Source organism: Pleurodeles waltl, chromosome 2_1 (assembly GCF_031143425.1).
Source record: "Pleurodeles waltl isolate 20211129_DDA chromosome 2_1, aPleWal1.hap1.20221129, whole genome shotgun sequence".
In the NCBI taxonomy this organism is placed as follows: domain Eukaryota; kingdom Metazoa; phylum Chordata; class Amphibia; order Caudata; family Salamandridae; genus Pleurodeles; species Pleurodeles waltl.
The window spans coordinates 451,183,230-451,255,318 of record NC_090438.1 but is presented as its reverse complement, the minus strand read 5'-3'; the positions used below and the strand labels follow the sequence as shown (position 1 = coordinate 451,255,318).

The 72,089-nt window shown below is 45.5% G+C and overlaps 1 long non-coding RNA gene across 1 annotated transcript; it reads right to left on the bottom strand.

Annotated features, from left to right (window-relative positions):
* Window positions 1–24,390: 24,390 nt before the first annotated feature.
* On the bottom strand, window positions 24,391–59,835 carry LOC138265449 (uncharacterized). The gene is made up of 3 exons (XR_011199366.1): window positions 59,735–59,835; window positions 28,733–28,902; window positions 24,391–27,514 (listed from the first exon to the last, which is right to left on the bottom strand). It is a non-coding gene; the product is annotated as an uncharacterized lncRNA (long non-coding RNA).
* Window positions 59,836–72,089: the final 12,254 nt, after the last annotated feature.

Here is a 72,089-nt window from a genome sequence, read left to right as displayed (position 1 = left end):
TAACTTTTTGAAGACATTCTGCAAGTCAGGACTACCTTCAATAAGGACAACAGGCAACACAGCAGTGCAAACTTCAGTGTAGGAAATCCACTGTGCCTCTTAACGTCTTTGTCTTATTATATAGTAAGGACTTGCAGGAGTCTGTCCTTGGCAATTCTAATAGTACCACTTTACCATAAACTTTTTATTCAGAGGACTGGCTCTGGGGATGGTTGGCAGACCCAGGGTACAGTCAGGGTCAGTTACCACCAGTATCATTCATATAAATTCGGGTGAATATGTAAAAGGTTGACTTTCTCACAATGTGACTGGGCAGAAAGTCAGCCTACACACTGACTGTGCTTATATGTGTTGTCATACATAGGTAAAAGTATTCATTTTGTCATAATTTTGTGACATTGTGAATGTTAGAAATGGGGCATTTGGTTGGCAGTTGGGTTACCCCCTGTCCAAGCAAGGACCCTCACTCTAGTAAGGGTAAAGGAGAATCACCCTCAGTTAACTCCCGCTCACCCTCTTGGTAGCTTGGCACAAGCAGGCAGGCTGAACTTCAGAGTCTAGGTGTAAAGTATTTGTACTAACACACACAGTAACTCAGTGAAAACACTGCAAAATGACACAGCACAGGTTTAGAAAAATAGTTAATATTTATCGAAACAAAACAAGACCAGAATGACAAAAATCCAACATACACAAGTCAAGTTAGGAATTAAAAAGCAAAAAGAGTCTTAAATCCTTTATTAAACTTTAAAAAACACTATTAGCGTTGAAAAGTACCTGGGTAGTGTCAAAATAACACGCATGGGTGGGTGTGCATTGAAAAAGGTTAGCAATGCGTCGATTTATTACCCGCAAGCAAAATCGTGCAGCTTTTCTCTTTCTCCAGTCGGGTCGGCATGAGTCATTTTTCCTCTCTGCAGAAGAGCTATGCGTTGATCCGGGCAAGCACTTGAGTCCAGGCATGCGTTGAGTCATTTTTCCGCACCCAGCAAGGTTTGTGTCGAAAATCCAGCCACACGGTATTAGCAAACCCGCGCTATGTGGGTTGGGACGTTATCAGCCTCCATCAGCGGGTATTGGGCGTCATTTCTCCAGCTGCGTGCATCAATCTTCCAGCCACGATGCCGGTGAAGTGTCAATTTGTGCTGCGCAGCCGGCAGCGCGTCATTTTTCAACCACGTCTCAGAAGATATATCGATATTTTCCCCGCATGGTGGTCTGTGCGTGGATTTTCAGTCTTGGTCTGAAAGCTGCACCTTCCAAGGCCCCAGGAGCTGGATAGGGCACCACTTTGCAGGGCAGGAGTCTCAGCAGAGAGTCCAGGAGCTGGCAGAGAGAAGTCTTTGATGTCCCTGAGACTTCAACTACAGGAGGCAAGCTATAAATCAAGCCCTTGGAGATTTCTTCACAAGCAGGAATGCACAACAAAGTCCAGTCTTTGTCCCCTTGCACAAGCAGAAGCAACAACTGCAGGATAGCTCCACAAAGAACAGTCACAGGCAGGGCAACACTTCTCCTCAGCTCTTCAGCTCTTCTACAGGCAGAGGTTCCTCTTGATATTCAGAAGTGATCTAATTTTCAGGGGCTTGGGTGCCCTTCTTATACCCAGTTCTGCCTTTGAAGTAGGCATACTTCAAAAGAAAGTCTCTCTTGTTTGTGAAATCCTGCCTTGCCCAGGTCAGGCCCCAGACACACACCAGGGGGTTGGAGACTGCATTGTGTGAGGGCAGGCACATCCCTTTCAGGTGTAAGTGATCACTCCTCCCCTCCCTCCTAGCACAGATGGCTCATCAGGATATGCACGCTAAACCCCAGGACCCTTTGTGTCACTGTCTAGAGAGAGGTGCAAACAGCCCAACTGTCTAACTGACCCAGGCAGGGAATCCACAAACAGGCAGAACCACAGAATGGTTTAAGCAAGAAAATGCCCACTTTCTAAAAGTGGCATTTTCCATCACACAATCTCAAAACCAACTTTACTAAAAGATGTATTTTTAAATTGTGAGTTCAGAGATCACAAACTCTACATGTCTATCTGCTCCCAAAGGGAATCTACACTTTAATCATATTTAAAGGCAGCCCCCAGGGTAACCTATGAGAGAGATAGGCCTTGCAACAGTGAAAACCGAATTTGACAGTATTTCACTGTCAGGACATATGTTATGTTATGTTATGTTATGTTAATTGACTTCTATAGCGCCATCTACCCAAAAGGCTTCACAGCGCTTAAAGGACAACAACATAAGCCGAGGGCAGGGAGAGTAATGCCTAAAAGAGCCCGATTTTAATGGCCTTTTGAAAGCCAAGTTCATGGCTAAGTAGCTGAATGCTAAGAGGTAGAAAATTCAACAGTTTTGCCCCTAAATATCCCATTGTGGTGATGCCCCATCTAGCTTTTTTGATTTTAGGCAGAGTGGCCAAGGCTAATGTGGCAGATCTAAGGACTCTGTTGGGCTTATAGAAGGTGTCAAGACTTTTTAATAGGTGAGATCCCCTGTTGTGAAGTGATCTATGGATGAAGCACAAGGTTTTAAATTTTATACGTTGCTCCACAGGGAGCTAATGGAGGGAGGCCAAGGCCGGTTTAACTGAGGTTTGCCTTGGAATGTCTAATAAGAGACGTGCTGTGGCATTCTGGACTACCTGTAATTTCTTAACCACAAATTTGGGGGAACCAAGGAACAAACTATTGCCATAGTCAAGTTTAGACATAATAATTGCTTGAACAATAAGCCTTTTTGCGAGAGGAAGTATTCCAAAAACCTTTCTTAGAAGTCTTAGTGATCCAAAGCAAGCACCAGAAATTTTCTTGGCATGATGTTCTAGAGTGAAAAGGGAATCTAACCAGATTCCCAGACTTTTAAGGTACTTCTTGGGAGGAGGCAAGTCCTCTAGAAGGGAAGGAAGTAGAGGAATGTCGACTGGATCAGAGTAGTGGAGCAAAATCATTATTTCTGTTTTGTTCCCATTCAGTTGGAGCATACTGTTTGTCATCCAACCTGCAACTGCAGGTAGACATGGAGACAGGGGCAATCCTACTGCCCCTCCATCAGTGGAGAAAAAAACCCACTAACTGGGTGTCATCTGCATAGGAAACCAATGAGAGACCAAAGGATTCCACCAGCTCCGCCAAGGGGGCCAAGTAAATATTAAATAGCGTAGGGCTAAAAGAAGATCCCTGTGACACCCCACAGCTCCAGTTGAACCTATCGGACAAATATGATCGATCCAGCACCCGAAAGGACCTATCCTCAAGGAATGAGGTAAGCCAGCTGAGAGCTAAACCATTAATTCCAACATCCCTCATCCTATGGGCTAGGGTGAGGTGGTCCACTGTGTCAAACACCACACTCAAGTGCAGGAGAATCACGGCTGTCATCTGGCCCTGATCCATCCGCATCTTTGCATCTATCATAACGGCTATCTGAGCTGACTCGGTACTGTGAAGCGGCCTGAAACCCATCTAAGTAGGGTGAAGGATATTGTTACGTTACAAAAACATGGATAATGAGGAGTTGATTTACTTATCCTATAATTTGGCTATCATAGGAAGTAGTGATATGGGCCTATAGTTGTTAAGATCAATGGCGTCCAGGTTGGATTTCTTCAACAAAGGCTTCACTAGCGTGTTTCCACTATTCAGGGACAATACCCTTGACAAGTGAGGAGTTCAGTAATTCCGTTAGAACCGGAACAATGGCCGGAGCCCCGAGAGATAGTACGAAAGGGGGAGCAGGATCAAGGGGACATCCTGACTTCAGTGCCGCCAGGAGAGAGACAGTCTGGTCTTGAGAAAGAGGGGGGAAATGTGATATTGTAACTTTACTATTCAAGAGTTGTTTTCCTGTACCACATTCTTATCCTTCTCCTTTTCGCGAATTGAGTGAATGGTACTAGTTTTTTGTTGAAAGAACCTAGCTGAGTTGTTGCAGTGTTCTTCTGAGGCTTCAACTAGATTACCCTCTGAAGGGGGATGAGGAATTTCTTTAAACACCTAGAAAACGTCTTTAGGGGCACCGGAGGCCTATATAATTCTACTACAATAGTAGGCCCCTTGTGCGGATCTTATTTCTGCATGATAAAGTCTGATTTATTTCATATATTCCTCCCTGGTCATTGGGTCTGGAAGTTTCCTCCACTTTCTTTCTAGAGCCCTGCACTTTCTTTTAAGTGATAGCAGATCAGGGGTAAACCACTGACCGCCAGTTTTCCGACGGCGCCGGTAGTTGTCCTATATGGGAGAAGGGTATCTAGACAGTCGGTAATCCAATCATTAAAAGGATTGGTGTTATTCTAATTTTCCTTAAAAAAACAGGCCTTGCGGCTGTCCAGAAGCGTAATCCATTCCTCTGGATTGAGGTTATGCCAAGGCCTGCAGGACCGAACTGTGGGTTGGGGGAGGATTCTTGTGGCAGAAATGGCTAATTTTAGTGGAATTAAGTAATGGTCAGACCATGCCAGAGGGAGGGAAGGGCTAGAGGAAAGAACAGCTAAATTACTAAAAACAAGGTCTATGGTATGCCCCTTTTCATGTGTCGGGCCTTTGATCAACTGTCTTAAACCCAGAGCTTCCATATCTGCCAGAAGAGGTCTGGCCGGAATCTGATCAACATTGTGTGCCTGAATATAAAAATTGCCTAGGATGGTCAAATTTGGTCTATTACATATTAAATCGGTAAGTTGGTCAGGAAGAGAATTTAGGAAGTTATCTGGGGATCCAGGAGGCCTGTAAAGCAATACTCCTGTGAAAGTAAAGTGAGGATTAACGGTCACCGAAAAGACATACTTTCATAATCCGTTAGCTGAATTGGGTGAAAAGTAAGCTTAAGGTATAAAACACGTTCTACCTTAACCGCTCGGGTGCCCGGGATGAGGTGGTTAGGTCTGCTGCCGTGGTGCTCAGGCGCCAGGGATGTGACCACCTCGTCCTGTTATGGGTCCTAGGGGGGCCTGGCACCCACCTCCTTTGGGCAGGATGGAAGGGAAACACTTCCCCTTCCATCCCCTCAAGCCCCCGTGACATCTGATGGCGTCAAAGCGCGATCGCCACTGACCTCATCAGAGGCCTGCCCTCCGCGCTGGAAGCTCAGCTTCCAGCGCTGATCGGAGGAGAAATGCTTTTGCATTTCTCCTCCAATCAGTGGGACGGGCAAGAAAGGCATCAAAGGAAAGTGAAGGCCTTCCCTTTCCTTTGATGTCTTTCTCAGCAGCAATGCGATCGGGCAGCAGAAATGGCCACTAGACACCAGGGATATATTTTTTTTTTTTTAGGTAAGGGACATGAGTGGAGCAGCCCCTTGGGGGCAGAAACTGCTAGACACCAAGGATATATTTTTTTGGGGGGGGTTATATGTGGGGAGCGACCCATTAAGCAAGGGTTGCTCCCCGAGGGGTAAAATTATTCTTAGGCCTTTTCTGCCCCTGATGGGGGCAGAGCGGCCAATTTTTATGAGGCCAATGTGCCTCTAAGGGGTGCAGAATCCACTAGACACCAGGAATTTTTTATTATATATATTATTGACAGAGGGGAGCGGACCCTTGGGCAAGGGCCGCTCCCCAGGGGGGCAACATATTTTTAGGTCTTTTCTGCCTCCACAGGGGGCAGATTGGCCTAATATAATTATGCCAATCTGTCCCCAGGGGAGGCAGAAACCCCTAGACGCCAGGGATCTTTTTCTTAGTTTTTTTTATATATGGGGAGTGACCCCATAGGCAAGGGTCGCTCCCCTGGGGCAAATTGTCTTTAGGCCATAAACCGCCAGACACCAGGGATATATATATATTTTTTTTATATGTGGGGATCGACCCCTTAGGCAAGGGTCGCTCCCGTGGGGGGCAATTTGTCTTTAGGCCATTTCTGCCACCATGGGGGGGCAGCAGAAACCACTAGACACCAGGGATACTTTTTTTGTTTATTTATTATTTTTTATATATGTGGGGAGCTGCCCCTTAGGCAAGGGTCGCTCCCCAGGGGGAAAATTAGTGTTGGGCCATTTGGCAGATCGGACAATTTTTACTAGGCCAATCTGTCCCCAAGGGGGCAGAAACCACTAGACACCAGGGATTTTTTTTTTATATATTATTCGTTGAGGGGAGAGGCCCCTTGGGCAAAGGCCGCTCCCAAGGGGGTCCAAATATTTGTAAGCCTTAGGCCGATCTGCCCCCCCGAGGGGGCAGAAACCCCTAGACACCAGGGATCTTTTTTTTTCTATTTATTAAATTTTGATATGTATGGGGAGCGACCCGTTAGGCAAGGGTCGCTCCCCTGGGGAGCAAATTGTCTTTAGGCCATTTTGGCCTATTTTTATTAGGGCAGAAACCACGAGACACCAGGGATTTTTATTTATTTGCGTCAATTTCACACAAGGGGAGCGACCCCTTAGGCAAGGGTCGTTCCCTGGGGGCAAATTTATTTTCGGCCATTTCTGCCATCCTTGGGGGCAGATCGGCCTATTTCTATTAGGCCAATCTGATTCTGTGGGGGCAGACACCACCTAGGCACCAGGGGTTGGTGTGTGTGTATGTGTGTGTTTTGTTTGGGGGGCAGCCCCTTGGGAAAGGGTCACTCCCCATGGGAGCACATTACTGTTGGCCATATATCGACCTATTTTTGGAAGGCCCATCTGCCCCCTAGAGACCTGGGAAGATTTTGTTTTTCAAAATAAGAGGTTGGGGGTATGGCCATACCCCCACCCCAAATAAATGGGGCCAAAGTTGTTCTGCCCACCAGTGGGCAGATGGGGCAATTACCCCCAATCCACACCCCAGGGGCAGAAAGCCTATTAGATATCAGGGAATTTGAAAAAATAAAAAAAATAGTGGGGTGGGGGTTACCAACCAGTAATGGCCTGGTTATGCCCCCACCCCAACTGAAGGGGGTAACAGTCTTTCAGCTCTCCCCTGTACACTAAAACATCTTATCCCATGAGAGCTTAGCTAACTCTCAAAATCGTCCCACTTGGAATGGTGAGTATTGCACTTTTTGGGCTTTGGGACGCTGCCATGTAGAAAAATCCACAAAACCTAGACACATCTGAAAATTAAACATCTGGGTGAGTCCAGGGTGGTGTCTTCACATGCACCCCGCACCATTTTCTTACTCAAATTGCCCTGCAATCCTCCAACGTTGCTGGAAATCACACATTTTTTCCACATTTTTGTGATGGAGCTTTACGGAATCTGCAGGAATCCATAAAATTTCTAACACCCAGCATTGTCTCATCTATACCAATAAAAATTCTGCTGAACTTGTCAGCCTAAAGATGTTTTTTATCAAACTGCCTTTTTGGACCTGCTTTGTTTACCCCTAAATTTCAACATGTTTTTGTCCTTTAAAAAATCTGACATCACAAGAAAAAGTTACAGAGTCAAACGTGGAGAAAAGTTGCTGTTTTTTTACCTCGATTTCAATACTTTTTTTAAATTTCAGTTGTGATTTTATGTAAGAAAACCCCTTAGGATCTACACAAATGACCCCTTGCTGTATTCAGAATGTTGTCTACTTTTCAGAAGTGTTTTGCTGTCCGGGATCCAGCATTGGTTTCACACCCATTTCTGCCACTAACTGGAAGGAGTCTAAAAGCACAAAAAATTGTAAAAATGGGGTATGTCCCAGTAAATTGCAAAATTGTGTTGACAAATGTGGTTTTCTGATTCAAGTCTGCCTGTTCCGGAAAGCTGGGAAGCCGGTGATTGTAGCACTGCAAACCTTTTGTTGATTCCATTTTCAGGGAAAAAATCACAAGTCTTTTTCTGCAGGCCTTTTTTCCCATTTGTTTTTTAAAAACAACGTTTTTGTTGTATTTTGGCTAATTTCTTGGTCTCCTTCAAGGAAACCCACAAAATCTGGGTACCTCTAGAATCCCTAGGATGTTGGAAAAAAGGATGCAAATTTGGCATGGTGAAGTGACAAGCCATACGACGGTGAACGAGTTGAGTGAGTCTTTAATGGTTTATAGCACAGAATATAAGTATACAGGATAAAAGGGCACAGAGGAAAATCAGACGTGTGCCTCAGTCCGTTAGTGTCATGTGGAATGCCAAGACATCAGCAAGTTCCGTCATGGGCATTCCACATGACACACAGGCATTCCAAGCCACATCACAACATCTCCCCCTTTTCTTAAATTAAACATTAACATTTTCCAATAAATAAATACAATTGAACACACATACAAACCTAAATGAGAAATATATTTCTAGGACCAAAATGAATAAAACTAAAAAACATGCACAATATACCATGCACATTCTAAGCACATAAACAAACAACTAACTTAATGAGTGATCAACATATTAACAACTGACCTAATGAGTGATCAATATATATATATATTGTTTTCACGACAAAACATAATCACAAAACTTAGCAGGTCTGCGGCATTCCCGCTTACATCTTTGCCCAACAGTTCTATCCTTCCTTACACATTCAGAATTACGAGCTTCAACTTCATTTCCATTGGTTTGATTGAACATACGAGCTTCAACTTCATTTCCATTGGTTTGATTGAACAACTTGTAACTATCACTGCACTCACTATTCGTTTCAACACTAGGATCTAATGCTAAGCGTGTAATACCCCACCAACTCCCATCAGTCAACCTAGCAGCATTTCTACGTACTTCTCTAATTTGTTGGGATTCTTTAAACTTTGACAAGCCTTTTCTGACTAACAAAGGTTCTTTAACTCGCACCCAATCACCAACCTGAAGAACATTTTTTTTTCCCGGTATCACCTTCAACCTTTTTCTTCCCATAACATCGGAACTGTCCTTCGCTATCTGCCAAGCCTCCTTAAGATCACACCCTTCATGAAATAATTCAATCATCCAAAAAGGACACAATTCTGTCGTCGCAACCCTCCCTCTCATTAATTCAAAAGGGGTTTTGCCAGTGGCTACATGAGGTGTAGTGCGATAAGACCAAATTAGCTCTTTAATAGCTTGTCTCACAGACAAGTTGCTCTTAAGAGCTGCTTGGATACACTCAACAAGCACGCGATTGAAACGTTCTACTACACCATTACTCTGGGGATGATAAAGGGGGGTTCTTATATGTTTAATACCACACCTATGCAGGAATTGACACATTTCTGTGGATACAAATTGTACCCCATTGTCAGTCATTATTTGCTCAGGCAGACCTTCCCGGCTAAAAACATCTTTCAAACACTTGATAACACTTTGTGTGGTGGGAAGTCTTATGGGTAAGACCTCAACCCATCTGGAGAGATGATCCACCATCACAATGAAATATCTCATGTCTGGTGACAACACATGATAAGGACCAAGAAAATCCAGACTAATTTTCTGCCACGCTCTGGCTGGTGATGGAACAAAAGAATCACTGACTCCCTGAATAACAAGGACCTTGTCACTTATGCAACACCTGGGACAATTCCTCACTAATTCTTCAATTTCCTTATCCATCCTAGGCCACCAGAAGTTTGACCTAAGCTTCCTTTTGGTAATAGTAGAACCAAGATGTCCAATGTGTGCTTTAAGTATCAAATCCCTTCTGAGACATTCCGGAGGAACAAGTTTGTCACATCTAATGAGCTTGTCACCTTCAACAGATAATTCCTCCGATACTTTCCAAAAAGGTTGTAGTTCGGGCGAAAGAGTTTTCTCTCCCGGCCACCCCGTCTTAACATAATATATTACATCACACAACAACCTGTCATTTTGCAAAGACTCAATCCAAACATTCTCATCCAAGGTTTCAGCGATACATGCGATAAGACACTCTTCTATCTCTGTTTCCCATTCTAGTAGTTCTTCCTCATCTGAGATAGGAAGACGGGATAAACAATCCGCTCTACTGTTCTTACCCCCCGGAATATACTCAACCGAAAAGTTGAATTCTAATAATTTGGCAGATAACCGAGCTATACGAGCAGTAGAGCGCTTAATTTTTTTCCCTGATAAAATATCCACCAAAGGACGATGATCAGTTTTTAAAACAAAATGTCTACCCCAGAGATATTGTTTGAATTTTTCTGCACTCCATACACAAGCTAGAAGTTCTTTTTCAATTACAGAGTACTTCCACTCAACCTCTCGCAAAGTCCTTGAGGCAAACCCAACGGTGATTTCTTTGCCTTCATCAGAAATCTGTGTCAATACTGCACCCAATCCATATTCGCATGCATCCACAGTTACTATAGTTTTTTTACTATCGGAAAAAGGTTGTAACGCAGGAGGATTGATAATGTGTTGTTTTATCTGCTCAAAAGCCTCATTGCACTCTTTAGACCAAATAAAAGTATGTTTCTTTTTAAGGATTACCCTAAGACACTCAGTAGTCTTAGCAAAGTCCTTTATGAACTTCGCATAAAATTCACATAATCCCAAGAAAGAAAGTAACTGCTCTTTTGTTTTGGGTGCAGGAGCTTCAAGGATGCTTTTCACTAACTTAGGTCTAGGTTTGACACCCTGCTCGGATAAAACATGCCCCAAGTACTCAATCTCCCGAGTCTTAAAGAGACATTTGTCCTTTCTCAGAGTGACCCCTCTTTCATCTAAAGTTTCCAAGACCTTCTCCAAAACTCTGTTGTGTGCCGTTTCTGTGTTAGCAAAAATCAGGATATCATCCTGAAATATGACTACATTGGAATTGTTAGGAAACATGTCAGTCATTAACCTTTGAAAAACAGCAGCAGCTGACGCCAAACCAAAAGGTAACCTACAAAATTGGAAAGTCCCATCAGGTGTCACAAATGCTGTAAGATAACGAGAGTCAACATCTAGTTCTACCTGATGGTATGCTGATCTAAGATCTAACTTCGTAAACCAACTAGCAGAACCCACTTTTGCAATAAGATCATCTATCCTGGGCAACGGAAAACTATCGACCCAAATTGCCTCATTCAAGCTTCTTAAATCCACACACATCCTCAGATCTCCAGAGCTTTTCTTCGCTAAAACAATAGGAGATAACCACAGGGTAGCTTCCACCTTCTCTATTATGCCCTGTTCACACATGTCCCTCAATAAATTGGACAACTCTGCCCTCACACTAAAAGGGACATTTCTCAGTTTATGTTTAACAGGAACTACTCCTTGTTTCAACTTGATGGTGTGCGTGAAGTTTGTTATTTTTCCCAACTTGTCCTGAAACAACCCTTTAAATTTCTGTTGCCAAGGACCTGTCATATCAGATAACGTTTTGATAGAATTGGTGTTGTCCCTGTCAATAGACACTGGTTTATCTCTTCCTGGCTTAATAATTAATTTAAAATCGGCTTGATGAATTAAGCCTAAAACATTAATCCCTTTTCTTGCCACATACACTTTGCCACGGAGGGTCTCACCAAAGATGGACAATGAAGTCCAAAAATACCCAACCAAATCAATTTTGCTCCCCTCAAAAGCTAATGTGGTAACATCAGGAGGTAAAAGAGTTTTTTCACTCCAAAATTCATTGAACTTTTCTAATGAAACAATAGTAATCCTAGCACCAGTATCCACTAATAATTTGACAGCAACACCACCCACCAACACCTCTATGTCAGGATCAATTACCATTTTGCTACCAGAGGACATATTGTCCTTGACAACTAACACCAACTCATTATCATCCTGTTGTACACTTTCCTTGTCTCCATCAAGAACACAACGGACACTACTTCTTTTCCCTCCTCTACATACACGTGAAAAATGACCTAATTTATTACAGTTCCTGCACTGTTGATTAAGCGCAGGACAATTTCTGAAAGATGAAACGTGGTTCAAAGAACCACACCTGTAACACATAGTCTTTTGGTTGATCTTGGAAGACAAAGTAATCCTTGAAGTTGGAGTGTAGTCCTGTTTTCTCTCAGCACGAATCTGTTTCTTGTAATCATTGTTCTGTGTATTCATCACTGCACCTGAAATAGAAATATTAGACAGAGACACCTCCAGCTGTTTGGCATCCTCCAACGAACACTCAATGCTATTTGCTATGTCTATAGCTTTGTCTAAAGACGGATCCTTACACGTTAACAACTTTTTTTGGATTCTTTTAGAGTAGCATCTCGCTACAAGTTGATCTCGTATAAGTTGCGAAGTAAAGTTTTCAAATTCACACTTGGCAGCTAACACTTTTAATGCTGTGATGAATGAATTCACACTTTCATTAGGATTTTGCGCCCTAGTAAAAAATTTGTACCTATGTACAACAACATTCTTAGTCTTCGTGAAATGATTGTCCAGCTGCCCAACAGCCATTTCGAACTCATCTAACTCCTCTTCCTCACGTAATTCGTAAATTGGTAGGTGGTCAAAAATATTCTGTCCTTCAACCCCCAGATAATAGTACATTAGACTTTTCTTTCTTTCCGGCTTAAATTTATGACCGTCTATGGCTCCCAAATAAGCCTTGAATGAACGTAGCCATAATCTCCATTCCAAAGGAGGATCACCTGGATCTTGTAAAAAAGGTGAAGGTGGTAACACATTCTGCATTTTCACAGTTTAATTTCCTCAAAAATAAATAAATGAAATATATGTATATAAATATATATATTTGTGTAGGTCCAAAGAAAGATGGCCAACTAGAAACCCATTTTCTATGTTGAAGACAAGTGATCTCTTTGCCAGAAGTCCGTCATCTAAGTTGATGACAAGGAAATCGAATTAAGTGTCTTTCTTCTATTTCATTTCTGATTCCCCTTTTTTTTTTTACTTGTAACAGGAAGAAACTGGAGATCGACAGCCACGAACACGTGTTGAGGGCAAGCGTTGTTGAATAATAGATGCGTTTGTGCAGACGAGCGCACACGAGCTGGCACTCTTCAGAAGAGCACGAGCTACGACAATGGTTCCTCGCGCCGTGTATGAAGAAATACACGCGCGCGATAAACCTCTCGCGCTGAACACACCGTTGAGCCTAACGGTGTGTTCCTCAGACACTCTGTGCCCCAAATACCTGTCGTATATAATTGAAGACACGGCTGCCGATGATGTCGAAATGAAAATAAAAATCAGTTGCTGCACGGCCAAAGCATGAAAAACAGGAAAACAAGGCTGGAACCAGCAACGACGTCCCACGAAGCTTCACCCTCGTCGCCAAACTTGAAGTGACAAGCCATACGACGGTGAACGAGTTGAGTGAGTCTTTAATGGTTTATAGCACAGAATATAAGTATACAGGATAAAAGGGCACAGAGGAAAATCAGACGTGTGCCTCAGTCCGTTAGTGTCATGTGGAATGCCAAGACATCAGCAAGTTCCGTCATGGGCATTCCACATGACACACAGGCATTCCAAGCCACATCACAACACATGGGTAGCTTATGTGGACACAAAGTTATGAGGGCCTAAGCACAAACTGCTCCAAATAGCCAAAAAAAGGTCTGGCACCTGAGGGGAAAAAGGCCTGGCAGCAAAGGGATTAAACATACACTGCACCCTACCCATGGGGCTACTAAGGGCATACCTTAGGGGTGTCTTACATGTAAGAAAATTGAAGGTTTAGGCCTGGCAAGTGGGTATACTTGCCAAGTCGTATTAGCAGTTTAAAACTACAGGCACTGCAGTGGCAGGTCTGAGACATGATTACAGAGCTACTAATCTGGGTGGCACAACCAGTGCTGCAGGTCCATTAGTAGCATTTGATTTACAGGCACTGGGCACCTCTAGTGCACTGTACTAGGGACTTACCAGAAAATCAAATATGCCAATCATGGAAAGCCAATCAACAATACCATTTATACAGAGAGCATATGCACGTTAGCACTGATTAGCAGTGGTAAAGTGCTCAGAGTTCTAAAGCCAACAAAAACAGGTCAGAAAAAAAGGAGGCAGGAGGCAAAAAGATTGGGGATGACCCTGCATAAGGAAAAAAGTCCAACAGTTAAAGTCATTCATGCATGTGCCACACAGACTTTCTAGCACATGGTACATCAGCCATGTTGCTGGTACTGATGGCACATTTTGACCTTGTTCCTCATCTTCCTCATTCTCATTGTCTAGTTCGTCATGCTTCTCCTTGTCATCGTACCATGGGATATTTGGTCATTCACATATATTCGGCAAAATGCAACACAATAATATTAGTTTAGTAACCATCGGTGGGGAGTTGAGTAATCGACCTCCACACATAAGGACTTATATCATCTGGAGGTCCCCACCACAATGTTCCTGTCCTGTTTCGGGCATGAATGTGGCTCTGATGGCCTTCTGTATGGGTGTGATTGTGAGGAGTACTCCCCACAGCTGCAGACTAAAGCCTTTGTCAGATGCACAGTGAGTAAGGGTGGATTGGGTAAATAGTCATGACAGCTGATGGTCCCATATCCACATACTAATTGTTCTGTGTCCTGATTGACTCATACAGTTTGCCAACAGTATGAGACATGCTATGACATTGTTTGGCATACATGCAAGATGATTACTGATTTGACTGACACTAGGCTACACATACAGGTGTACTGTTCTCTGCGATACAAATACTATTTGTAATATATGCAAGGGAATATGGCGTTGATGTGGTGAGTTGTAACAAGTGAAATTAGTAATTTGGCCACTGAGTTGTCACACATCTATCTCTAATCTATTGTTGTAGGTTATGACTACTATTTTAATACATAAATATCATGTTTGGGCCTAATGTATCATGAAGAGTGTAGATATGTCTGTTTTTCTTTTTTCTCAACATTACAAACCAAAATGTCCAGAGATCAGTACATTGTGTTTGGTACTTTGTGGCTGATGACAGTGATCATACTTGATTGATCACTGTTGTGGCCTCCTTATAGTTTCCTGTATGTGGGTGAGTTGTTTTTTAATTGGTCTGTGACAAAAACTCTAAGACTTATGTTACATATAATCATTTGTTTACATGTTGAAGCACTATCATATATTCACTGATGTGAAGAACTTCTGCACAATGTGTGTGTGGCTACATACACCTGCAGCCGTGTTTTTGATTTCTCCATCATGTACTGCCTCCTACTCCTTGGGTCCTCCAGTTGTTCATCCCAAGAGATATTTGTGCGCACCAATATGTTGTGCAGTATGGCACAAACCAAAAATAATAATTTTGCAGACCTGAGGGGAGATAAAACATTTAAGCCCTCAGAAACATCCATGCAGCGAAACCGGGCCGTGAGGAGACCAAATGTTCGCTCAACAACATTACGTGTGTGAATGTGGTGCCAGTTGTAGGCCTTCTTCGGCTCTGTCTGTGGGTAGGCATATGGGCTCATCACCCACTGATGGATCCCATATCCTTGGTCATCTGAAATGGAAAAAAAGCAACAGTGTCAATGTTTTGCATAAATATATTTGCGAAAGTCCTGCCCATTTGTGTTCTGTTTAGTAGTATTGTCATGCACTTATCCCAGTCCTCTATGTGAAACATTTTCTACCCTGTAAATTTAAAAGCAGAGATACACAACAACCCACCCAACGTAAACACAAATAACTTTAAACACAAATATTGCAAAGAATACACATAATCAACATTCGCTACACATTGCACTTGTAATATGTTGTAAAATAGAAGCCAATATGAACATTCTCAAAATCATAGAAATCTAGTAAACAAACGAAGAAAATGAACCAATACTTAATAAACATAGCACAATAACCTATAGCATAGCAGCACATTTAGTGCATTAGAGTTTAGATGTAACTCAACCATAATGTTGCGCTAAACTGACAACTACATTCTACACAATACATAAAATAATGTTATCTACATTAAAAACACAACTAACTACATTAGAGGGAGTACAAGCACAAATATGCTCTCACATTTTTTTGCCGTTTATCATTTTGTTTGATTGTTGATGAAGGACTAAAGTTTGAAGTGAATTAAGTGCTAAGCATGTAAGGAGCTATGAAATATTTCTGGGATGGTAGACACCTGAGGTGTTATATTTTATCTCTTTATCCTTTTGTTTTTTGGGATTTTGTCCAGATTTGTCAATATGCTATTGTGTTTTACTGTTTGGGGCCTAGTGTGCTGTAGGACATTAGTGTGATTTTGTAATGTGTTTTCACTTTCTCATTACTGATAGTCTAGAGAATGTTTAATTATTTATGGGCTTATAAATGGCCTTGAATTAATGCCAAATTAAAGTTATGATTAGTTGGTGGGTGGGATGAGGATGGCTCAAGGAATCCAAGCCTATGTTACCTGACATGCTTCTTTCTTAACATCCACCTTCCTGCCCATGTACTTGCCCACCATTAAGAGTATGAGCTTGTGTATTTGTGAGATGGTTGATTAGTGTGCTTTTATGCACCTTTTAGGAGTATTTGACTGGGACAATTGTTACCTAGAGCTGTTTGCTTTTGGTGCATTTTTAATGAATATTGTACGTTCTTATCAGTTTCTATTTTGCAGTGCTGTTATTATATGTTATTTTTTTATTTATAGTTGCTGCTTCACTGGTGATGTGCATAGGCCTAGGATGAACTGAAAGACATTTTATGAATAGATAGTTATGAAAGGTTGCTCTTTTCAATTAATTTAATCAATGTTTGCCAGCCTTCCCATGACTCCAATTAGGGTTCCATGGGACCTGTAGGGAAACCAGGAAGGTATTAATGTAATTACTTTTTCCAGCCTGTCCCTGGCTCCCATAAGTGTTCTCATGGTTCCTGAAGGAACACCAGGCATTTCTTATTATTTTCACATTCTTACTACATGTTCTGATACATGATTTAGGCTCTCGGCATTATGTTTATTAATCGTCTTATTACTTTCATACATTTTTGCCAGATGCCCTTTGACTCCCATGAAGGTCACTATGGCTCTGGGACATCACCAGGTACCATTATGCAGCTTTTTCTGAATATGTAGTGCCCTCTCTGAGAAAACAGTTAATGAACATGTGGTTACCTTATTGTTATGATGCAGACGATGATTATCATGGTTGACGATGTTTACTGCATTGAATAATATGGCCAAATCCAACAGTCTTTCTTCTTCTTTTTTGTTTTTTTGGATGCAGGTGGATGCGACTGAAACTCGGAAAAAGAGAAGTCTGATAGTTAACTGATAATAGACATCCCTACTTAATAATGGTGCTTGTGCTGCTGGGCAACAAGACGTAAAGATGGCACCTTAGAAAGAGACTCTGTCCAAGAAAGCATTCAGTGAAAAGAAAAAGTTATTGACCTGACAAACATGAATCCTTCATCTTTTTTCCACCAAGCTGCACAAGGCCGTGCACCTGTTTCATCCACTTCTGGGCTGGAAGATGTTGGGAGGATGATCAGACCTGATCAACCAAAACAAGGCAGATGTTTCGCAACGATGCAGTGACTACAGTCATGGCTGAGACCAGTGAGTCCAAAATGGGATTCTCACAGCAAACTGAATCCTCCGAAAAAAATTAACATTCAGAAGATTTTGCTACTCCAGATCTTCCAGAGACAGGAGCAGAACAGGGAGATGAGTTTGTTACACATCAGGATGTTGTCACTGCTGTTTTGTGGTTAATATCCTCTTCCTCACCTCATTCTTTCTAATGACCTAGTTGAATTAGCTATCTTAGCAATGTTCTGTTGTACGTCTGTGATGGGAATTATTCTCTAACACAGGAAAATAATTTGTAAATAAAAAAGGGAGGGGTATGGACACTTCAAATAGGACTGTCTAATACAGATTTAATTTGTAGCTTAAATGACATTAATGGCGACCAGCAACAAAGTGTGTTAAGTTATAGATCTGCATAATTCAATATTTCTTCTTATTCTCTCCAAGATGACAATTATATAAAGCAAAAACAAATATAGCAGATTATATAAGTTATGTCCTACACAGTCACTTCTAGTCATGAGAGGTGTAAGATCTTCTTTTATGGCCCTCCATTAAAAATAAAATTAGGCGGATTGTGGCTCGGATGAAGGTAACATGAAGTGTACACCTGAGTACCACAATGGGAGACAAGGGAAAATCAAGGTTCCAAAAATCCTTGTTGGTGAAGCAATGAAGGAGAGCACTATTCAGTCCATCAATCTTACAACAGACATAGGGTGAATTGTGAAGCCACAGACTACATGTGCTTTATGTTCCGTCTCGTTCAAATAGCTTAACCAAAGGCAAGCCACTTATGTCAACATTGTGATGCTTCTCACAGCATTTATTAGAATGCAACAGTTTCAATGTTTTCTATGAGGGAAGCATATACAGCAGCCAATGTGCATGATGAAATCAATATGGAAATCTATGAATGGCTTCAACCCAGAGGTCTAAGTACTGGAATCATTGCCACATATAATAGTAGTAATATTGCGAAGGTCACACCTGATGGAGGATGTTGCAGAATGCTATGTTTAGTTCATTGCATTTATCTAATTGTGCAGGACTTCCTCAAAAAGCAGTTAACATCATACTACTTACCTGTTTTACACTAATTTCAGCCATTCTATTGAAGCCCAGAATCATATGAGGATTATTCAGCATACTTTTAGAGTCCTTATACAGGAGATCACTACCAATGGAACTGCATCTTCTACAGCTGCACTGCCTCTCTCATTAGTAAAGGGCTATAAACATATTATATGCCACAGAAATAGGGGATGCAACTGTCAAAGCCATCACAATGAAGATAGAAAACTGAGGGCTAAAGGGATGCCTGATCCAAATGTTTTTGCTTTATGAGACTTTGACACAGGAACTCGGCAAGAAAGACTGTACCATGAGCTAAGCTGGACGATTCTAGCAGATGCTGTGGGACCGTTTATATAAGTTGCAAGAATCAAGTCATTATAAATGAACAAGCAGCTGCTTTGATCAACAGCTTAATCCTACATGTGAATACAAATCACAGATGGCAAAAATAGATTTATGCTCTGATTTAAGAAAAATGGTGCTGCAACCAGTGCAGCACCACTTTCTTTGCGCTTCTTACTGCCCCCCTTAATACCACCATTTGTTCACCTCATCTAAGATCCAGAGCTCCATGGCGGTAGTTAGGGGAACTAGCATTAACATTTTTGATGCTAGTTCGGTGCTTTGCAGGATTAGTGCCAACAATTTTGACCCTAATCCTGCAAAGCCCATTGGGGCCTATTATGAATAATGGTGTGCCTCTTTTTAACGCCTGGTCTTAAAAGCAGCGAAATAAATAATGCAAAGAAATCTTTTAGATTCTTTGCACCATTTCTCAGCCTACCTAATGGGAGGACGCCCCCTTTGCATACATTATGCCTGGTGCAGGCATAATCTATCGCAAAGGGTTACAAAGTGGTGCAATGCATGCCTCATTGGGCCACATTAGCGTAAACAAATTATGCTAATGTGGCACAAGGAGGAGCTAGAGGCTCTTAAATCAGCCCCCAAGTTCTGAGAAGAGTAAAATTGTACCACTGTATTATGTCCATGGGACAAAAATGGGCAACCAAATTTCATTTATTTTTATCACTGATGTCTCCATTTATAAGAATTACATCATCAAGCGAGCAGGTGAATTGGAAGATGAAAGGTTGCAATAACGAGGGCAAAGAAGAAGAAGTGAAGCGCTGTCTACAAACTCTGGACCTGTTGGAGCAGCAGCAGAAACTAGTGATAACACAAATATGACCTTTGTTCTCAGACACATGCGGCTAAATCAGCAACAGCATCATTTTAGCGAGCCTTTGTGATGGGTCGGTATATGATGTACATTCCAAGACTTAAAATATGTATACATGTACATGAAATTCAGAAATGGCAAACAACTATGACATTAGTGAATATTCACAAGATTATTTGGATGACCAAAGAGATTTCTACTTTGATCAAGAACCATCAATGTATTGGCATATGAAAAGGAAACAATGACAAAATCCTAGAAGGATGGTAGTAAAGTTTCTAGCATTTCTTGTAGTCAGTGTATCCTCATAACAGGTATTCAGCATAGCTGGTGCAGTTGTTGCTCTCAGAAGGACCACTCTTTCAGGGGATCAGGTGAATGCTGGGGGAGTAGGGGGTTGCTGTGACTGTAGGGTGGTGAGAGGGTCACATGATTGCTGGGGGTAAGGTAATTGCTGGGGGTGGGGGAGCCATCTACTGGAAACAAGGAAGGAGTTCCCTGTCACCGGTAGCCCTACCGCCATGGTTTTCGTGGTGTGCTACCGCCACGGAAGCCATGGTGGTGGGCCGGCTCATAATGCCTCCAGTGATCTTCTATGAACCGCCGGGTTGGAGATGAACAGCCAACCCGCCACACTCATAATGTGGCGGTATACACCGCCAGCCTGTAGGCGGTGATACCGCCACATTAACCCTTGTGGTCAGAAGACCACCAGGGTCATAATGAGGGCCTTAGTTCCCAATCATTATAAGGCTTCAGAACACACAGCAGTTCATAAGGAAGAATTCACAAACATCACAAATGTGGGGAATGTTTATCCTACAGACGGTGTCCTAAAATGTGAAGATGAATTCCACTTTCTGGAATGAAAAGTAATATACTGGCATGCAGTAGAAATGTCTGTTTAAGAGAGAAAAGAAAAAGAGAAAAGAAAAAAAAACTGTTCTATTTTTATATTTGGTGCACTGATTACATATACTTAAATGGACCAATATACAAGGCACAGAGAGATAGTCAAGGAAATTATAGTCATTTAACCCAACGGTCAATGGAATACTTCTCGATGAGCAGATGAATCTATGCCTGCAATGGAAGCCTCCACATCCTGTGGCCAGATGTAATAAAATTGGATATGCAAAAAACAGTAGCAAATTGTGGTCCAACATTTTATGAATCAACCATATTTTGTGAGTGGACAAATGAAGTAGGTTTGTTTGTAAAAACTGTGAATGTTAGCAAGTCACAGAGTAACTTGTCTAATTAGGATCATCACAATTTGTTCCCCCTGTGACTGGCTACAATAACAGTGTTGGTAGCTTTGAAGAACAACAGACTACCATCCCTGCAATTGCATTTCAAAATAGAAAACATTTTATTTAAAGTAGCCCAATTTCCTTAAAGAAAATGGAGTTCCTAATTTGTTTTAAAGAAGGTTTAGAAAATCTTTGTGAGAGTTGGCAGTGAACCCCTGGACCTCTGCCTACTTCCCCCAAATTTACCACATGCATTTCCAAAAGGCAAAGGCTTCAAAGGTGACTCAATCTTCTTCAGTTAAAAATTCTAAATTGGGAGCCAATTTCCTTATGTCAGTATAAACAGTACAATCTTATCATCTCAGGGTAGCAAATCAGAGCCATTAAAAGCAAACTCAGGGTAGGTGGTCTCAAAAGTGGGACTCGAAGAGAGCTGTCTAGGTCTGAAGGTTCCAGATTTGAAGTTCGGACACCAACAGAAGACTCTGAAGGAAACATGAAGCCCTCTACTGGAACATACCCTTTAACAAAACCGCCAGGAGAAAGAACATTTAACAGACAAAAAAAAACTCTTGAATTTACCCACAACAACAACTGCACACAGTACTAGGAGGAAAGTGATATGAAACAGGCCCAGTAAGCCCGGAAAGATTATCTGGGAGTGTTGTGAGACACCAAATAGGAACTTCAGAGTGCTTGAATAGAGAAAAATGACCAAGAAGGAGTTAGGAATCAAGGAAGTAATTCCCCATCTTGAGCTGAGCAATCATCATAGAAGTCGTTGGGGGCATACCATGATGGAGTGAGCAAAAAATAAGAAAGTCTCATCCCATCATGCACTATCACTTCCTGTCATGCTTGTTCTTATAGGCAACATGGTGTCCTCCAGGAACCCCAAGCCCCTAGAATGGCTGCCAAAGATGAGTAAGCTGTGCAGGTGCTAGTGGTAAAAGAAAGCAGCAGACCCATCGACTGGACGTTTTTGATCTGGCTGAGACTACGTGCTCCGTGGCATGCATAGGTCTCCTGTTGGGGTGCGTCCTGTGAAAGTGCCTGATGATGTGGGCTCCCCATCCTAATTTGCAGGCATGCAACAACAACACTCAATTAATTATTGTCTAGTTAGTACTTTGCCTTTTAATAATGAAAAGTACAGTAATTTCACATAGACTACGAAATAATACACATTAAAATGACAGATATATGTCAGGTAAGGGTAACTATCTTTAGTGACAATCTCATATAACATTTCACCCATAGTGGGCCCCGAGCCTCATAATCACAAAACACCCCACCTATACAACATGTAACATACTATAAGGGGATGTTATTATGTAAAACAAACAGGCCTAGAACCTTTGTCAAGGGGTTACAACATTAGTAAAACAGTAAACACTTGATACGGTTCTCCATTGAAACCAATGTGGAAAATAATTATGTATAAATGCAATCATTATTAATACATTACAATGTTTTTCAATGATAGTGTCAACAAGCATTTTTCAAATTCAATCACATGTCAAAGTGTTTCATTACCTTCTTCAGGTCACATAATGGAGTCATAGACCAACCACAAGATGTCCCTGCATTCCCAAACTGAAGAGCAAAGGCTCCAGCTTCATCATTGCTTGAATTCAATGCTGACTTTGACTAAGGGTCATACACTCAACATGCTTAGAAACTTAAGGCAAGGTAATAGATCTCTTCCCTTCTTAGAGGGGATAGCTTGTAGTGTAGCCATTTTTAATGTAGCTTTTTGCGCTTTTGCTTAACGTATTAGGCCTCTGTGCACTTTGCCCTAGATGCATTTTATTTAGCCTCGCACTGTTATTTTACAATAACCAGTTTCACAGTCTTGTTTTATTTCTTTCTATCACACTGTTTAGCTTACTTCAGCACTGTGTTCTCAAACAATACATTCTTGCTCGCTCTGTGCTTCAGTCAAGGATACAGTCTGGTACATTGCCTATAGACGTGGTAGAAGTTTAGACGCTAAACTGCGCTAACGCAGTTTAGCGTCAAAAAAATTTGCGCCGTCTAACGCCATTCTGAAGCGCCATGCGGGCGCCGTATTTATGGAATGGCGTTAGCCGGCGCAAGCAGACCGGCGCTGCCTGGTGTGCGTGGAAAAAAACCACGTAGACCAGGCAGTGCCAGCGTAGGGGGAAAATGGCGTTAGGGCGTCTTAAATAGGGGCAAGTCAGGTTGAGGCAAAAAAATCGCCTCAACCCGATTTGCGCCATTATTTTCGACGCCCAGACGCCATTTAAATGACTCCTGTCTTAGTAAAGACAGGAGTCATGCCCCCTTGCCCAATGGCCATGCCCAGGGGACTTATGTCCCCTGGGCATGGTCATTGGGCATAGTGGCATGTAGGGGGGCACAAATAAGGCCCCCCTATGCCACACAAAAAAAATTAAAAAATATTAAAAATTATACTTACCTGAACTTACCTGAATGTCCCTGGGGTGGGTCCCTCCATCCTTGGGTGTCCTCCTGGGGTGGGCAGGGGGGGTCCCTGGGGGCAGGGGAGGGCACCTGTGGGCTCATTTTGAGCCCACAGGCCCCTTAACGCCTACCCTGACCCAGGCGTTAAATAGTGGCGCAAATGCGGGGTTTTTTGACCCGCCACCTCCCGGGCGTGATTTTTGCCCGGGAGTATAAATACGATGCATTTGCGTCGCCGTCATTTTTTTAGACGGGAACGCCTTCCTTGCATCTCATTAACGCAAGGAAGGCGTTCACGCAAAAAAATGACGCTCTTTACTCATACTTTGGCGCTAGACGCGTCTAACGCCAAAGTATAAATATGGCGTTAGTTTTGCGCCGAATTTGCGTCGAAAAAAACGACGCTAATTCGGCGCAAACGGAGTATAAATATGGGCCTTAGTCTTTATGGTTCGTAGAAAGTACACATCCTTACGTAGGGACATTTCTTAGAACACCGGTGTGTTAGATATAAAAACACTTTCTAGTCCTGGTACACGTAAGAGGGAGATTCCGACCAGGAACTCACAACTAGATGCTGACTGCCCTGTTGCAGATGCTGATCCAGATCACAGGCCTTTGCTCAGGTATGAGGATCGATGTCTTCCCAGGGGTACCAGAAAGGCAGGCTTAGAGCTTCACATGCTTTTCTGAAAATATAACTTAGAGAGAACATAATTTAGTTGCAATATGATAGCCTTGTTCTTATGTTTCACTCTCCTTGTTACTATTTCAATCCTACTGTGTTGTATGGTTCTGGTTATTGGGGCTCACGCCTTGTTATCTAAAATGCAGTTGTTTTATTAAACCAATCTTTAAAACTCAAACTGCCTTTGTCATTTATATATGAGACCGCACTTTGTACGAGAGAACTGGTTGTGACCTGAGTGACCACGACTTCCCTGGGAAGGCCTAAGATGTCATGCGCTCGGCTGCCCAATTGTCTCTTCCCTTTGGGAGAGATGAGGCACTGCTAGTTAGCTGGAGCATAACCCAGATTTGGGGTGACAAGCATCCTTCAGAGTGGGTCAGACTTAGTCCCCCACACTGCAAACGATCCTGCCGCCCAAAAATCCAGTAGTCTCATTAGGATAATGAGAGCCTACGCGACATGGCACCCAACGTGGGGCGCCATGTCGCGTAGGCTCTCATTATCCTAATGAGACTACTGGATTTGGGGTGACAAGGGTCCTTCACCGTGGGTCAGACTTAGTCCCCCACACTGCGAACGATCCTGCCACCCAAAAATCCAGTAGTCTCATTAGAATAATGAGGGCCTACGCAACAAGCTCTTGTACGCCCTCCAGCCTCACAAATACCTTGAAATTACATTGGTGGTGCCCCTGCCCCTCCTTACGGCACCACAAGGGAGAAAAATATTCAAATTAACCCTCACAGGGCATTAAGAGGAATTTTTTGTTCTAGCTCGAATTAGGACCAGGGTCTTCTTACTTGTCTCTCCCTTGTTCTAGATACCAGGATGCCACATCACCCCTCCACTCCTGTCCCAAACCTCTTGCATAGAAAACTGGGATACTCTATGAAGGTGATGTCAAGATTTCTCTGTGATTGTTGGTCTCAGCTCCACCCCTAGCTGGCATCAGTGCCAGATGCCCTTCTAGCAAAACTTCAAAAGGGAGACATCCTGTGTTGGCTCCAGATGTATAGGTTTTCACCTCTGTTCAGCAGGGCTAGCCTGACACAGCCCCGTTGCAGAGTGACAGCTAATTATCTCATTGAGATTTCTACTGTACCACATTCCTCTCCCAGGAACTGGTTCCATAACTGATAATTGCTCCCTTTGCATGGTATGACCTTTGTGCCCTCTGCTGGGGAGCAGAATACCTAAGGATGTCATTTTGAAATTGGCAGTAACGGTCCCACTGTCAGCATTTTGACTGGAAACACACCCGCTGCCATCACTGTCCGGCCACAGTATTTAGATGTCAGCTGGAGTATAAGCAAAAGACTGCCTACGGCCCTCCATCACTGCCAGGAAACTTCAACCTTATTGATGGCACCAGGGACAAAAGAGGCTGGCAGTGGGACGACAGCCCCTATCACCCCCATGCCGAGCAGTATGTGCATTCTCGCTGATGCAACTGTGGTGGCTAAACCTCTACACCTGAGTTGGCGGATTGGGAGCTATATAAGGATGAAACTTACCTTTCTAATGCCTTCCACTTATCCTGCCACCATGAACCTACTGCTACCATTCCTGCCATTACTCCTGAGCCAGATCCAAGATGGAAATCAACCCTGTTGTTGCCAGAACAGAAGGTAAGTCATGGGCATTCATGTTGTTCTCAGAGTTGTAGCTACACAGTAATACTGGACTTGTACATGGCTCAATAATTTGAGCACACACCACCATAATGTTACACAATGCTGAAGTGTGAAATTAAATGTAAAATGAACCAGAACAGTCCTTGATATTTAAGTAGCACCTACAAATCTGGTACAGACTGCCTTCATGGCAATGGACATCTACACAAAAATTCTCAATAATCACAAATAGCATTGTGTCCACACAGGTGTGTGCACTAATGTTCCCATAATATTGAAAGCATCAATTGAAACAGTATACCTAATCTGAACCAAACAATCCTATGATAATGTAACAATTACACAACATGCTACACATATTAGAAGTAACAACATAATCAGCAAACAATTAGTAACAATCACAAATTAAGGCCAGGACAAAGATATTGTCAAAATAACAATGTTTTGTCAAAATGAGATAACTCTCTCAGAAGTCACTGGAATTGAACTGTATAGAAACAACAAAGGAACAAGGACGGTAGTCCATTGTGTGGGTGCATGCCCACAGCTTGCCTCTTAATGTCACTGCCAATATAAGACTACTCTGAAAGGGTTATCTATGGGACATAGAGCAGGCATGTAAATGATCTCACTGGGGGGGGGGTACTTGGGTTTGGGATGGGTGGGTTGGGATTTGGAAGCTGTGGAAAGATGTTTGGGAGGGGTAGATTAATGCTTGGAAGTGGTGGGGTGGGGTGGGATGTGGTAGGGGTGGTTTGGGAGGTAGAAGATCTGAAATGATGTTTGGGATAGGTGGTTCTATGTTTTGAAGGGGTCAGGGCAAGAGCAAAAAGTAGGTCCTCCTTACGAAAATGGGTAGGGTGGTGTTTAGGGAGTTTGGATTGGGAGGTAGAGGGAGTGGTTGTGTCTGTTGTGCGTGTGTGTGTTGAAAGTGTGGGTGCTTAAAGCTCAGGTGTATGTGCTGTATCTTTAGATTTGTGTTGCTTACTGATTGTTGGGTGGGTGAGTGAGTGTGGGCATTTGGGTTCAGTATATGTGTGTGAGGATGTGTGTGTAGTGGATGTGAAATGTGTTGATTTGGTGTCTGTGGGTGTGCTGGTATATGTGTGTGTGAGGTGGTGTGTGCACTGACTGGGAATGTGCTAGTGGTCTGTGTAGGTGTTGTTGTAGTGGTCAATATTGTGTCTGTGGGTATCCTGGTGATGGGGGTATGTGTTTGTGTCATGGTGGATGTAATGCCTGTGGGTATGCTTGTGGTGGCGGTGTGTGTAGTGGCGGTATGTGTGTATCCGTGGCTGTGTTTTTTGCTTTGTCGGTGTTGGGATGTGCTGCTTGTGGTTGTTATTGTGGCTGCATGCATATGTTTGCATGTGCTTTGGATAGGGCTGGATTGAGAGATGGGGGATGGGAAAGAGGTGAGAATAGAGGCACAAGGTTCAAGTGGTTGGGAGCCTGCAGCCAATGAGTAGGCCAGAACCTGAAATGAGCACTGTAAGCCAGACAGAGCACCATAAATACCATCCAGGTAAGCCAGCATCTGGTTGTTCCAGCCAGCCAGCCCCTTTGTGGCATTCAGAAGTGTGGTCTGGCCTATAGCAATCATCCATAAAAGTTCTACAGCCTCCTGACTGAGTGCAGCCTGGGGCATGGGGTGGGGGCAAGAGCAGAGGTGCCTGCAGTAAAGGTGGCGCCACGCCTTTTAAAGGGGTGCTGCAGCTAACTGGGGGGGTGAGCAAGAGGGAAGGTGGAGATTGGAATGGGGGTGGATGAAGATGCAGATTTCACAGTCACTCCAGCCACTCCACACTAGGGATTGGCCTTAATTAGAGGCCTCTGAGGAAGATGTTGTATCACCCAGGCCTCCTGACCAGTCCCATCATCCTCCATGGGTCCCTCGGTGTCAGTGGTGTCCACACCCGATTCCCAGTGGCCAGCTACATCCCCACTGTCACCTATCGCCATTTCCAGTTGATGCTGAAAACACAAATACAACAGTTAAAGTGTATCTGTGAGAATACAATTGGATATCAATGCACAAAATACAACATTTCCAACAAGTTCATTAATTCCCTCTTCTCAGCTCCCATATCATATGTGCCTTCATGACTTATACACTTATAGTTCACTCCATGACAAAGGGTTCCAACAGCATGAGTAAACACATAGGCCTGGGGGCACCTCTCGACCATTGCACTACAGGGCTAAAAGTGATTCACTTCTCCCAAAGGGTAAATTTTTGTTGGATCGAAATTGACTTCTCAAGATGGGACACCACAACATCTATGTAATGTAACTTTCCATATGCAAATGTTCCTTTCAGTATCACATTGTTCTTTATCATCAATTTCTCCTGTGGGCAGGACTAACAACACAAAAATGTTGTCTATGGGACTTACAACTCGCTCACCAATGTGGACACATTCCTGTCTGTTTCAATCAATATCGTTTGGCAGATAAATTCACGTTTGTCATCATAGACTTGCTTATGTGCACATTTGTGAAAGACTAAGGATTCAGGTTCACCTACTGTCCACATTACCTTACTAGAAGTCTTCTGGACAAACTGCTTTCAAACATGTGTCAGATAAGTAATGATGTCACTGTACACAGAATACCAATACTTTTGGTGCAGATGCGAATTCTCATATTGCCATAGCACCAACTCACCAGTGCCAACTCTGATATATATGAGCTGCATTATAATTGCTCAATTTGCCACAGTTACCAGTAATGGAGCATACATTCACTATACACATTTGTGACGTACCATCCCACCTGACCCAATCATGACATGGGGCATGTTTTGTGAAACTGTCCCTTATGTGATTGTGAAAATGCTGGCAACCCCTTTGTTTGCATGCAGCCACGTGTCTGCCCACAAAAGTACTAGCCTTGTGAGGAGGACTATAGTGTCATCCTTCACCACAAAGCAATACACCACACACAGCATTAGACAGTGTCTGATCACCTCACATCTCCAGAAATCCTCATGGACTTTGGATGCGTTTCAACCTCGTATTGATGGTACACAACCTAGCTGGGAAGTAAAGAGGTCAAAACACAACAATATCTACAGATAATGACCTACCCCCTGCTGCTGTTGGGCCCGCAACTGCCCATCAAGCTCTGGGTAAGCCACTGTAAGGATGCAGGCAACTGGGGGCTGGTGTAGTCAGGGTACAGTGCACCCACCTGGATCCCTGGGAGGACTGCCCAACTTGGCTCTCAGCAGACTTCCGTATCACCCAATGCAGGTCTTCCCACCTCTTCCTACAGTGCAGGCTGTGCCGCTTGTGGATACCCAGGGTCTGTATCTTCTTTGAAATGTCATTTTAAATTTCCTTTTTCTAATGGACGTTGACCTGTATGGATGACAGAAAAGAACAAGGAAAGAAAATTGAGTGTTTCTATTTGGCAGCACTGCTATTGGATTACATTTTGGATTTTCACACATATGTTCACCAGCGTATATATTTTCCCCAGAAAAATGTTACAGGTATCCTAAAAATACTGATTTGCAGAGATCTCATGTGCACCATCAATACTTGCTAGCTCCCCATTTTTCTTAATCAGGCTCACTACATCATCTTAGCCAGAACTATGCATGCTAGCCTGTTGTGAGAGCCACCCCTGATTACTCACAATCATTGTGAACTACTGAAGGCCAAACCACCTGTACATAATCACACTCACAGCTACATTGGCTTCCTGCCTAAACTCCCAAGAGTCAGTGCCCATGGTCTGCCTCACATACAGTGACTAAGGGCAAGAGAGAAGGGCTGCTCTGTGTCTGTGAAAGCAGGGATTTTTGGGTTGTTTGAACAAGGGTGTGTTGGAATGGTCTGACAGGAATGGATTATTAGGAGCCAGTGTCTTCTGATCTTGCCACACGTAAACTAACTTTACATATAAGTGGCTCGATGGCATGTTCAAACCATACAGAGCAACCTAATACACACTATGTGCTGGAATCCCATGTGACAGTACAGCATCAGTCAACTCCAGACCCTCTACATTTTTTCCTTCAATCCCTCAACATCAACATCATTCTAACATTGGCTGTATGCTGTCAGCCATACTACAGGTACACTGTCTATTGGCCACTGGTAGTCAGTGGCCTGCAGTTTGTGTGATGAAATGGGATTTGTGTGTTACATTGACAAACATTGCTGCTTCTACTTCCAGGAAATCTAATTTTGTCATGCATAGACATTTCACACAGTGACAAAAAACAATCTGTCCCAGCTACATCATTCTGTCAACTTCAATCAGAACACTACCCTGTTACTAAATAGGAAAAATAAGGCCTGTGTATCAGAAAGGAAGAGGTTGTTCAGTCAGACATTACCCAATCAGACATGTGACTGTTCCTCTGGGGTCCCATAGAGCTGGCTATACAGGGACAGAACCTCCCTGGCAAGGAGCTCCAGCTCCTCCATGCTAAAGACGGGGGTCCTGTCACCTGATTTGTCCATCATCCTGTCTCCCTGAGGTCAGTAACAGCACCACAAAATTGAGGGGTCCTGATGGCTGCAGTGTTACTAGACAAGTGAGCATTTTTTCACAAAAGGGCATAAAAGTACACAGTGGACACAATCTGTGATGGCGACAGACACAGCTACTGGCTTTTGTGCATAGCCATCACACACGTTAGCCCATGGCAGGGCCGTTGTGGAGGCTACCACCTACTATGTGGTTAACTTCCACTGACAGCCGTCAGGTAGCAAATGTCCTCCTGGCAAGGTCAGGTAGCCGCAAATTTAGGGTATGAAGCTGCACATTTTTCAATTGTTAGTGTGTCACCAGCAATCAAAATGGAGGCTATTGTATTTACAAATGTCAGATATGAAAAACACTTTTTTTGGAAAGATTTGATACAATAAAATGTGAACCATGACTGTTTGACACTGATAGTGCTGCGGGGGAAGTACTGCCTCTGGTGACTGTATTTTGTAAGGACATTTTTGAAAAACAATTATGTGCAGATAATACATTTTAAATGTATTATATTCACATAATGAAAAGAAAAAAAAATGAAATAATCTTTGAGGTCCCAAAATTAGTTGTTAATATGTGCATGTGTTATCCAGTGGAATTTCTACTCTTACCAAGAATTCAGATGTGTGTTGACATTAAAGGTATGGTCTGATAATTTCAGCTGATATTTTCTTTTCTATACATACAGACATCTGAACCCAGCCAATGGTGGAAGGAGATGGCCTCAGGTGTTCTGGCCATTTCCAGACCTTGCCACAATGGAGAAAATGGACGTCAAACAATTTTGGCCAAATAGGCAAACTTTCCTTGATGTGTGTCAGCAGTTGGAGCCTGATCTCCTCCCTCACAATATGAATCCAATAGTCATAACACCAATAGTGAAGCGCATGGCAGTACTGCATTCTGTTGCAAGTGGCACTATTCAATCTATTCAATACACTGTGGGTGTATCAGGGATCATGTCCCAGCCAACTTTCAGTGGTGTGCTACAGTAGGTGCTTCCTTCCTTCCTTGATAAAATACATCAACAGATACATACAATTCCCACATCCACAGGAGTTTGCCACGGTGAAAGGAGAATTTTATGCTTTGGGTGGATTACCGCATGTGGTTGGAGCAATAGGTGGCACACATGTTGCTTTGGTGCCACCACATGCAAGGTAACAGGTCTACCGCAATTGGAAGAACTTCCATTCCTTCAGTGTGCAAATATTGGGGGTGATTCTAACCCTGGCGGTCGGTGATAAAGCGGCGGCCAACCCGCCAACAGGCCGGCGGTCCAAAAAATGGAATTCTGACCCTGGCGGCAACCGCCAACACAGCCCGCCACATTAACACTCCGACCGCCACCACGGTACAAACAGCGCGGCGGTCACCGCCAACAGGCAGGCGGCAGACAATGTACCGCCCACACTATCACAACTCACCAATACGCCACCTTTTCCGGGGCGGGAGCCCCGCCGATAAAAACACGGCGGAAACAGACTACGGACGGGAAAACGCGCACCAAAACACACTCCACGAGTACGGAGGACGGCATGGAACCCAAATTAAACATCCTACCTGCACTCGTCTACCTGCTCATCTACCACGAGTACGAACTTCGGCGCAGACGACAACGGTGAGTACTGCACCTACGACACACGGGAGGGCGGAGGAGGAAAGCTTATGGGCACACACATATGTGACCCCCACCCCCCCAAACTATGTACACACCAATGCTGAGCAACAATGCACAGTGAGACCACCCTAACCCCCCTGAAAAATGCAAAGACATAATTAAATTGTGAACCAAATTTTTATATAAAAAATAGACTCTGAGATGTATCGGCAACTATGCAAAATATCCCTAACAAAATAATACTATACACACTGCCATGGAGAACCGAGGCAATTAGTCCGCTACATCAAAGTCAAATGGAACAGTCCATGGGCTACAGTGTAGCGACACAAGGGCAAAGCCCACACAGGAGACCTGAGTCCTTTGGAGAGAACACTGCAGGGGCATCTGATGAAAATACTACAGGCACCTCAGGGGGAAGGGAAGGGGGGGGGCACCACAGCCACATGAGTCCGCGACGCAAGATCCACGAAGGGGCCACCATGCCCACTGTGCCATCCTGGGGAGTGCAAAGCCACAGTCTCTCAAGTCTCTACAGTGGGTGGGTTGCCCACTCTGCCATTCTGGGGAGTGCAAAGCCACAGTCTCTCAAGTCTCTACAGTGGGTGGCTTGCCCACTGTGCCATCCTGGGGAGTGCAAAGCCACAGTCTCTCAAGTCTCTACAGTGGGTGGCTTGCCCACTCTGCCATCCTGGGGAGTGCAAAGCCACAGTCTCTCAAGTCTCTACAGTGGGTGGGTTGCCCACTCTGCCATCCTGGGGAGTGCAAAGCCACAGTCTCTCAAGTGGATAACAGTCTCCACTGGTCAAGGAGGAGGCATGGTGGGCACAGTGAACCATAGACAGTGCTTGAGACGGCGGGGCCCAGCGGAGCGGTGCTTGAGACGGCGGGGCCCAACGGAGCGGTGCTTGAGACGGCGGGGCCCAGCGGAGCGGTGCTTGAGACGGCGGGGCCCAGCGGAGCGGTGCTTGAGACGGCGGGGCCCAGCGGAGCGGTGCTTGAGACGGCGGGGCCCAGCGGAGCGGTGCTTGAGACGGCGGGGCCCAGCGGAGCGGTGCTTGAGACGGCGGGGCCCAGCGGAGCGGTGCTTGAGACGGCGGGGCCCAGCGGAGCGGTGCTTGAGACGGCGGGGCCCAGCGGAGCGGTGCTTGAGACGGCGGGGCCCAGCGGAGCGGTGCTTGAGACGGCGGGGCCCAGCGGAGCGGTGCTTGAGATGAAGGGGCCCAGCGGAGCGGTGCTTGAGACGGCGGGGCCCAGTTCAGCGGTGCCTATCTTCACGGCGGGGCCCTGTTCAGCGGTGCTCCTCTGCACGGCGGGCCCTGTTCAGCGGTGCCTATCTTCACGGCGGGGCCCTGTTCAGCGGTGCTCTTCTGCACGGCGGGGCCCTGTTCAGCGGTGCTCTTCTGCACGGCGGGGCCCTGTTCAGCGGTGCTCTTCTGCACGGCGGGGCCCTGTTCAGCGGTGCTCTTCTGCACGGCGGGCCCTGTTCAGCGGTGCCTATCTTCACGGCGGGCCCTGTTCAGCGGTGCCTATCTTCACGGCGGGGCCCTGTTCAGCGGTGCTCTTCTGCACGGCGGGCCCAGTTCAGCGGTGCTCTTCTGCACGGCGGGGCCCTGTTCAGCGGTGCTCTTCTACACGGCGGGCCCTGTTCAGCGGTGCTCTTCTACACGGCGGGCCCAGTTCAGCGGTGCCTATCTTCACGGCGGGGCCCTGTTCAGAGGTGCTCTTCTGCACGGCGGGCCCTGTTCAGCGGTGCCTATCTTCATGGCGGGCCCTGTTCAGCGGTACCTATCTTCACGGCGGGGCCCTGTTCAGCGGTGCTCTTCTGCACGGCGGGCCCAGTTCAGCGGTGCCTATCTTCACGGCGGGGCCCTGTTCAGCGGTGCTCTTCTGCACGGCGGGCCCTGTTCAGCGGTGCTCTTCTGCACGGCGGGCCCTGTTCAGCGGTGCTCTTCTGCACGGCGGGGCCCTGTTCAGCGGTGCTCTTCTGCACGGCGGGGCCCTGTTCAGCGGTGCTCTTCTGCACGGCGGGGCCCTGTTCAGCGGTGCCTATCTTCACGGCGGGGCCCTGTTCAGCGGTGCTCTTCTGCACGGCGGGCCCTGTTCAGCGGTGCCTATCTTCACGGCGGGGCCCTGTTTAGCGGTGCTCTTCTGCACGGCGGGGCCCTGTTTAGCGGTGCTCTTCTGCACGGCGGGCCCTGTTCAGCGGTGCTCTTCTGCACGGCGGGCCCTGTTCAGCGGTGCACATCCAGTAGGTTCAAGGGAGCCAGACCTGGCCTGGACTCCGTGCTCAGACGCCCTCCGGCCGTGATGTTCCTGGGCCCTTCGGTGACGGAGTCCTGGGCCCTTTGGTGTCCTCCTTTACAGCTGGGATGTGGCATGTGGGGCCCACCTGCTCCGCGCTCCTGCTGGCTGACGTCTCCGCCCTGCTGCCCATACGCTCCTTAGATGGGGCTCTCGGGCCCTTGCCTCCCCTAGACGTTGTGGCTGGTGAAGTGGGCGAACTCTGCTCCTTGGGGGCAACCGTGTCAGGCTTCGCACGGCGGCCCTTGTGTTTCCTGGTCCTCTTGCCGGTGGGGGGGGCTGGATGTGTCCTTGCTGCTGATGGAGGTGTCACTGCTGGCAAAGGGTGGGCTCCAGAACCCATGCACAACAGTGACACCCGAAGTTGGGCTGGTGGTGGCTGTGGTGCTCTTGGGACTCTTTGCAGATGGAGGGGGTAGGTCATCGGAGGGGAAGAGGTCAAGATTAGCCAGGAATAAATTTTTAGGGCCAAGGTAAAAGGTAGGAGAAGTGGAGATGGAAGTGGAGGAAGAGGATGTGGTTGTAGGAGAGTCAGGTGTGCTGTCATTGGGTGAAGGTGCAGGTGCTGTAGGCTGTTGTGAGGTGGATGTCTGTTGGGTGGGTGTCTGCCTGCGTTTGTGTCTTGGAAGGGGTGGTGACAGACACAGTGGGAGAGGACACAGGGGACGTGTAAATGGCAGTGGGGGTGGTGACTGCACGCGTGCGGACTGTACAGGAGGGTGTGGTGGTGATGGAAGCACTGGCTGATGTTGGTGTGCATACAGGTGTGAGTGGAGACGTCACAGGGAGGGAGGAGGGAGACGAGGAGGAGGGGGACACAGGGGTGGTAGTGACTGTTGGGATGTCTGCATCTGTGTGTTGCTTGGGTGAGTGTTTGTGGGATCTGTGGTGCTTGTGTCTGGATGAGCTGCCCTTGGGTGTTGAGGTGTGTGCAGGCTGGTCAGATGGTGTGGATGGGATAGGCTGAGGAACAGGAGACAGAGACAGGGTGGAGGCAGTCAGAAGAGGGAGGCTGGAAACAGGGACAATGGCTGCCGTCAGTGCTGAGGCCAGAGCATTGAACGATCGTTGATGGGCAGCCTGACCCGAATGAATGCCCTCCAGGTAGGCATTGCTCCGATGCACCTCCCTTTCTACCCCCTGGATGGCATTCAAAAGGGTAGTCTGCCCAACAATGAGTGTCCTGAGGAGATCAATGACCTCCTCACTGAGGGCAGCAGGGGTAACAGGGGCAGGGGCTGAGGTGCCTGGGGCGAAGGAGACGCCCGCCTTCCTGGGTGAGCGGGCACGGAGCGTAGGCTGAGGGGCTGCTGGGAGGGCGGGGCTGGTGTGCTGGGTGGCGGCTGTACCTGTAGAGGCAGGGGGCCCGGATGTTGCCGCCACCGCTAGGGAGCTCCAATCCGAGGACGTGTCGCTGTCGCTGCTCTCACCAGCGGTCCCCGTCGTGGTGCTCCCCTCGCCCTCCGGCTCACTTGGGCCCTCGGTGTCTGTTCCTGTGCCCACCGGGGCCTTGTGGCTTGCAGTTCCCTCGTGCTCCGATGCCAAATCTCCTCCGCCTGATGATGCTAATGCACACATGCACAAGAAGATGAAGAAGAAGGGTGGGGGGAGAAAGAGAAGACCTGGTTGAGTGCATGCAATGTCAACACCGTTGGCGGAGAGGACAGACACAGGAGCCGCATGCACTAAGCCACGCATTCGGGGCACACTACTCAGTACTTCTGACTCGGACAACAGGTCAGGAGACGACTAACGCGCACATGTGTGAGGCTGGACCATCAATAGCTGGACTTGTCACCCTACGGAGGTGGGGGCCGGGAGCACAGGGCCATGCCTAAGGGAGAGGACTACACTACAGAAAGCGCCCTGGCCTAATGTCACCCCCAACCCTCCTCCCCACCCAGTCGCCTCCACTGCGCAGAAAGATAGCTGAATGTGCTGATACTCACCCCCTTGTGTCTGCTGTGATGCTCTCAAGCGCCCATCCAAATCAGGGTAGGCCACCGCCAGGATCCGGGACATCAGGGGGGTCAGGGTACGACTGGCACCCCTCCTAGGTTGGGAGGCCATCCCCAGCAGTGACTCGGCGGTCTTCCTGGTTCCGCGGCAGATGTCCTCCCACCTCTTGCGGCAGTGGGTGCCCCGTCTGACGTGGACTCCCAGGGCCCGGACTTCCTTGGCGATGGCACGCCAAATCTCGACTTTCTGATGGGCGCTGACCTATGTGACATGTACAGGGTGGGAAGGAAACATTCATCAACTTACTGCATGTTAGATGTGATTGGCCCCCCCTCCCCAACCTTGCAATATAGCACATGCTCTCATCTGTCGTGCGTTGCACTCCTCATTCGCCCCCCACCCCACCAACTTACATCCACCCCACTCCACACAGGCATCGCCCATTCCATGTGCACCCGGTGTACTCACCTGTTGGTCTGGAGGACCGTAGAGTAAGGCATACTGGGGGAGGACCCCATCCACGAGCTTCTCCAACTCTTCAGACGTGAAGGCAGGGGCCCTTTCCCCAGTCGCAGCAGCCATTGTCACTTCCAGACCGAGTTCACAGCAGCACTTGCAGTATAGGTCCTCTCCTGTGGATGATCAGGTCTCGAGTGATTAAGCAGATAGAAAATGGCGGTCACGCCCGCGGCGGTGCGTACCGCGGCGGTGCGTACCGCGACCGCCGGCGCACATCGTCATTGGCTCCTGAAACCCATAGGCTTCAATGTTGTCCAATGCGGCTCCGTATAGCGGTCTTCGACCGCCTACCGCCACGGTGTGCCCCGCCAGCGCAGTAACCTCACATCTCATTGTCCCACTTCACAGGTCAGGCAGCCGCCATTTCAAGGGCCGACATGGCATAATCTCTACTGCGACACACAGGCCTAGGCCTGGCATTGCCACACATACACGCCTTTCAATACCTAGATAACCGTGTGCCATGCAAGCAGTGGTGAACGTACCAGTGATTATCTTGACTCTGTGCTCCATGTTGTCCTTCCTAGGCACCGTCCGCTGGGATTTGCGAGGAGAAGGATGAATCCTCGCGTGTACCGACCGCTGGTGGACCTGTCGACAATGGAAGAACGCCACATCATACTACGATACCGACTTGACCATGCCACTATCCATGAACTTTGTGCCCAGCTGGAGCCAGCCCTGATGTCCCCCATCTGCCAACCCACAGGAATTCCCCCTCTGGTGCAGGTGCTGTCAGTCCTCCATTTTCTTGCAAGTGGCTCATTCCAGACAACAGTGGCCATGTCATCTGGAATGTCTCAGCCAATGTTTTCTAAGGTTTTGTCTAGAGTGTTGTCTGCCCTGACGAAACACATGCGGAGATACATCATATTCCCAGAGGAGGTTGATTTGCCCACTGTGAAGGGTGATTTTTATGCCCTTGGACATATTCCCAACATAATTGGTGCCATTGATGGGACCCATATAGCCTTAGTCCCCCCAAAAGACGATGAGCAGGTGTACAGAAACAGGAAGAGTTACCATTCTATGAACGTCCAGGTGGTCTGTTTGGCTGACCAGTACATCTCCCATGTGAATGCAATGTTCCTTGGTTCAGTGCATGACGCGTATGTGATGCGTAATAGCAGCATCCCTTATGTGATGGAACAGCTACAGAGACACCGTGTGTGGCTAAAAGGTGACTCTGGTTACCCCAACCTGCCTTGGCTATTGACCCCAGTGAGGAATCCCCGGACCAGGGCTGAGGAACGGTACAATGAGGCCCATGGGCGAACTAGGAGGATCATAGAAAGGACCTTTGGGGTTCTGAAGGCCAGGTTTAGGTGTCTGCATATGACAGGGGGATCCCTGATGTACTCACCAAAGAAGGTGTGCCAGATCATCGTGGCCTGCTGTATGCTTCACAATCTGGCATTGCGACGTCAGGTGCCTTTCCTGCAGGAGGATGGTCCAGATGGTGGTGTTGAAGCAGCTGTGGAGCCTGCGGAGAGTGAAGAGGAGGAAGACTCAGAGGACGACACAGACAACAGGGACAGAGTTATCCAACAGTATTTTCACTAGCACACAGGTAAGAATCAAGCACGCCATTTTACTTTTCCTGCAAGCCTCCTGCTTCTCAGCTTTGTCTATGACCCCCCAGTTCTTTAAAACTGATGTTTGATTTTCCCTTCCCTTTTCAGTGCTGTATGACCCACTCCGTGACAACTGCATGGTTAGCCCATGGACTAATGCTTATTAATCTCGGTATGTGTTCAGCACAAAGTTAACAGAACATAATTGATCGGTAATGTGTTATACATTTGTAAATAATACAGCCTGACTCCTGTTTGATTTAAGTGCATTGAGTGATTTATTTTTTGTGCTAGATAATGTTACATGATATAAACACGGTGATGGGTGGGGGTGGAGTAATGGCCATGGCAGAGTCCAGTTCTCAGTCTCACAGGTGCATTGTCCATATGCCTGTGGAAGGATGGAGCAGGGGCAGTTCAAGGTTGGACAGGGTGGCAATGTGGGACAGTGGGATGACTTCAGGGGGGGGTCTCATGCTGGCGGGGGTCTTGACATCCTACTCTGTCGATTTCTTTGATCTCAGGCTCCTCTTGCGGGGTGGTGGTTCTTCAGCAGGAGGTGGGGTTCTGGTGGCCTGTCGTTGTGGTGGGGCCTCCTGTCCACTAGCGCCGGCGGAGGTGGTAGGCTGTTCCTGGCTAGGGACAGGGGCCCTGTGTGGTGCCACACGGTCCCACAACGTGTCTTCTATACGGTTGAGGGCCTGGACTATGCTCCCCATAGCGGTAGAGATGTTTGTGAGTTGATTGGTGAACCCCAGGTAGCGTTCCTCCTGCAGTGCCTGGATCTCCTGGAACCTGGCCAGTACCGTCGCCATCGTCTCTTGGGAGTGGTGGTAGGCTGCCATGATGGTGGTGAGGGCCTCTTGGAGAGTGGGTTCCCTGGGCCTCTCCTCCCCCCCCCTGTCGCACAGCAGCCCTCCGAGTTGCCCTGTTTCCCTGGGCCTCTGTCCCCTGGACGGTGTGCCCACTACCACTGCCCCCAGGTCCCTGTTGTTGTTGGGGTGGTGGGTTAGCCTGGGTGCCCTGTAGTGGCAGACACACCGCTGATTGACCTGTCCTAGAGACAGAGGCATGGGCCCGCTGGGTGGGAGCTGTGCTGTTGTTCCCAGAGGGGGTTGGGTCTGCTGTGGCCTGTGTGTGGGGAACCCACTGTCCAGAGGTCCCCGATGGTCCGGGCTGGTCATCAGGTTCCAGGTCGACAGAGCTGCTGTCATCGCTGGGTGCCTCTTCCGGGGGGGGGATGGACATTTCTGGACCCTCCTGGCCGGTGTGTTGGCGTTCGGGTCCTGCATGGGGTAAGAGAGTATGGTTATTGTTTCTGTGTGTGCTATTGCGTGCCATTGATTGGTGCCCTTGTCCCCCAGTGCTGCCATTCCCTTGGGGGAGGTGTTGTGGGGGCGTTGGGGGGGTGGTATGTGCAGTGGTCATGCTTAGGTGATGGGTGTCCATAGTTTGTGGGGGCATGCAGGGGTTGGTGTTGGGTGGGTTGTGCTGGAGAGACATTCTCAGGGAGGATGTGTGATGGGGGTTGGGGGTGAGGGTGGTGGTGGGGGTTAGCATGCTGGGGGGGGGGGGGGGGGGAAGTAGTTGAGATTGTACTTACCAGAGTCCATTCCTCCGTGTACTCCAGCGAGGCCATCAGGATGCAGGATGTTTAGTACCTCTTGCTCCCATGCTGTGAATTCGGGAGGAGTGGGTGGGGGTCCCCCGCCAGTCTTCTGCACTGCGATGTTGTGTCGCGAGACCATCGAGCGCACCTTTCCCCTTAAGTCGTTCCAGCGTTTGCGGATGTCGTCTCTATTTCTGGGATGCTGTCCCACCGCGTTAACCCTGTCCACGATCCGCTGCCATAGCTCCGCCTTCCTGGCTATGGTGGTGTGCTGCACCTGTGAGCCGAAGAGCTGCGGTTCAACTCTTATGATTTCCTCCACCATGACCCGGAGTTCTTGGTCCGAAAAGCGAGGGTGCCTTTGGGGTGCCATGGGGTGGTGTGGATGAGGTGTGGGGTGGTATATATGGTGATGAGTGTGTTGGTGTGTGGTGCTTTGTGCTTCTATGTGGTGTGTGTGATGGTGTAGTGTGCCTCTGTGTGATGTAGCTCTCTATTCTGTGATGTGTCTCTCTCTCCTTCGTCTCTGATCTTCGGTCGTAGGGGTTTGTGGGTGATGTGGGTGTGTGTTTTATACTTGTATGGATGTGTGGGAGTGTTGTTGGTATGTGTGTCAGGTGTGTGTATTTCAAATTGCCCAATGTGGCAGTGTTTTGGAGCTGTGTGTGTATTTTGAGCGCGGCGGTGTGTACCGCCAATGGAATACCGCGGTTGAAAGACCGCTGCGTGGATTGGTGGGTCAGAATGGCATGGGCGTGTTTGTGTTGGCGTGGCGGTGGAGGTTTGGTCATCTCCAGTTTTCCGCGGCCCGCTGATACGGCGGCCTTCCTTGGATGTCGGGTTTTTGGCGGATTCACAGTTGGTGGTCAGAATGACCGTGGCGGTTTACCGCGGACGCGGCGGTAGTATGGCGGAGTTCTGACCGGCGGTATGGCCCTTTTACCGCCAAGGTCAGAATGACCCCGATTGTCTGCTTACCGGACTTATACATCTGAAGTGTGTGTGCCCACTTCTCTGGGTCAACAAATGATTCATTCATACTACGGAACAGCTACATATCCATGCAGATGTCACAGCTTGTACCAAAGAGGCCTGGCTTGTTCGTAAGTGCAATATGACTTGAGGATCTTTTGCCTGAACCTTAGTTTAGGAAGGAACAATGGTTTGATATGTGAGAAAGCTGTTGATGTGCTGCTTCCATGTAGCAGACTCAAGAGTATCCTTACTGACCGTTATTAGCACAGCTGAGGAATCCAAAGACACCAGTGAAAGTTCACTTCTTTGAGGCCCATGGAAGAACAATGAGGCCAGTGCAGTGGCCTTTCGAGCACCTGAAGGCCAGGTTTAGTTGCTTTGACAAGCTCGGTGGAGCTTTCCTCTACTCATCCCATAAAGTGTGCCTGCTACCTTCTCCATAACATCACCCTGTGGAGGAACATCCCTGTAATTAGAGAGGAGAGAGATGGTGATGAGCCTCCATGAGGGGATGTTGAAATGCCCAATGAAGATTAAAGTGATAAAGAAGGAATTGACGTACATCAAGATCTGATTAATCACTTCTTCAACTGAGTATAACTACCTTTACAAATTGTAATCTCCAACGTCAGTACAACTTGTGACAGAGGGAAGAGATCTGTATGCTTAGGTAATTTGTTAGGAATGGTCAGTGCAGGAATGTTCAAAGCAAAGTAGTTAGTAGATCAGAGTTTGGATCAGAGTTTCTTTATATTGAGTGTTTTGGTCATTGACAGAGATTAACTGTGCTGGTGCTAAGTATGTGTGTCATCATGACTTGTCAATTGAGTTTAATTTAATATGTGGTCAAATTAATTGTCCCTTATTATTCTACTTCAGGGTACTTCACCATCTCATCTTCTTATGGTCATTTCAGAGTTGTGAAATTTGCTGTAATATGTTGTTGTTTAAAAGTACAAACTGAACATGTTTTGATTCTGGGACAGACACCCACTTAGGATGTACAAATGTTTTCCAGAGACAACTTACACTATGATAGTATGGAAGTTCAGAAGATTGTATCAGACCTATTTTTTGTGAGATGCTGCAATCAAGGACATATGTATCACTTGACTTACTCAAACCACATGTGTTTGTCAAGTCCAAGCATACTGTTTTTATTTTACATTGGCTCAATCTTCAGTTTTTGGACAGTGGGGATAGCTGTGTTTCCTCATAGATGATAGAAATGTTTGCTAGCACACCACTGATTAGTGAATGTGTCATTGCACCAGATACTGCCACAGTGTCCTGTAATGGTCATTTGACCTCAAATATTGTTACTGTCATGATGTAGACTTTTGATGTTATTGATCTGGGATTCCTATTGTGAGAGCAGGGTTTATGGCTCCATCTGAGGTGATGCATTAGTGATAATTTGCCTATTTTCTTTGATACCATAACATTTTCCGATTTCTCCATGGTGTCAAGATCGTGGAGCGTATAACCCTGAATGGCGCAGACTATTGGGGTTAGGCCTGGTTATTGAATCCCGGATTTCAGTTCTAAAAAGCCTTATTGCCAACATATGAAAGCACTAAATATAGTCTGTTTTCTTTGAATAAATTGATTAACATGTTACCTCTTTGTCATTTCTACATTTTTTGGCAAATGAATGTTCAAAAGATTTGGCAACATGATGATGGAAGACAGACATGACAAATGAAAGGGCAAAAATAAACCAACAAGAGTCTTCTAGTCTGTGTCCACAATATTTATTACCATGACTCAAAAATGAAGGTGAATCAAAGAAAGCTTAAATGAACAAATAAAGTCTATCATGTTGGACAGAAACATAGTAGTAGAGCCAAAGAGTAGTTGGAGTCCAATGACTAAGATACAACTGTCCTCAGAAAATGTAAATGTGTCATTGAAATATTGCACAGAGTGAATGGTAGACACACACAAGAGGAAATTAGGTTTTGCGACTCGTGGAGGTGTTGGTATTGGTTTTTCTGTCCTCTCCTGCCGGTCCAGATGACCATCCCCGCCTGGGAGGAGGGGGTGCACAGGTGCAGGGACTGTGGTGTGAGGATGTAAATATATCTGTATTTAACCACTGCTCCATCTTGACCACTGACTCCATTTTGTGCTTAGATTAGCTTCCCACACCATCACATTGGTGACCACCAGATCCAATCTGATTACAGACTCCATTTAGTGCTTAATGTAGCTGCAGCCATCGTCATGTAGAGGTGCAGGTATTTTTTCATGCACAAGTTATACAATTTGTTTTTCACTCATGTTTTCAATCTTTGTGATCTTTCTCATCAAGGGCTAGTACATAACATTGAGGGGTGTGAGTTAGATAAGGACCAGGAGGATGTTTATGGTACAGCAAGGAACGATTTGGTCTTGGAAGAGCACCTTTGATGTGGCAAATCATCAATGTGCCCTTCTCAAAAACAATCTGCTTTGGCCAGCGTTTGAACAACAACTCACTGGATGGGAGGGAGGATTTCTAGAATTCTCCACCCCCGGCTTATTTAAAGTATATAAGAGGAGGAAACTAGACGACTGTGGGAATATTGAACTCAGGAGGAAAGGGAAGCCTCTACCCCCGTCACTCCTTTGAGGGTAGTTCTCTCTTCACCGTTGACTGGGTTCACTGCCTGTTGCGGCAAAGAGATGAAGCGAGCGAACCCCATGGTGATGAATTATTTTTTGATTATTAGTTCTAGCTTTGCATTGTGCATGCATATATATTCACTATATATGCAGATATATAATCCATGATGAAAGTAGTGTATTTTTATTGTTTGTTATTATGAGCATTATTATTCTACTGCTGTGATTATTTTTAGAAGTGTATTCGTGTTGCTGAATTTGACCTACATGCTCTCTCTATTCGAACCTGAAACAGTGAATTAATAAATATATTACTCAGACAAAAAATTGATGTTTCCTCTCAGTTTAAAGTAATGCAGTACACTTTTATTTCACTAGTGTGACTTTCTCCAAATGTGCACTTGTGTTGTACATAATTGACCTTTTTATTCAAACCTTTCAAAGTGCCTTGATACATGTATTTCTCAGACTGAGAGGGTTGCATACCAGAAATCCCTTTCAGTATTTGTGTGTTTCTTCTTAGTTTGCAGTAAAGCAAAACAGAGGAGCAGGCTCCTCATGTGGCAGGGCCTCCCTGTCTATGGCTGCCAGTAGTGCACTTTGCAAAGACATATGTAATGAGAAAAGCCATGCACATGTGTTGATAGATGTAAAACAGCACCCCAATCAGGGAACTCATTGTTTCATTTGGGTTCTGTAATGCCAATAGATGCTCCCTCTGCACCTCCTTGATTGCCTGGAGCTCAGTTACAACATAACCATCCTATCTGAGGACCATTGCACTGATCCCAAGACACGTTCAATGGTGGTCTGGTTCACAAAACCCCCAGTGGCCTCCCTTGACTGGCCCACAGATTCCATCCCCTGGCCCCTATCCCGACTAGCATGTGCCTTTCAGGAAGTGCACCCTGTCCCACTGGGTCCTAGCAGAATTGATGACTCTGTTGTTGGCATCTCAACAGCAGCCAGGACTAGTGGCAGAGGATTGGTGTGTACCTCATCAGTGCACAGGACATGGAGGTGTCCTCAAGCTGAGATGTTGTTGTAGCTGTGGTGGGAAGTGTAGGGGTGGGCTGAGTTTGACTCACTGGAGCTGTCTGGCCAGACAGACCAGATGGACCAGCTGGCTTCTAATCATCTGGACTTGCATTAATGGAGTCCTCACTGAAGGCTTGCTTCTGATCCTGAGTGGAGGTGTCTTGCCTGACAGACGGTGGTTGTTAGAAATGGGGTCTCTAGTTAGCAGAGGTATACACCTTTGTCTAAATAGGGACCATAATCCTATTCAGGGTAAGTCCCACACAATCCAAATGATCTTGTGCCCAAACTCTGCTAGCTTGGCACTGAGCAGTCAAACTTAACTTAGAAGGCAATGTGTAAAGTATTTGTGCAATAAATCATGCAATAATACAGTGAAAACACCAGAGAAATACACCACACGGGTTTAGAAAAATATAAGATATTTATCTGGTTAAATTACGGTCAAAACGATCAATAAGCACAAGTTGAGATATCACTTTTGCAAGTTTAAAAAGAGTCTTGAGTGTTAAAAATCAACAGTTGTCTCTTGTGTGCACAAAGTACCTTGTTAGTGTCAAAATTACATGCACGGAGACCACAGAGGAGGAGATGCATGGAAAAATAAGGTGGGTGTCGGATTTTCCAACACGGCACGGACAAAGCGTCATTTTTTTCCACACTGCAAGGGGCTTTGTATCGATTTCTGGTGCACAGTCTTGGATCCTCACTGTGATGCAGGTTCTTTTTGACGGCCAAGGATGATGCTCATAAAAATTCTAGGTGTGCGGGAAGAAGTCACAAGTCACACAACAGACACTGCGTCGATTCTTCACTCAGGAAGTCAGGCTGCATCGTTCTGGCTCAGCTGTGCGATGATTCGGTAGGGCTGTGCGTTGAATTTCCAGTCGCAAGGCAGGCGCTGCATTGATCTTAACTCAGGAAGTCAGGCTGCGTCATTCTGGTTCGACTGTGCAATGATTTTCTCATTGCAGGGTAGGCTGTGCATTGATTTTTGGCGCACAAGGAGTTTCCTTAACCCCTTCTGTGCCGCGAGCGTAATGGTTACGTCCCGCGGCACAGTGCTCCTGTGCTGAGGACATAACCATTACGTCTTCTGCACGGAGCCCAGAGGGAATGCTAGCGCTCCCTCCGTGGTGTTCCCCCCAGCCCCCCAAGGCGGGGATGGAAGGGGAAGACCTTCCCCTTCCACCCCCGTAATGACATCAGCGCACGCTGACCTCATTACCCACTGCTGGTCGCACTGGAAGCAGGAGAAACAGGTAAGTTTCTCCTCCGGCGGGTGGGGGGTTTGGGCCAAAGAGGCACCGGGGGAAAGGAAAGGCTTTTCCTTTCCCCCGGTGTCTCTTTGAGCATTCCTGCTGCCCAATCGCATTGCGATCGGGCAGCAGGAATGCCCACTAGACGCCAGGGATTTTTTTTTATTTATTTGGATGTGAAATGTTTGTGTTTGGGAGCGGCCCCTTGGGCAAGGGTCGCTCCCTTTTGGGGGCATGTTTATGTTGCCCATTTCTGCCCCCCTTGGGGGCAGAGCGGCGTATTATTTTTAGGCTGATCTGCCCCCAAGGGGGGAAGAAGCCACTTAGACACCAGGGATAGTGTGTGTGTGTGTTAGTGGAGGGGTAGCAACCCCTTGGGCAAGGGTCGCCCCCCTTTGGGGGCACGTAAACCAAGGCCATTTCAGCCCCCCTTGGGGACAGATTGGCCTATTATGTTAAGGCTCATCTGCCCCCAAGGGGGGCAGAAACCACTAGAACACCAGGGATTTTTTTAAATATGTTTATTTATGTGGGGGGGCATCCCCTTGGGCAAGGGCCCCCCCCCCAAGGGGGGCATTGAACTGTTGGCCATTTCTGCCCCCCTTGTGGGCAGATGGGCCTATTTGTTTTTAGGCCCATCTGCACCCAAGGGGGGCAGAAGCCATTTAGACACCAGGGATAGTGTGTGTGTGTGTGTTAGTGGAGGGGGGCTGCCCCTTGGGCAAGGGTGGCCCCTCCTTTGGGGGCACGTGTACCAAGGCCATTTTTGCCCCCCTTGGGGACAGATCAGCCTATTATTTTTAGGCTGATCTGCCCCCAAGGGGGGCAGAAACCACTAGAACGCCAGGGATTTTTTAAAATATGCTTATTTATGTAGGGGCATCCCCTTGGGCAAGGGGCACCCCCCCAAGGGGGGCATTGAACTGTTGGCCATTTCTTGGGGGCAGATGGGCCTATTTTGTTTTAGGCCCATCTGCCCCCAAGGGGGGCAGAAGCCACGTATGCACCAGGGATAGTGTGTGTGTGTGTGGTTTGTTTTTTTGTTTGGGCGTGGGCCCTTGGGGACACACTACTAAAGGTATTTTCTGCCCTCTTTGGGGCAGATAGGCCTATTTTTTAGTAGGCCCATCTGCCCCTATGGCAGAATCCACCTAGGCACCAATTTCTAAATGCTTGATGGTGGGATGTTTGTCAACTGACGAAGTATTTGCATTTGTGATAATTTTTTTCCTCCTTTTTGTTCTAGTTCAAAGCTTTTGCTTTCTTTGCTGTGGCTCCTAGCGGTTTTGGCGGTGGTTGACCTGCGGTTTGCATAGTTGTATGTTTTAGGTAAGTAAAAACAATTTACTCCAAAGGAGTATTGTTGCCATGCATGAATGACATGTTTGTAGGTGGTGTACTACATGCAGGTTTGTGTGAAATTGTCCTTAGATTTGTGCACAATGATATTTGTGTTGCGTTATTTCTAATTTGCTTTCCTTTCTTTCTTTTTAGTGGGATATCATTGGTGATTGCTGTGTCTGTGCAGAGTAGTTACTGGTGATTCAAGTTTTTTCAGGCAAGTGAGCGGTATAGTTTTTGAGTTTATAACTCTTACTAATAAAGCTACACTTTATTACTTATCTTACACAGTGCTGGTTGTTGGTGGTGCATTTGTCCAGTTAATTTTCGTAGGAAATATCATGGCTAGCCGCAGGATGACCGCTCAGCAGGCGGTTGGTATGCTTTTTGAGTCATTGTCTGATCATGATTATGAGACAGACTCTGCATCTGAGGCAGAGGAGGAAGTGAGGGATTCTGGCAGTGAAGTTTCTGCCGGAGAGGAATTTTCTGATGAGGAAGCCACACTCAGTGGAGATGAAGGGCCTGTTTCAGAGGAGGACACTGATGTGCCATTAGTGCAGCAACCAGGGGCTGAAAGGTTTCCCATTAGAAGACCTGAACTCTGGGTTGCCCCAAACATGGAGCAGCCAGAGTTGCCTGCCTTTACTGGTCTCCCGGGGAGTAGAGTCAATACTGAGAACTTTTTGCCTGTCAATTTCTTTGAGTTATTTGAGGATGATGTGTTTTTGGAAGAGATTGTTGAGCAGACTAATTTGTATGCGGAGCAGTATTTGAGGGACAACACTGCTAGACTTAGGCCGCACTCTAGAGCTGCCCAGTGGACTCACATTAATTTTTAAAGGATATGAAAAGGTTTTTAGGTTTGACTCTTTTGATGGGGTTGATAAGGAAGCCGGCACTGGCTTCTTATTGGACTACCAGTCCCTTGATGGCAACAGCTATATTTCCTGCAACAATGAGTCGTAATCGGTATTTGCTTCTTCTTAGGATGCTGCATTTTATTGACAATGCATTAGCCTTGCCACGAGATCACCCTGATTCTGACCGTCTTTTTAAGATTAGGCCTGTCCTTGATCATTTTGTAGATCGGTTTTCAGAGGTCTATGTTCCAGGCAAAGAAATAGCTGTGGACGAGTCTTTGTTCCTCCTCAAGGGTCGTTTGGTTTTTAGGCAGTACATTCCTGGCAAGAGGGCACGATGTGGAATTCAATTGTATATGCTGTCTGAAAGTAGTACAGGATGTGTATAATTTCCGTGTCTACACTGGTAGGGATTCCAGTATTGACCCCTGGTTGTCCTCCCACTTTTGAAGTTACTGAGAAAATTGTGTGGGAACTTAGTAGACAACTGTTCAACAAGGGTCACCATTTGTATGTAGATAACTTTTACACTGGAGTGCAGTTGTTCAAGGAATTGTTTAGAGTGGACACTGTTGCTTGTGGCACAATTCGTTGTAATCGGAAAGACTATCCAAGGGAGCTTGTCTGTAAAAAACTTGAGAGGGGACAGTGCAGTGCCTTGCGGAATGATGAGCTGCTAGCTTTCAAATTTTCAGACAGGAGGGATGTCTACATGCTAAGTACCATCCATGATGAGAGTACTTCCCCCGTGACTGCTTGGGGCCAGGTTGCTGAAGTGCGCAAACCTGTGTGCATTTTAGATTAGAATAAGCACATGGGAGGTGTAGATAGAGTTGATCAGAGGTTGGAACCTTATACTGCTATTTGTAAGTCTTACGTTTGGTATAAGAAATTAGCAATTCACCTCTTCCACTTAGCAACTTTTAATGCTTTTTGTGTTTAAGGATAGGTCTCCAGAGTCAAAGATGACATTTGTGAAATTTCAGGAGTCAGTGATAGAGAGCCTTATTGTGGTAGAACAGGCCAGAGTTCCTAGAGAAGCAGTGGTGGAGGATGTGGCTAGATTGAAAGATCCTCACTTTGCTGAGCACATTCCTCCCACACCCAAAAAAGACTTTCCAGCTAAGAAATGTAGAGTGTGTTTTCAAAGAGGTATCCGGAGGGAGACTCTAATGTACTGCCCAGATTGTCCTTCAAAGCCTGGGCTGTGTGTGGGTGGTTGTTTTAAGAATTACCACACCCAGAAGAATTACTGGGAACAACCATGAGTGTAAACTCATGTCTGTTTTGTATTTTCATGTGTTCAGTTTCATGGTTAGCATTTCTGTCATGTACTTAGTTAGAGCTTTTGTGTTTGTAGTTTTGTAATTATTTCTAATTAGTTAGGGGTTTCTTTGTTTAAAAAACAAACAAAAAAAGTGATGAAATTGTGTGTGGAGTGGGGCTTGGCTGAGGGTGTACATAGTGTACATATTGACTTGCTGTTGGCTACTGCAACACACTGCCAGCCAAACACCAGTCCACACACTCCCATCAGCTGGTGTGATTTTTGTATCAGGCATGTGGGCGTATGTAAGTGATGGGCCCTTGAGTGGCAATGTCTGTCGATGTGAGTGTTGTAATGTGCTGGGCCCGTGGCTGGCGGTGTGAATGGTCTTCTGCGTGTCATGTATGAAAGGTGTGTGAATGGAATGTAAAGCGGTTGGCGCCTTGCCGTGGTTTTACAGCTTACAAGCTGTGAGTCATTGGTTCCGTTTTTTGGCCTTTCAGTTATTAACAGTGCATTTCATTTTTGTGAAATCTCTTGTTAATAAAATTTGATCCACTGAACCATCACTCACCCTCGTGCCAAATCCAACCAGTGTGTGTGGTAAAAATGACAAAACCTGCTCTGCTGTAATCAGGCATCGCAGCACACCTGTGACACGCTAGGTGCTTCGGGTGGGACCCCGATGATGAAGCATGCCACCAACTTGGTTGGTGGGTGAGGGGTCTTTTTCACATAACCTAAGTGCGTTTCTTTTCACAATTTTAGTGTTTGGCTCATCACAGACGTATGTGGACACATCAAAATGATATATTACAAAACTACCTGTGTTTGGGGGTGAGGGGGCACCTATGTTTTTGGTATTGGGTGCGGCCTTCATCTAGGGAAACCTACCAAACCCAGAAATATTTTCAAACTAGACACCCCAAGGAGTCCAGGGAGGTGTGGCTTGCATGGATCCCCCAACATTTTCTTACCCAGACTCCTCTGCAAACCTCAAAATTTGCTTCAAAAAGCATATTTTCCTGACTTTCGTTTGTACGATCAATGCTCCAGCACAAAATTCCTACTCCCCAGCATTCCCCTCAGTCTCCCGAGTAAAATGACACCTCACTTGTGTGGGCCCCCAAAGCAGAGTCAGCCTAAAGATGCATAAAAGAAGAATATGTCCTTATCAACTCGCTGCGCTATCCACTCTATATCTACAAGGTTTTGGCCTTATTCTGTTGCAGGCACCTGGCCCACCCACACAAGTGAGGTATCATTTTTACCGGGAGACTTGGGGGAACGCTGGGTGGAAGGAAATGTGTGGCTCCTTTTAGATTCCAGAACTTTCTGTCACCAAAATGTGAGGAAAATGTGTTTTTTTAGCCAAATTTTGAGATTTGCAAAGGATTCTGGGTAACAGAACCTGATCAGAGCCCCACAAGTCACCCCATCTTGGATTCCCCTAGGTCTCTAGTTTTAAAAAATGCACAGGTTTGTTAGGTTTCCCTAGGTGCCGGCTGAGCTAGAGGCCAAAATCTACAGGTAGGCAATTTGCAAAAAACACCTCTGTTTTCTGTCAAAAAATGGGATGTGTCCACATTGTGTTTTGGGGCATTTCCTGTCGCGGGCGCTAGGCCTACCCACACAAGTGAGGTATCATTTTTATTGGGAGACATGGGGGAACGCTGGGTGGAAGGAAATTTGTGACTCTTTTCAGATTCCAGAACTTTCTGTCACCGAAATGTGAGGAAAATTTGTTTTTTTAGCCAGATTTTGAGGTTTGCAAAGGATTCTGGGTAACAGAACCTGGTCAGAGCCCCACAAGTCACCCCATCCCGGATTCCCCTAGGTCTCTAGTTTTCAAAAATGCACATGTTTGGTAGGTTTCCCTAGGTGTCGGCTGAGCTAAAGGCCAAAATCTACAGGTAGGCACTTTGCAAAAAACACCTCTGTTTTCTGTCAAAAAATGGGATGTGTCCACGTTGTGTTTTGGGGCATTTCCTGTCGCGGGCGCTAGGCCTACCCACACAAGTGAGGTATCATTTTTGTCGGGAGACTTGGAGGAATGCTGGGTGGAATGAAATTTGTGGCTCCTCTTAGATTCCAGAACTTTCTGTCACCGAAATGTGAGGAAAAAGTGTTTTTTTAGCCAACTTTTGAGGTTTGTAAAGGATTCTGGGTAACAGAACCTGGTCAGAGCCCCACAAGTCACCCCATCTTGGGTTCCCCTAGGACTCTAGTTTTCAAAAATGCACAGGTTTGGTAGGTTTCTTTAGGTGCCGGCTGAGCTAGAGGCCAAAATCTACAGCTAGGCACTTTGCAAAAAACACCTCTGTTTTCTGTCAAAAAATGGGATGTGTCCACGTTGCAGGAAAAAGTTACAGAGTAAAACGTAGAGAGAAATGGCAGTTTTTTTCACCTCAATTTCAATATGTTTTTTTTTTCCAGTTGTTATTTTCTGTAGGAAACCCTTGCAGGATCTACACAATTTACCCCTTGCTGAATTCAGAATTTTGTCTACTTTTCCGAAATGTTTCGGTTTCTAGGATCCAGCATTGGTTTCATGCCCATTTCTGTCACTGACTGGAAGGAGGCTAAAAGCACACAAAATCATAAAATGGGGTATGTCCCAGTAAAATGCCACAATTGTGTTGAAAAATATGGTTTTCTGATTTAAGTCTGCCTGTTCCTGAAAGATGGGAAGCTGGTGATTTTAGCACCGCAAACCCTTTGTTGATGCTATTTTCAGGGAAAAAACCACAAGCCTTCTTCTGCAGCCCTTTTTTCCCATTTTTTTTTTTAAACAAAATGACATTTTCACTGTATTTTGGCTAATTTCTTGGCCTCCTTCTGGGGAACCCACAAAGTCTGGGTACCTCTAGAATCCCTAGGATGTTGGAAAAAAAGGACGCAAATTTGACGTGGGTAGCTTATGTGAACAAAAAGTTATGAGGGCCTAAGCGAGAACTGCCCCAAATAGCCAAAAAAAGGCTTCACACAGGAGGGGGGAAAGGCCCGGCAGCCAAGGGGTTAAAGAGATGAAGGGGCATATTTATACTCTGCTTGCGCCGGATTCGCGTCATTTTTTGTACGCAAATCTGGCACAAAACTAACACCATATTCATATTTTGATGGTAGACCCCGCTAACCTCAAAATATCTCTGTGTGCATCATTTTCTGGATGTGTGAAACCGCCTTGCGTTAATGACATGCAAGGTAGGCATTCCCATCTAAAAAAATGACTTAAACACCTGTGCGCCATATTTATCCAACTGTGCAAAAATGCTGCCCGGCTGGGAGGCGGAGTCGAAAAATGAGACACAGCCCGATTTGCATAAAAAAATGAACGCCTGGGTCAGGGCAGTCGTTAAGATGGGGCAAACACACCAGTACTTAAGGAAAACACACAGAAGCAACATCAGAGCTCCAAAAGGAAGACATGGAGGTGCTATTCATCCAGCATGCACTAAGACCCAGAGCACAGGACCAACCGCAGCAGCTTCCACCACACCAGCAGGGACCCCAAAGGCAACTCAGAAGGCAGGAGAGGATATTCCGGACCAGGACAACCCTTCAGGGCGTCAGGGAACATGACATCATCCAGAGGTATAGACTAAAGTGGCAAGCCATACAGCAGCTGCTGCGCCACATTGAGCCACAGTTGGCACCCAGCTTGCAGACACCCCACATCATTCCAGCAGAGACCAAACTGCTAGCTGTCCTCCAATAGTTGGTAAGTGCCTCTTTTCAAATCACTGGTGCCCTGGTTGCTGGGATCTCACAGCCCTCATTCTCTGCTTTCCTACCCAAGGTATTGGATGCCATCATCTCCCTCAAACCCCGCCACATCAGCTTCCCTCACACACAGCAGAAGGAGCAGGAGACCAAACATGGCTTTTATCAAATTCATGGCTTCCCGCACGTGCTTGGTGCCATTGACTCCACACATATACGGATTGTGCCACCTGCTGCAACCGAGCATCTATACCGCAACAGGAAGCACACACACTCCATCAATGTGCAGGCCATTGTGGATCACCGGGGATTGACCATCAACATCGTGTCAAAGTATCCTGGGAGTGTACATGATTCATTCATCTTCTTCCACTGCACCATCAATCAACACTTCCAGGATGGACGATATGGAAATGGCCTACTTGTTGGTAAGTACAGAAAACTAGTTATATACACACTGCACAGCAACACTGTATGACAAACAACACATGCATCACTACATGGACACGTGGTCAGGAAGACACTGACCCAATGGGATACACACCTATGGACAAATGAAAGATGGAAATAACAACAGATGCCACGCCAGAGCCACAAGGGATAAAATTTAAAACCACACAGTGACAATGACATGGCCTTAACTGGAAGTACAACTTGGAAGATGAATCTTAGAATATCACATCAATAACACTCAATCACACACCCTTCTAAGCAATACGTACTCTGTAATGGGTGTGTAATGTGTTTCGCTGCAGGTCAAACACCATGAGACACATAGCATGATGCTGACTCTACTGAAGGTGACATGGAAACATTGAGGCCCTACCAACATTTCACATCACTCCTGGGGTGACATTGCCCACTAACAATAATGAATTGGTCTGTGCAAAGAACACATATTGTTGTGACAATATTGCAAAGTGCACAATGCCACACATACGGATTGAGACACTTACACATATACACAACAGATGTACAAGCACATGGACCCTCTGACACTTAAACCTTCACCCCCACAACCAAGTTAGCCAGCTTACCTGGACCAGGTTCAGTAGTGTAGGTACACGTTTGCACAAGAGCCAACTTGGTGAGGGCACACAAAAAGATTTGCAAAGAACTTGTCACACATGGGATATTTGTGCATCGTCAATTGTGAACACTTCAGTGCTGCAAACTTATGGAGATGTGTTGTACATTGTCACCTATCCAAATCAAAGGGCCTCACTGTGTTTTTCACTTGCTATTACATATGTTGAATTGGATGGTATGTTCAGGCCATATAGCGCTACCGTGTTAACACCACCACGGAATCAATTCTGTTTGTGGAAGTATCATGTCACCTCCAGTGAAGGCACATGGACACTTCTTTCACATGACATAATGCATGGGAGAAACACAATGAACTGCAAGTTTACAAATATACCACTGATATCAGGTCAATCAGCATAACACCAGTTTAGATAAATAAACAACCCATTGCTGAAAGGACATCCTGGAAGCCTAGGATCCCACACAATGACACAAATACAGATGTGTCACAGACGACACAAGATAACAACTGCCATGCAAAGTGATAATCAAGGTGCAAGCAACATCCAAATATTTATACTCATTTTTTCTTTCAGCTGATCAGGGTTATGGGATCCAGCCATGGATAATGACCCCATTTGCCAACCCAAGCACAGCAGCAGAGCATGCCTATAATGAGGCACATCGGAGGACACGCACCATAGTAGAGAGGACTTTTAGCATCCTGAATTCAAGACTCAGGTGCCTTGACATCACCGGAGGCAGCCTCTTATATTCACCTGAAATGGTCTGCAAGATCATTTTGACCTGTGCCATCCTGCACAACATTTGTGTAAGGAGGAACATTCCCTTTCTATGAACCAGACCACAAATGCCTGAAGAGGAGGAAGAGGAGGATGCTGTTCGTCAACATGAGGGTAACCATCCAAAGACTGCTTCTGGATTGCGTTGGAGACAACACATTGTACAAAACTTCTTCGAACTATAGTCACCATCACCACTTTCTTACCATATATCATTAAACACCTCACTTCATCAATCAATCATGCTCTGGGTAATTTGTTATGCATCACCTGATTCCTAGGAATCATAATCAGAGTTTAGCCTCATGGAGCAAAGCAGAAATACAGATTAGGATACTGAAAAAGCAAAATCACATTTGATGGGTATGAATGTACACCCAACATCACACACAGTGGAAATGACATATGTCTGGTCTATTTCACGTGTGAAGGGAAAAATCAGAGGACCACAGCTATGACACACATCCTTATTGCCAACATGGTTCATTGCAGCACATGACACACAACTAAGACACCATCAATCATAAGGTAAAAAAGTGTTTCATACATGAGGCAGTGGATGTGCTATTGCATTGGTAACAGGAATGTATGACCAGACCCTTGACAACAGTGAGTGTGACATCAGCTATCTTTGCAAGGAGCATGTGTGACAAGCAGTCCAACTACGCTGAAAATGGATAGCACGAGTGCCCAAGGTATGACAAGCATTGCTCACAAGACATGCCATCCACAGTCCATCCCAGGTAATAAGTCCTACCACTACCATGTTTTCAGTCCATGCCCACCCTTCTCTAGGAGGCCCTGTAAATAGACTCTCTGTACCCTGATAACCTTCATCTATACACACCCAGACTCCCATTCTGACTCCTGTGTGCTTCCCTCTTCAGTATGGCATGCCATAGTCATAGTTCATCCGTCTGCATGGACTTCAGGTCCGATAATGCACTGCCTGATAGTCGATATTACCTGTAAGCAGCTATCCATTGCTTCCCATGTGAAAGGTCCAGTTGGCCCTTTGAACTTCATTCTCAACTACAGGACTTGTGAGAGACTGAAGCTGCACACACCTGTGAGCACTTCCATGCAGACCAGCCATTTGAACCTGCACTGCCATTGCTGCTGCCTGGAACTGCTTAGAAGCTGCCATTTTCTGAATATCCTTGTTGTGCATTGCCGTATAAATTACTTGAGTAACCCAGCTCTTGGGGAATTGTGTAACATTGCAGCCCACAGAACAAATACAGCGATTTGTTCCCACAGTGTTCCAGATTTTCCCAGTCAAAGTCTGCTCACTGTGTATTTGCCTTGTTCATGTTTGTTCCTGACAGAGCCTGCATCCTGTTAGCCTGACTGGTTCCTGTCTGCGTTAACCATAGAAGTTCCCTGTAGCTACATGTGTCTCATAGTTGCTTTCCATGCCCTCTCTTTCCTCATTGGGTATTGGGTCTGGTAGGTTTACGATGAATCCTCTAACAGATAGTATAGTGTACTCAGTTTACTTATCATATTTTGGTCTGGGGCATGTATTCAAATTGCCTAATCCAGCCCCCATCCCTTGTCTGGGTTTCATGTATTCATGAGTGACAAACAGTGACAGTGTACTATGGCTGTATGCATGGATTTGGTATGGTGCCTCCAGCACAACAAACAACATTTGCTACTATGTATGAAAGGACAAAACATGTTTGTGCCCTGACGGTCCACACACAGATTCACATTGGCCGCAACCTATTGATGGTGCTTGCGTGGTGACTAGCTGTGAGATTAATCAGCACAGAGGCTCTGATGTTCCCTGTTGCAGTGGGAATTTTAGAGGCCAAGCTGTGTACAAATGTTGTGATAAAACCTGCCTGTTTCATATTACTGATCCATAACGTTTTTGAGGACACCAAGGTTGCCCTGCTGTAAGCCTTATAAAAGTTCTGCAGTGCCATAGCTGGACTATCCCCATGTGCACTGTCAATTTATCTTTGGCTTTAGGTCAATTCTGCTTTGCAGTGCAGACTCATGACTAGACCTGCACATAACTGTGACAACATGGAGGCTAATACGGACACGGGGTACACATGGCCAAACACTTGACCGGGACATCTTTGTGCAATGAACCACAGGAAATATTTGAACACATGCAGCATGGTCTGCTGGTCCTCCACTGCCACAGGAGAAACAGTTCATTTATATAACTCAAACTGTGGTTTAACATAACATTTTTGGATTGGTTTTGGGACTCTGTGTCACAAACACTGTACCTACCTAGCATGCTCAAATGCCTGACTCATGGGTAGTATACAAACAAGCGACCAGGAAGTGGTATCCAACATTCCTGTACATGTGATGGCTTACCCTTGTAACATTGCCATTATCAACCGTCCTCTATCTTCTCCTGTGCATAGTTTGTCATGGGAGATGTTTTGTCCCCAAAGTCAGGGAAGTTTACAGAGCATTAGACGCTACTGGTATGACAAACACATATCCTGTCTGATGTACCACAATGAATGGCATCTGATGGCTATCCACATTTACAACACATGCATACAAGCACATTATTCAAAACACGTCTTGTGACGTTCACACAGAGGCACAACAACAATTGAAATAGCCAATTCACGGAGTGAATGTATTTAGTTGCGAAGCCTTGCTATCCTCTATTGATGCACCACCTGCTCAAACTAGGGAATACCAGTTTTTATTCCAAATGTTTGGGTTGCTGTTGCGTCAGTTAAGAGTGCTAATCCGGCACAACAACATGAGTATAATGGTCCGCGGTAGTGTGGTCTGCCACATGTGGCCAAACACTGGAACACACACAGCAGGCCCTAACAGCCTATCTCTGTATAATTACAGCTTTCATGTACTTTAAAAATGAGAAAAATAACACAAACACAGTTAAAGACAGATATGTTGAAACAAACGTGTCAAAAAAGACACATATGCATCAAATTTTACCACATATGCGTTGAAAAATGACGCTCACAGCCATTATACACCCATTGGTTCCTAGCAGTAATTCCAACACTGCACCCCATGAAATTGGTTATCCGTGAAAAATATATTGTTGTTTGAATGCTGGGGAATTTTAAGCATTTGCATCCAAATACTTCTATGCAAAGCCCGTATGCGGCATAAACGTTTCACGCATCAGAATATAAACGCACCACATTTGAGAGAGGAAGTGATGTACTAGGATATCCTGTTTACAGAAATGGTACAGTGGGTGTACTTTCACTTTCACTTTGCAGTCTGTGATTCTTCTAGACTGTGTGGCTGTGCTGTGAGTTTTGTCTGTCCAAACTGTGCTTTTGTCTCCTGTGTGCCAATCCAATTGTCATCTGTTGTTTTTTGTAATTGTCTCAGTGAATCAGTGTAAGTGTGTATTTGTTATTTTTTGTTTCTGATTTTGTCTTTGCACTGTTGGGAGTGTGTAGTGGGTATTGTTAGTTGGGGTATTGTTGGGCTGTTTGTGGATTATTTAAGTTTCATTTTCCTCCCTCCTTTCCCTGTATTTTCCTCTTTACCCTTTCCTATCCCTATTATTTTTGCCATGTTGGGAAGGCCACGTCTGGGGAGAATGGGTGAGGAGGAGCTGGGGGCTTTCATTTGGCTGGTGTGCCATGTCCTCCCTCTGATGTTAGAGGCTGGTGGCAGGGTGATACAGGGGTATCACATGGAGGCGGGGAGGCTCAGGTGGTCCAAGGTGCTGTACCATCTGAAGAGAATATTCAACAGACAGTGCAACAACCACCAACTCAAGCATCGCTGGGCAGACCTTATTGCCAGAGAGCAAGGCCTGCTGGACCACCTGGATGTGGTGATTGGTGGCCCAGTCGGTGAGTACAATTCAGACTAATGTGCACATTTAAATGCTCTGTAGTGACAAATTTGTTGATATGCTGCATGCAATGTTTGGGGACATGTGAATGCAAGTTAAATATACAGTGGCCCTGATTTATACAATATTTGCTACACATTACCGTCATATGTTGACGCAAAAGCTGCACAAAGTTACAAAACACAACTTGATCTTCTCAATTAGTGCTGCTTTGACGTCAATAGGTGATGGTAATGCGGCTCAAACTTATGTTTTATTCATGGTCTGTGAGTGTACCAGGAATGAGATGTATTTCACATGCTAAAGCAAGAAATGAATGTAATCTAGATTTGGGGGTGAATCACGAGTGATAAGGCGCTCCTGCCACCTTAAGTACAGCAACAAAACGTATCTTAATGCACGGTGCCAAATACAGGGGTTGCACCCTCCAATCTCCCCAAAAAGAGGTAACCCAAAGATACCTATGATCTGCTTAAGGTATTCGCACACATGCAATAATTCAAAAAAAAAAAAAAAAAAGTTACTACACAAGTCAGTATGTAATCAACAGAAATAATTCATCGAGATTATATACACTCCGAAAAAATTAGTACATCACAATTTAACCTAATCAAAAGATAGTTCCATCAAAGAAATTACTACATCATATTTTAACATGATCAAAAGAAAGTTCCATCAGACCGATACAATACATGTAATTTACATGAAAATCAATTGCGTCCAAGTGTCCTAATTTTCACAAAGAAATGCTGTTGCTTCACAGTTGCACAATATTAAATCCCAAATGTTCATAGATATCCGAAATTAATTAAATCCTTTCCGAGATTATCCATAAATGAGCGTCCATCTCAAAGTCCTATTGTCGACACGTGTTTCATCCCGGGAGTGCCCATGGATTTCATCAGGACCTCCTACAACAATATTCACATATATACTCTTGTAGTATATCTTGTAATTATAAAATACTAATATAAGTGTGAGAGTATGTGCGCTGTGAGAACCCAAAATTCTTACATAATAAATTACATCAGACCCAAAATATGTGTCCTTAGTGAATTAAGCAAACCTAGGTGAACATAATATTTTCTGTGACTCAACAGACTCCTGTGAGACAAGCTTGTTCCTGAATGATATTCAAGGGTGACCATTTCCCTCCTACTATTCAAGCAATGCCTGCTATGGCACTCATGTGAACTCAACCCAAACGACAGTCCTACCTTTGAAGAAAGCTCCACTTAAAAAACGTCAGAGTATCCCTTGTCCTCTAGTTATCCTTATGAAGACCTCTGCTAAAATATAATTCGAAATAAGTTCTATAATTCTCCACTATTATCATATTTTAAATTATCTAAAGTTAAGCTCTAATTTCCACCTTACCACTATTGATGTATTATTGAAACGCCACGCGAGTACGCAAATGAATCCGTCTTGCAGTATATATAAGACGCGGTGCCTCAGCTGCCAGCGTTTTATATCGGTATCTCAATGTAGAAGTCAAAGACGGACACCTCCGTACGCGCGTGCGTATAATTCTCATTAACAGAATTAAAAATCAAAGAAGGACAATAACAGGAAAGCGTCTGTGTATTCCTCATTAGTAAAAATAGAAAACGGACTCCATATTACGGAGAGTTTTTCCACTATTTCACACAATTGTTATGGCTCCACATCGCTCCTAAAATTAGGAGCTTATATCTTAGTTCCTACATATTATGATGAGAACAACACAAAAGGAATGACCTTGAATTTATTGTCTAAAGAATATCAGAGCAACATATTATTATTGATTATCTTAACTTATGGCTACATTTGGCCCCCAATTTTATAAGTACCACTTTCCTTTACATGAAACCCAGTATTATATATCCCAGATCTAATAATATATTAATTAATAGGTAGAATTGGACCTAAAAACATTCACAATGTACTAAAATGTAATCCACCCTCATCTAATAGATGAGCCTTAACTATTCATTGACTGTCTCCCAAGAAGTACTCCATTTCAAAATCAGTATTTAAACCCTGTTCTACAGCTCTTAATTTAAAAATCCAATACGACTCCCTTCTCCTAAGGGCTAATTCCCTATTACCACCACGGGGGTTAACTGTACAGTGATCAAAGCCAAAAAATTTAAATGTTTTATATTTAGCCTGTGCTGGGCAAACCTTCATATGAGAAGCTAAAGGGTAGCGCTCGTCCCCAAAATTAATAGCCCTCCAGTGTTCGGAGATTCTGACCTTTAACGAACGTATCGTACTGCCTATGTATACCTTATTGCATTTGCATACAATCATGTATATCACAAACTTTGTATTGCAGTCTATATGTGATTTAGGGCCAGATGTAACAAGGGTTTTGCGAGTCGCAAACGGCGAAAAACGCAGTTTGCGACTCGCAAAAGCCACTTTGCTATGTTGAAATGCATTTTGCGAGTCGGATCCGACTCGCAAAATGCATTTCCGAATCGCAAATAGGAAGGGGTGTTCCCTTCCTATTTGCGATTCGCAATAGTATGCAATTCCATTTGTGACCGCGTATGCGGTCGCAAATGGAGTCGCAGTTACCATCCACTTGAAGTGGATGGTAACCCATTCGCAAACGGGAAGGGGTCCCCATGGGACCCCTTCCCCTTTGTGAATGGACCCCAAAACATTTTTTCCGGGCAGGGAGTGGTCCAAGGGACCACTCCCTGCCCTGAAAAAACCGAAACAAAAGGTTTCGGATTTTTTTAAATGCAGCAACGGGCTACATTTAAAAAAAAAAAAAAAACTGCTTTATTTAAAAGCAGGTCGCTAACATGGAGGCCTGCTGACTACAGCAGGCCTCCATGTTAGCGAGTGCCTATACTCGCAATGGGGTCGCAAACTGCGACCCACCTCATAAATATTTATGAGGTGGGTCTTTGCGACCCCATTGCGAGTTGCATAAGGTGTCTGAGACACCTTTCTGCATAGCAAATTGCGACTTGCAATTTGCGAGTCGCACGGACTCGCAAATTGCAAGTCGCAATTTGCTTTCTTCCTGCATCTGGCCCATTATGGGCACTAGGTTACCATTATAATCCCCAAATTCCTTCTTGGGCTGCCAGGCCCATTTACATACTGTACAAGAACCACATTTGAAAAAACCTAAATTACGCTTCCCTAACCAATCTAAATTTTTATTCTCCAATGGGTAGCTTGGGCTCAATATATTGTTAAGGGTGTAGCCCCTCCTATAAACAACATCAGGTCTACTACCAATGTACTTCTTGAGTACATCATCCTGAGTTAATATTGACCAATATTTTTTCATACTCCTAATCAGTATCTTAGACTTTTCCGTGTAATCTAAAATAATCCTAATCTTCTGATCCTCATCTTTTACCTGGGTGTCACCCTGATGTGTATCCTGACCTAATGTCTGTCTACGTGAAATTTTCTTCACTTTCTGCATAGATTTCCTAATAATGTTTGCAGAATATCCCCTAGCTAGAAATCTCCGTACCATATTATCAATTTCCTCAAGGAAGTCACTGTTCCTACTGCAATTTCTTCTTGCTCTAATCATTTCTCCCAATGGTATCGCCTCAATCTGATGCTGTGGATGAGCACTAGTAAAATGCAGTATGTTGTTACATGAGGTCGGTTTACGATACTGTTTACTCTCTATTTTATTATCTTCGACGAACAGTTCCACGTCCAAAAATTCTAACCGTGTCTCACTGTATTTATAAGTGAACTGGATATTCACATCATTACTATTCAGATATGTGCAAAATTCTTCTAGTGTACTAACATCTCCTGTCCATAACATAAAACAATCATCGATGTATCGTCCCCAATATAAGATATGGGTGTGCCATTTCGCTGCATTTGGGCCCCATATCCAGATTTCCTCGAACCACCCCATAAACAAGTTGGCATATGAGGGGGAGAATTTTGATCCCATGGCTACACCCTGTTTTTGTTTAACCTCTTAAATGCGGGCGTCGGCCACTGGCCGACGCCCACACACCCTCCCTGGTGCGGGTCACGACCAGTGGCCGACACCAGGAAGGGCATTAATAAATCCTCGGGTGCGTCGCACCCGAGGATTTATTTTTTATTTTTTCCCCCCCCCCGGGAGACACGGAAGCTACCGTGTCTCCCCCCGCCCCCCACCCGCCCCTTTGTGACGTCAGCGCGCCGCGAGGCGCGCTGACGTTGCAAAGGTGTTTTCCCCATGAAAGCAGGAAGCAGCCTTGCGGCCGCTTCCTGCTTTCATGGGGAAAACGGCCTTTTTCACGTTCGGGAAGGCCTCGTAAGAAAGGGGAGAGTCTCCCCTTTCTTACGAGGCCTTCCTGAAAGTGTTTCCTGGCCCCCGGTCGCAGCTGTGCTGCGATCGGGGGCCAGGAAACACTTTCAGGTTTCCTGGCTCCCCCGATCGCAGCACAGCTGCGATCGGGGGGGTCAGGAAACATTTTGAAAAGGCCTCGTAAGAAAGGGGAGACTCTCCCCTTTCTTACGAGGCCTTCTGAAACTGTTTCTGGCCCCCGATCGCAGCACAGCTGCGATCGGGGGCCAGAAACAGTTTCAGAAGGCCTCGTAAGAAAGGGGAGAGTCTCCCCTTTCTTATGAGGCCTTCTGAAACAGTTTCCTGGCCCCCGATCGCAGCACAGCTGCGATCGGGGGCCAGGAAACCCCACTAGACACCAGGGATTTTACTTTTGGGGGGCAGCCCCCCCCCGGAAAACGGGCCGCCCCCCCCCCCCCGGCATAATTTTCCTAAAAAAATAAAAAGGTAGGTGCCCCCTGGGGAGGGGGGGGGGCGCGATCGCGCCCCCCCCCCCCCCAGGGGATTTTTTTTTTTTTCAAAAAAAAAAAAAAAAAAAAAAAAAATGAAATGACAGGGGGTCGCCCGTGGGCAGGGTGACCCCCTGTGGGGGCAATTTTTTTTTTACATGTTGTAGGGTTTCCCTGGGGGCCATTTTGGCCCCCAAGGAAACCATACAACAACTAAAAAAAAATATATGTATATATCTATATATATATATATCTATGTAGATAGATATATCTAGGTACATGGATATATCTATAGATATATCTATGTAGATATATATTTATATATATATATATAGGTAGATCTGTATCAAAGAGATTTATAAAGCGCGCTACTCACCTGTGAGGGTCTCAAGGCGCTGGGGGGGGGACGAGGGGGAGGGAAAGGGGCTAGGAGGTTCACTGTTCAAAAAGCCAGGTTTTGAGGCCCTTCCTGAAAAGAAGTAGGTTTTGGGTCTTGCGAATGTGAGTTGTGAGTGCGTTCCATGTTTTGGGTGCAATGTAGGAGAAGGATCTGCCCCCGGTGGTGGTGTGTTTGATGCGGGGGTCAGAGGCGAGAGAGAGGTCAGCTGAACGGACGTTTCGTGTGGGGGTGTGGAAGGTGACTCTCGTTGAGGTAGGCAGGGCCTGTGTTGTGGAGTGATTTGTGTGTGAGGATGAGGATCTTGAAGGTGATCCTTTTGTCAATGGGGAGCCAGTGGAGGGATTTGAGGTGTGGAGAGATGTGTTTGTGTCGGTGGAGGTCGAGGATGAGTCGTGCTGCTGAGTTCTGGATGCGTGTAGTTTGCACTTGAGTTTTAGAGTGGTGCCGGCGTAGAGGGCGTTTCTGTAATCAAGCCTGCTGCTGATGAGTGCGTGAGTGACAGTTTTTCTGGTCTCTGTGGGGATCCATTTTAATGTTTTTCAGTATACGGAGTTTGTTGAAGCATGAGGAGGTAAGAGCGTTGATTTGTTGGGTCATAGAGAGGGAGGAGTCTAGGATGATGCTGAGGTTGCGTGCGTAGTTGGCGGGGGTGGGTGCAGGGCCTAGCGTGGTGGGCCACCATGGGGGGTCCCAGGTTTTTTTGGTGAGGGCCAAAGAGGATTATTTCGGTTTTGCTTGAGTTGAGTTTCAGGTGGTTGGCTGTCATATATACATCACTTTTGTCAATATGTGTGTGGTTTCCCTGGGGGGAAAAGGGTACGACTTGTCTAGTGGCAGTTTTAGTGCCATAAAGAAGCGCAGAAGGTTTATATGCCTACTGCAAAGAGCACATCTGTATTTTATGTAAATAGCTGAGTACATTAGTAAAGTCTATGGAGAGATGAAGGGCACTTTTGCTGGGTGGTAATGAGGGAATCCGAGGAGGAGGGAGTGGGAGCACCAATAATGATTGTTGGACTGGGCGCAGGAGGTGCTAAAGACTGTGACGAATGGTATGTGACAAGGTGTTTTTTGAGTGTCTTGAAAGTACGTGCTGATTGAGGGAAGAAGCGCAGGTAAGGTGGCCTCTACTGTTGCACGTATCTCACACACACCATCGATTTTGTGACTGTCTACGTAGGCTAGTGTTTTAGAGCAACAGTTTAGCCAATAGCAGAGATGGCATCTTGATGGATGACTGCTGCCTGCACTCGGGTTATAGAGGACCGCTCTGACATAGGATCAGAGACTGAGACATCAGATACTGAGACAGCATCTGAGGGATAGGACAATGGCGCAGACTCTGGGAGTGATTTTTCAGTCAGAGGAGTCCCATTCGAAAACTCCTCTTCCAGTACATTATGAGGGAGGTGATGAGGACAGTCCTGCTGTCCCTTCGCAAGCTGTTCGTGCAACTGGGTAATAGTGGGTTAGGCCAACCCAGAGAGCAGGTGAATGCGGCGGCAAGCAGAGAGAGAGTGCTCTCTTGGGAGCTCACCAATTTAGTTCAGCCCCAAATTCCACCACCCAAATCATATTGTGGAGACATCAAAATTGTCTATGGCAAAACAAACTGGTTTTGTAAGGCAGGCACCTGTGTTTTTGGTCCTGGATTCGGCGGCCATATAGAGAAACACACTAAACCCAAACATTTCTGGAAACTAGACATTCGGGGGAGTCCACAGAGGTGTGACTTGTGTGGATTCCCCAAAGTTTTCTTACCCAGAATACCCTGCAAAGCTGAAATGTTGAGAAAAAACTCTATTTTTCTCGCATTTCTGTCACACAAACTACAGGAATATGCTGGGATCCACAATATTCCTACCACCCAGTGACTCCTCACCTGTCCTGATAAAAACACTACCCCACTTGAGTGCCTACACCTAGTGCCTGTGTCAGGAATGGATCACCCCAGGGTCAACAGCTGCCTCACGTAAGGACCAACATTGACCGTTGTGTGATCTATTCCTGTCGCAGGCACCAGGCCTAACCACACAAGTGAGGTATCATATTTATCGGGAGACTTGGGGGAACGCTGGGTGGAAGGAAATTTGTGGCTCTCCTCAGATTCCAGAACTTTCTGTCACCGAAATGTGTGGAAAACGTGATATTTTAGCCACATTTTGAGGTTTGCAAAGGATTCTGGGTAACAGAACCTGGTCCGAGCCCCACAAGTCACCTCATCTTGGATTCCCCTGGGTTTCTAGTTTACAAAAATGTGCTGGTTTGCTAGGTTTCCCCAGGTGCCGGCTGAGCTAGAGGCCAAAATCCACAGGTAGGCACTGTTTTCTATGAAAAAATGTGATGTGTCCACGTTCTGTTTTGGGGCATTTCCTGTCGCGGGCGCTAGGCCTACCCACACAAGTGAGGTATCATTTTTATCGGGAGACTTGGGGGAACGCCGGGTGGAAGAAAATTTGTGGCTCCTCTCAGATTCCAGAACTTTCTGTCACCGAAATGTGAGGAAAACTTGTTTTTTTAGCCACTTTTTGAGGTTTGCAAAGGATTGTGGGTAACAGAACCTGGTCCGAGCCCCGCGAGTCACCCCTCCTTGTATTGCCCTAGGTCTCTAGTTTTCAGAAATGCACAGGTTTGGTAGGTTTCCCTAGGTGCCGGCTGAGCTAGAGGCCAAAATCTACAGGTAGGCACTTCTCAAAAAACACCTCTGTTTTCTTCCAAAAATTTTGATGTGTCCACGTTGCGCTTTGGGGCGTTTCCTGTCGCGGGCGCTAGGCCTACCCACACAAGTGAGGTATCATTTTTATCGGGAGACTTGGGGGAACGCCGGGTGGAAGGAAATTTGTGGCTCCTCTCAGATTCCAGAACTTTCTGTCACCGAAATCTGAGGAAAACTTGTTTTTTTAGCCACTTTTTGAGGTTTGCAAAGGATTCTGGGTAACAGAACCTGGTCCGAGCCCTGCGAGTCACCCCTCCTTGGATTGCCCTAGGTCTCTAGTTTTCAGAAATGCACAGGTTTGGTAGGTTTCCCTAGGTGCCGGCTGAGCTAGAGGCCAAAATCTACAGGTAGGCACTTCTCAAAAAACACCTCTGTTTTCTTCCAAAAATTTTGATGTGTCCACGTTGCGCTTTGGGGCGTTTCCTGTCGCGGGCGCTAGGCCTACCCACACAAGTGAGGTATCATTTTTATCGGGAGACTTGGGGGAACGCCGGGTGGAAGGAAATTTGTGGCTCCTCTCAGATTCCAGAACTTTCTGTCACCGAAATCTGAGGAAAACTTGTTTTTTTAGCCACTTTTTGAGGTTTGCAAAGGATTCTGGGTAACAGAACCTGGTCCGAGCCCCGCGAGTCACCCCTCCTTGGATTGCCCTAGGTCTCTAGTTTTCAGAAATGCACAGGTTTGGTAGGTTTCCCTAGGTGCCGGCTGAGCTAGAGGCCAAAATCTACAGGTAGGCACTTCTCAAAAAACACCTCTGTTTTCTTCCAAAAATTTTGATGTGTCCACGTTGCGCTTTGGGGCGTTTCCTGTCGCGGGCGCTAGGCCTACCCACACAAGTGAGGTATCATTTTTATCGGGAGACTTGGGGGAACGCCGGGTGGAAGGAAATTTGTGGCTCCTCTCAGATTCCAGAACTTTCTGTCACCGAAATCTGAGGAAAACTTGTTTTTTTAGCCACTTTTTGAGGTTTGCAAAGGATTCCGAGTAACAGAACCTGGTCCGAGCCCCGCAAGTCACCCCTCCTTGGATTGCCCTAGGTCTCTAGTTTTCAGAAATGCACAGGTTTGGTAGGTTTCCCTAGGTGCCGGCTGAGCTAGAGGCCAAAATCTACAGGTAGGCACTTCTCAAAAAACACCTCTGTTTTCTTCCAAAAATTTTGATGTGTCTACGTTGCGCTTTGGGGCGTTTCCTGTCGCGGGCGCTAGGCCTACCCACACAAGTGAGGTATCATTTTTATCGGGAGACTGGGGGGAACGCCGGGTGGAAGGAAATTTGTGGCTCCTCTCAGATTCCAGAACTTTCTGTCACCGAAATCTGAGGAAAACTTGTTTTTTTAGCCACTTTTTGAGGTTTGCAAAGGATTCTGGGTAACAGAACCTGGTCCGAGCCCCGCGAGTCACCCCTCCTTGGATTGCCCTAGGTCTCTAGTTTTCAGAAATGCACAGGTTTGGTAGGTTTCCCTAGGTGCCGGCTGAGCTAGAGGCCAAAATCTACAGGTAGGCACTTCTCAAAAAACACCTCTGTTTTCTTCCAAAAATTTTGATGTGTCCACGTTGCGCTTTGGGGCGTTTCCTGTCGCGGGCGCTAGGCCTACCCACACAAGTGAGGTATCATTTTTATCGGGAGACTTGGGGGAACGCCGGGTGGAAGGAAATTTGTGGCTCCTCTCAGATTCCAGAACTTTCTGTCACCGAAATCTGAGGAAAACTTGTTTTTTTAGCCACTTTTTGAGGTTTGCAAAGGATTCTGGGTAACAGAACCTGGTCCGAGCCCCGCGAGTCACCCCTCCTTGGATTGCCCTAGGTCTCTAGTTTTCAGAAATGCACAGGTTTGGTAGGTTTCCCTAGGTGCCGGCTGAGCTAGAGGCCAAAATCTACAGGTAGGCACTTCTCAAAAAACACCTCTGTTTTCTTCCAAAAATTTTGATGTGTCCACGTTGCGCTTTGGGGCGTTTCCTGTCGCGGGCGCTAGGCCTACCCACACAAGTGAGGTATCATTTTTATCGGGAGACTTGGGGGAACGCCGGGTGGAAGGAAATTTGTGGCTCCTCTCAGATTCCAGAACTTTCTGTCACCGAAATCTGAGGAAAACTTGTTTTTTTAGCCACTTTTTGAGGTTTGCAAAGGATTCCGAGTAACAGAACCTGGTCCGAGCCCCGCGAGTCACCCCTCCTTGGATTGCCCTAGGTCTCTAGTTTTCAGAAATGCACAGGTTTGGTAGGTTTCCCTAGGTGCCGGCTGAGCTAGAGGCCAAAATCTACAGGTAGGCACTTCTCAAAAAACACCTCTGTTTTCTTCCAAAAATTTTGATGTGTCCACGTTGCGCTTTGGGGCGTTTCCTGTCGCGGGCGCTAGGCCTACCCACACAAGTGAGGTATCATTTTTATCGGGAGACTGGGGGGAACGCCGGGTGGAAGGAAATTTGTGGCTCCTCTCAGATTCCAGAACTTTCTGTCACCGAAATCTGAGGAAAACTTGTTTTTTTAGCCACTTTTTGAGGTTTGCAAAGGATTCTGGGTAACAGAACCTGGTCCGAGCCCCGCGAGTCACCCCTCCTTGGATTGCCCTAGGTCTCTAGTTTTCAGAAATGCACAGGTTTGGTAGGTTTCCCTAGGTGCCGGCTGAGCTAGAGGCCAAAATCTACAGGTAGGCACTTCTCAAAAAACACCTCTGTTTTCTTCCAAAAATTTTGATGTGTCCACGTTGCGCTTTGGGGCGTTTCCTGTCGCGGGCGCTAGGCCTACCCACACAAGTGAGGTATCATTTTTATCGGGAGACTTGGGGGAACGCCGGGTGGAAGGAAATTTGTGGCTCCTCTCAGATTCCAGAACTTTCTGTCACCGAAATCTGAGGAAAACTTGTTTTTTTAGCCACTTTTTGAGGTTTGCAAAGGATTCTGGGTAACAGAACCTGGTCCGAGCCCCGCAAGTCACCCCTCCTTGGATTCCCCTAGGTCTCTAGTTTTCAGAAATGCACAGGTTTGGTAGGTTTCCCTATGTGCCGGCTGAGCTAGAGGCCAAAATCTACAGGTAGGCACTTTGGAAAAAACAGCTGTGTTTTCTATAAAAAAAATAGGATGTGTCCATGTTGTGTTTTGGGGCATTTCCTGTCGCGGGCACTAGGCCTACCCACACAAGTGAGGTATCATTTTTATCGGGAGACTTGGGGGAACACAGAATAGCAAAACAAGTGTTATTGCCCCTTATCTTTCTCTAAATTTTTTCCTTCCAAATATAAGAGAGTGTGTAAAAAAGACGTCTATTTGAGAAATGCCCTGCAATTCACATGCTAGTATGGGCACCTCGGAATTCAGCGATGTGCAAATAACCACTGCTCCTCAAAACCTTATCTTGATCCCATTTTGGAAATGCAAAGGTTTTCTTGATACCTCTTTTTCACTCTTCATATTTCAGCAAATGAATTGCTGTATACCCAGTATAGAATGAAAACCAACTGCAGGGTGCAGCTTATTTATTGGCTCTGGGTACCTAGGGTTCTTGATGAACCTACAAGCCCTTTATATCCCCGCAACCAGAAGAGTCCAGCAGACAAAACGGTATATTGCTTTCAGAAATCTGACATCGCAGGAAAAAGTTACAGAGTAAAACATAAAGAAAAATGGCTGTTGTTTTCAGCTCAATTTCAATATTTTTTTATTTCAGCTGTTATTTTCTGTAGGAAAACCTTGTAGGATCTACACAAATGACCCCTTGCTGAATTCAGAATTTTGTCTAGTTTTCAGAAATGTTTAGCATTCCGGGATCCAGCATTGGTTTCACACCTATTCCTGTCACTAACTGGAAGGAGGCTGAAAGCACCAAATATAGTAGAAATGGGGTATGTCCCAGTAAAATGCCAAATTTGTGTTGAAAAATTCGGTTTTCTGATTCAAGTCTGCCCGTTCCTGAAAGGTGGGAAGATAGTGATTTCAGCACCAGAAACCCTTGGTTGATGGCATTTTCAGGGAAAAAACCACAAGCCTTCTTCGGCAGCCCTTTTTTCCCATTTTTTTGGAAAAAACTAAATTTTCACTGTATTTTGGCTATTTTCTTGGTCTCCTCCAGGGGAAACCACCAACTCTGGGTACCATTAGAATCCCTAGGATGTTGGAAAAAAAGGACGCAAATTTGGCGTGGTTAGCTTATGTGGACAAAAAGTTATGAAGCCCTAAGCGCGAACTACCCAAAATAGCCAAAAAAGGGCTCAGCACTGGGGGGGGAAAGGCCCAGCAGCTAAGGGGTTAAACCACTCATTTTAAAATAGAAAATAGTTATTATTAAGTATGAACTCTATCATACTAACTATCATCTTTGTATGTTCCATCAAACTGGCAGACCTCTTATACAGAACATGTTCTATTGCTTTAATGCCAAATTTATGTAGTATACTTGTATACAGTGCCACTACATCTAGGGTGACCATAATCATACTCGTATCCCATTGTAAATCCGACAGTATACTTAGTATATGTTTCGTGTCTTTAATAAAGGAAGGTAGATTATGAACAAAAGATTGTAAGAAAGTGTCTACAAATTCCGACAATCTTTCTGTAGGACCACCTACACCCGAGACTATTGGTCTTCCAGGTGGAAATGCAAATTGTTTATGAATCTTAGGTAACGTGTATATACAGGGATATTTAGGACGAAAAACCTGAAGATATAAATATTCCTCCTCATCCAATAGTTCCCTATCTCTCCAAATCTTAAGCATATTATTAATATCTCTAGTAATCCTATTGATAGGATTAGAGACTATCCTCTCATAGCAATTCTCATCATTCAGTTGTGTATATATCTCTTGCTCATAATCTTTACGGTTCAAGATCACTATATTTCCACCCTTGTCCGCTCTTTTAATAATCACAGTTTCATCCAGTCTCAGAGATTTCAATGCATTAAATATTTTAACATGATCAAAAGAAAGTTCCATCAGACCGATACAATACATGTAATTTACATGAAAATCAATTGCGTCCAAGTGTCCTAATTTTCACAAAGAAATGCTGTTGCTTCACAGTTGCACAATATTAAGTCTTTGACTTCTACATTGAGATACCGATAGCTGAGGCGCCGCGTCTTATAGATACTGCAAGACGGATTCATTTGCGTACTCGCGTGGCGTTTCAATAATACATCAATAGTGGTAAGGTGGAAATTAGAGCTTTACTTTAGATAATTTAAAATATGATAATAGTGGAGAATTATAGAACTTATTTCAAATTATATTTTAGCAGAGGTCTTCATAAGGATAACTAGAGGACAAGGGATACTCTGACGTTTTTTAAGTGGAGCTTTCTTCAAAGGTAGGACTGTCGTTTGGGTTGAGTTCACATGAGTGCCATAGCAGGCATTGCTTGAATAGTAGGAGGGAAATGGTCACCCTTGAATATCATTCAGGAACAAGCTTGTCTCACAGGAGTCTGTTGAGTCACAGAAAATATTATGTTCACCTAGGTTTGCTTAATTCACTAAGGACACATATTTTGGGTCTGATGTAATTTATTATGTAAGAATTTTGGGTTCTCACAGCGCACATACTCTCACACTTATATTAGTATTTTATAATTACAAGATATACTACAAGAGTATATATGTGAATATTGTTGTAGGAGGTCCTGATGAAATCCATGGGCACTCCCGGGATGAAACACGTGTCGACAACAGGACTTTGAGATGGACGCTCATTTATGGATAATCTCGGAAAGGATTTAATTAATTTCGAATATCTATGAACATTTGGGATTTAATATTGTGCAACTGTGAAGCAACAGCATTTCTTTGTGAAAATTAGGACACTTGGACGCAATTGATTTTCATGTAAATTACATGTATTGTATCGGTCTGATGGAAC